Consider the following 61950-nt stretch of genomic DNA (forward strand, 5'->3'; position numbering starts at 1 on the left):
AATCACAGAATGGTTGAGGTTGGAAGGGACCACTAGAAGTCACCTTGTCCAACCATCCTTCTGAAGCAGGGTCACGTAGAGCAAGTTGCCCATAACTATGTCCTGATGGATATTGAATCACCAAGGAAGGTGACTCCACAACATCTCTGGGCAGTCTGTTCCAGTGTTTAGTCACCTTCACAGTAAAAAAAGTATTTCCTGATGTTTCAGATAAGTCTCCCTCTGTTTCAGCCTGTTGTCACTGCCTGTGGTCCTGTCATTGGGCACCACTGAGAAGAATCTTCTTTGCACCTTCCCTACCGTTATTTATATATGTAGTGTATTGGATTTGATGACAAGGATTTGGTAGTAGAGGGAGTTCCAGGCGTGGCTTCTGTGAGAAGATTCCAGAGGTTTCCCCTATGTTGGATGGAGCCATTTCCAGCCGTCTCCAAGAGGGACCTGATGCTGGCCAAAGCTGAGCCAATCAGCAACCTTGGTAGCACTTCTCTGATAACATATTTAAGAAGAGGTAAAAAAACTACTGTGCAACAGCAGCTGGGAGAGAGGAGTGAGAATATGTGAGAGAAAACAACTATGAAGACACCAAGGTCAGTAGCAAAGGAGTGGGAGGTGGCATGGGAGCAGGTATGTAAAGCAGATACACAAAGATTCCCCTGCTGCCCATGGAGGTCCATGGTGGAGCAGATATCCACCCCGCAGCCTATGGAGGACCCCATGCAAGAGCAGGTGGATGTACCTAAAAGAAGCTGTGACCCCACAGAAGCCTGGAAGAGGTTCCTGGCAGGAACTGTGGTCCCATGGAGAGGAGCCCATGCAGGAGCAGGTTTTCAGGTAGGACTGTGGCCCCACAGGGGACCCACACTGGAACAGTGTGTTCCAGAAGGACTGCAGCCTGTGGAAATGAATCATGCTGGAGCAGTTTGTGAGGAACTACAGACAATGGGAATGACAGACGTTGGAGAAGTTTGTGAAGGACTGTCTTCCATGGGTGGGACCCCCACACAATCTGGGGAAGAGTGTTAGGAGAAAGGAGCAAAGAAACAACATGTGATGGACTGACTGCAACCCACATTCCCTGTTCCCCTGTGCCACTTGAGGGGAGGAGGTAGAGAAGTCAGGAGTGAAGGTGAGACTGGGAAGAAGAGAGGAGTGGGAGAAAGTAGTTTTAGGTCTTCCATCATCCTGCTCTGATTTTGATTGGCAATAAATTAAATCAATTTCCCTAAGTCAAATCTGTGTTGCACATAACAGTAATTTCTGAGTGATTTCCCTGTCCTTATTTAGACCCATGAGCCTTTCATCATATTTTCTCCCCATGCCCAGTTGAGGAGGGGGAGTGATAGAGCATCTTGGTGGGCACCTGGCAGCCAGCTAAGGCCAACCCACCACACGCTAAGATAACCCTCTGAGCTTTCTCTTCTATAGGGTAACCTGTTGCAGTTCTCTCAGCCTTACCTCATAGGAGAGATACCCCAGTCCCTTAGTTATCTTTGTAACCCCTCAAGCGTCCATATCTCGCTTGTACTTAGCAGCCCAGAACTGGAACCGGTGTTCCAGGTGTCACCTCACCAGAACTGAGTAGAGGGGAAGGATCATCTCCCTCTACCTGCTGATAACAGTCCTCTTCCCGTAGCCCAGGTCACTGTCAGCCTTCTTGAGGAAAGTGCACATTTCTGCCTCATGATCAACTTGATGTCCAGCAGGAACAACCCAGGTCCCTTTCTGCAAAGCTGCTTTCCCACTGAGCAGCACCCAGCACAGAGAAACGACCCTGTCCTCTATCTTGGTCCTGTGGTTCTGGCTGTGTGTGGGATCTGTGTCAGGGCAAAACCCCCACACCACAGGACCGCAGGGTCTGCACTTGTGGGAAGGCCCTTGTCTGTGTGTGTGGAACAGCGGTGCTGCAGAGCTCAAGCACCGCTTCAGTTCCAGGGTGCTGGGAATGCTGAAGGAGCTTGGTGCCTGGGGGAAGACACCCCACCGTGTGCACTGTGGTTGAACTGGTGTGTGCCATGTGCCATTCAGAGACAACTCACAGATCCTGCTGAGCACATAATCACATCCCACTGTCGGTGCCATATCTCCACAGAGCTGGGAATGTCTCCTCTTAAACAACACCTTTCCAGAGCAGGGTTGGGTTGTGGCACCTGTGGTGCCATAGAGTTTCTGGGCCTCAAAAAAGCTGTTCTCTGCTTGGGGAAGACAAAGCAGCACAGCACAGAGCAGTGTTGTATCTCTGGGTACCTGCCTTCATCCAAGGGGGCGTTGTGTTCACTGAGACAGGGGACTCCAGTATGTAACCTGCTGTAGCTGATACCAGTACTGACTTGTGAACACCTCAGCCCTACAAATGTTGGCCACAGATGGACCATGCCAGATGCTGGAGGATGATAGGGCAGCATGGGGAAGCTGGCCCTGCTGCTCATGCCATAGCATGCTGACCGTGGTCTCTAAATCAGGTGATAGAGGGAAGGAGCAGGTGGAATAGGGACCGTGGGCCATCCCCAAAACTATTTACCAGTTCTCAATTCCTGCCGTCCTATGGGAACACTGTCTTCTGAGCCTGCTTGCACAACACAGCTCCACAAAAAGCAAGAGGAACACTCTTCCCCAAGCATTTGTGGGATTGCTGACCTCCTAGTGCCTCCTACACACCCACAGTTCCTCTCTGGAGGACAGCAGTTGTCAGGATTCCAGTTCACATGAAATGGTCCATGGCCAAGGGGGTATTTCTGAGCAAAGTCTCAGCAAGGCAAAGACTGATCACCATGGGCAGTGGAGTAACTAGGGATGTCTTCCTCAGCTTCAACAGGCAGTGTCTGAAAGAGGACTCTCTGCAGTGTGTCCCACCCTCCAATGCCTCGAGGAGTGATGAAGGGTTCCTCTGTGCTCCCACGAAATTCCTCATGCAAAGCAACAGCTTTCTCCTTCTGCAGACAGTGTGCATATGGAAAGACCACATAAAGGACACAGGCAGGGTTGCAGCAATTGTTTAATGAGTCTAAAGAGGGAAATGAGGTCATGGCAAGTGGAGGCCCCCAGTGTGAGGACCATAAGGAGCAGACAAGAATGTGTTCCCCTTTTCCTGAGGCAGAGTTCCCACAGGGCATCTATTGACCTGCGCAGCAAAAGGACACCTGTCGCCTAGCAGTTCCCTCCAGGTTGGTTTCTGGAATCTCACAACAGACTTTGAGGGGAACACAAGAAAACAAAGAAAAGAGACAAAAAGGGTGAGTGGAAGACAGGAACATGCAGGGTAGACATTGGCTGTGTTTTCAGAGAGCCCAGGTTGACATCTTCATGTCTGCCCTTGCAGGGCAAGCCAGAGATGGTCATCTGCCCTTAAAACAATGACATTTAGTTTGATCCTCTGTCCAGCATGAAGTTCTGAGTTCCAAGGAATCCTTGTCTGAGGCCATTGAAAGCATCTTTAGCAGGGAGGGCATCTGCTGCCACAGTAGCGGCTGGTGATGCAGGACAGGTCACAGCACCCAGAGTTGATGTCTGCCCTTGCAGGGCAAGCCAGAGATGGTCATCTGCCCTTAAAACAATGACATTTAGTTTGATCCTCTGTCCAGCATGAAGTTCTGAGTTCCAAGGAATCCTTGTCTGAGGCCATTGAAAGCATCTTTAGCAGGGAGGGCATCTGCTGCCACAGTAGCGGCTGGTGATGCAGGACAGGTCACAGCACCCAGAGTTGATGGGCACTCCATCACAGCTGAGGATGCTGCCAACAGCAGCGGAGGTGGAGGATCCCACCACGGTGTTCTGAGGGAAGGAGCTGAGGATGGGGCCGGGCAGGGTCACCACCACGGGGGAGGGCTGGATGACGACGGTGGAGTTCTGGCACTGCCTGACACAGGGCTCATTGCAGCTGTTGGCCAGCGGGGTCGGGCCGCAGGGCTGGCAGCAGGGCTGGCACTGGTTGTAGCAAGACATGTCTCTGGGCAAGTGTTACACCTGGGAGACAGGGTAAAGAGGAAATAAAACATGGAGATGCATGAACAGGAGGCTGTCACCACAGTGGGGACCCAAGGCACAGGCAGGGCCAGGAGATGGAGTCTGTGCAGAGATTTATGAGGGCTTCTTTGCATCATCCTGCCAGGGTCCCAGAAGAGCCATCAGGTATTTTGTGGCTATTTCCCTGCTTGTAGTCCAAAAGCAACATTTCTAGCATCCTTCCCTGCCCAACCTTCTCCCCACTTCCCTCTCCCATGACAAGAAGCCCCAAGATCTGCCATAGAAGAGAACAGGTATCAGCTGAGATATCCATCAAGGTAAGACCTTCCTTTAGGGAAAGCAGAGAAGGAGAAGGGGCTTCATACTCACCTGACTCCCAAGGAGAAGGAGGCAAGAGAAGTAGATGTGAGAGCGAGGAGCTGGGCTGGCTTTTATATTGGACCTTAACAGCCCCAGGCTGCCAGAGACATCCGTTGCAGAGGTGATTATTTGCTGACAAGCTCATCTTGAATGCAAAACGTCCCAGCTAATGCTATGGGCTCTGTTTTGGCTTCCTGAATTGCTGTTTTCTCATTTCCTGTTTTATGCTAGGCCCATTCCCCAGTGGAGGCATCTGTTGCATGACAGGATGAAAGGTCCAAGCATTTCCGGAAAACACACAGTGTGGGCAGAGGACTCATCTCACTTGCTAGTAGAGTCCAGTAAAGGCAAATGATGTCAGTCTGGGTCACCCCTTTGGGGCTCTTTGGGGCCCAATTGTCAAGAAGTGGCTCAGCTCCACAGTTTGACTTTATTCCACCCATCACTTCTGCTAGGAAAATTCAGCTGGCCTGTTTTGCCTTCTACTTATCTGCACCAGGAAGAGGAGTGTGAATCCTATGTCTGGGTCCTTGTCCTTCTCCAGAATGTTCTAGCCCTGCCACAAGTATCCCCTGACGTTCACAGCAGGTTATGGTCCTATGTGTGTTCTTGTCTTGTGTACACTTGTGTGCAGCTGAGTTTGTGTGAATGCAAAAATGTGTGCATGATTCCATGCTGTTCTGCATGAGTGTGTGTGTGTGTGTTTCTCTCCTCATGACGGGTTGTGCTGCTCTTCTTCAGTCCTCCTTTTCCCACTGCTCCAAAGCTTACACTCTACTGATGATGATTACAGGCTCCAAGAAGGACTCTTTTACACCAATTTGGATCTGTAGTTTAATTCATTGTAAACAATATCAGGAATGCCTCAGCATGGCTGGAAGTCTCCATTCCTTGCTTCTCCAGACTAGGACACAGCTCTCCACAGGTCTAGGGAGTTCAATAGAATTGGGTTTGCTTTATGGACAGGGAGAAAGGCTGAGAAATCCTGCCAACCTCATTCGGTCTGTACCCAAGTGGATCTGCTTCCAGTGAAGTGTCAGTGCTATCTGGTGTGAGACACAGACCTGCCTGATGTCCAAATCAATGTCAGATGTACCTGTGCAGCTTATCAGCCTGGTGCTGTGTCAGGAAGCGGCTGAGGCCTTGGACTGAACAGGTACTGAACTAAAGGAACATGGCATACAGAAAAGGCTGAAGTGCTTAATGGATATTTGTCCTCAGTTTCTACTGGCATGGCTTCTCCTCAGGTTCATCATATACCTGAGCTTCCCGGTAGACTCTCTGGGAATGTAGCAGCACCCACTGTAAAAGAAAGTATTAAGGAGCTCTTACTACCATTTGAACACAGATAAGTCCATGGGACCAGCTGGGATACATCCAAGGGTGTTCAAGAAGCTGAATGCTCAGTGTCCACACAATGTCCCTGAAAAGAATCTCTCAGAAGCCTTTTCTAAACTCATGAAAGCCAAAAAAGTGACTAGGAGCAGCTCACATGGGTTTACTGAGGACAATCAGTGGACCATCCCTGAGGCTATTCCATCCATCCTCATTCCTGCTACTCTCTGGAGACATCTTCTCTCCTCTCCTCCTGCCCCAGCACAGCACTTCCCAGAGCAGGAGGCACCCCACCTCCATAAGCTTACAGGGTGGTTTGCCTACATGGCCTGGCACAGAGTCCTAGCTGTCACTTGAGGACAGCAGAGGTTTTTACAGGACCTGTGACTGGGTAGAGACACTGCAAGGCAAGGGGAAATGGGCAAAGACTGAAACACAGGAAATTCCATGTCAACTTGAGGAAAAACTTCCTTCCTTTAAGGGTGCAAGGGAACTGGAAGAGGCTGCCCAAAGAGATTGTGGAGTCTCCTTCTCTGGAGATGTTCAAAACCTGCCTGCATGCACTGCTGTCCAACCTCCTTTAGGTGAACCTGCTTTGGAAGGATGGTTGGACTAGATGATCTCCAAAAGTCCTGTCCAACTCCTACCATTCTGTGATTCTGTGATTCATAGAATGGTTCGGATTGGAAGGGACCTTAAAGCTCATCCAGTACCACCCCTTGGCACGGGCAGGGACACCTCCCACTAGACAAGGTTGCTCAAAACCATCCAGCCTGGACTTGAACACCTCCAGTGGTGGGGTAGCCACAGCTTCTCTGAGCAACCTGTTCCAGTACCTCACCACCCTCACAGGAAAAAATTTCTTCCTAATATCTAATCTAAATCTCCCCTATTTCAGTTTAAAACCATGACCCCTCATCATGTCACTACAGACCATTGTAAATGTACCTCCCCATCTCTCCTGTAGGCCCTCTTTAAGTACTGGAAATCCGCTAGAAGGTCTCTCTGGAGCCTTCTCTTCTCCAGGCTGAACAACCCCAAGTCACAGCAGAGAGGCTCTGGCTACTGGAAAGCCTTCATGGCCTTCTGCTGGACCTGTTCAACAGGTCCATGTCCTTCCTGTGCTGAGGACTCCAGAGATGGACACATAACTCCAGGGGGGGGTCTCACCGGAGCGGGACAGATGGGTAGAATCACCTCCCTGGACCTCCTGGCACACTTGTTTGGATGTTAATTTGATGTTAATTTTTGATGCTAGTTTTGATTTCCACTTGCTTAGGGGTATCTGGGTTTGTTTTGCAAACTGCAGAAGGATAGTATGCCAAAGAGGACCCTATGCAGTGTGTCGCAACTTCCCGTTCTTCTAGGAGTTGTGAAGGCACCATTTACACCCCCAGCACATCCCCTGACACAATCAAAGCCATTCTCCTTGGGCAGCTTGGGAGGCCATACACCAATGGAAAGATCACTCGGAGACCCAGACTGGGATGCAGAAATCTTTAATGAGTCAAAAGAGGAAACTGAGGTGACTCCAAGCAGAAGTCCTCAGTGCAGGGATCAGGAGGGGCAAGTGAGAGTCTTGCCCATGGTGAATTTCATGCAGGGCATCCATCTGCCTTTCCTGCAGAGTGCAGGCTGGCTTTGGAAAGTATAAGAGCCCACAAAGGAGAATAAATGAACAAAAAGAGAGAAAGGAGGTAGGTGGAAAAATGGAAGGAGAGACGTGGGCCATGTTTTCTAAGAGCCCAGGCTCTCCCTTTCCTGCCAGCATTTTCAGGAGGAGCTAAAGATGGTCGATTCCTGTGAAAGCAATGGCGTGAAGATTCATCCTTTGTCCAACACCATATCCAGAGCTCTTAGGGAGACTTGCCAAGAGCTATGCCCAGCAGCTTTAGCAGGGAGGGCACCTTCTGCCACAGTAGCGGCTGGAAATGCCGGAGAGGGCACAGCACCCAGAGTTGATGGGCACTCCATCACAGCTGAGGATGCTGCCAACGGCAGCGGAGGTGGAGGATCCCACCACGGTGTTCTGAGGGAAGGAGCTGAGGATGGGGCCAGGCAGAGTCACCACCACGGGGGAGGGCTGGATGACAACATTGGAGTTCTGGCACTGCCTGACACAGGGCTCGTTGCAGCTGTTGGCCAGCGGGGTCGGGCCACAGGGCCGGCAGGGCAGGCAGGGGGAGCACTGGTCGTAGCAGGACATCTTGTGGGGCCGGAGGTGCACCTGGAAGAGAGGACAGAGAAGAAGGAGAACAAAAGGGCAGGTAAGAAGCAGCCTGGTTACCCTGTCACAAGGAAGCCAAGGCCACCAATGAGTGGGAGGCTGGAGACCGTGCCAGGAGCCACATGGTCTTCGCTACCTCATCTGGCCAGAGCCCTACAAAGAGCAGCCTGACCCAAGGAAGCTCTCTCCTTGTGCATAAAGCAAAAGGCACCACAGTCACATCCCACCCTCTCTCTACGCTGACCTTCTACCCGCCTCCCTCTGTTCTGAAAAGACACTCCAAGACCCAACATTTGCCAAAGCCAACACCAGCAGAGAGGTCCACAGAGTGGAGATCTCTCTTTGGAAGAGAAGGAGTTTCAGACTCACCTGGTTCCCAAGGAGAAGAAGGCAAGAGAAGAGGATGAGAGAGCAGGGATTCAGGCTGGCTTTTATACCTGCCCTTCATTGCCGCAGGACCAGAGGTGCCCTTTGCAGAGGTAGCAATTTTCTGACAAGCTCGTCTTGGATGCAAACCATCACAGCTAATGATATGGGCTGTGTTTTCATTTCCTGCACCGTTGCCTTTTCATTTCCAGATTTGTGCCATGCCCATTTCCCTATGAAGCCTTCTTCTGAGCACCAGGATGAAAGGCCCCGGGGTTTCTAGGGCAGGAATGAAGCAATGCGGGAAGTATAGTGCTGGACATGTCCAGGGCAGGCAAGCGACATCAGCCTGGGTCGCTCTTTTGGAGCTGCTTGAAGTGCCGTTTCCTGGAAGAAGTTTTAGCCATCCTCACCTGAATGCCCATGGGCTCCTACCTATGAGAACACACCCTATAGGTGTCTTTCCCTCCCTCCTCAGCTCACCCCAATGGTCACGTGCTGTTTCCTTCCCAAGGTGTGTGCATTGTGCTGTTTGGTTTTGACCCCATCATGCCTAATACTGCCCTCAGGACAAAACTGTGGGCTGTTTTGACTTGATCCACTCCGTGCAGTCTGTGAGAACACAAACAACCTGTGGGCCTTGTCCTTCCCCAGAATGCTGTAGCCCTGGCAAGCATACCAGCGTCAAAAAGAATAAGGCAAAGTTTTGAGTCTAGGGAAGGAACCAGCCCATGCAGTCCTTCTGGCTGGGGACTGGGCATCCAGGAAGCTGACCCATTGAAAATTTTGTGTGGTTTTAGAAGACACACAGCTGAACATGACACCACAGTATACCCTTTTACCAAAGAAGGCCAAACGTATCCTGAGGTTAGTTAGTTATCGTGTTGCTAACAGGTTCAGGAAAGTCATCCTGCCCCTCTCAACCATTTTGACCACATCCAGAGTGCTTATTCCAGGCTGGGGCTCCTCAGTCCAGGAAGGATTTTGATTTACTGAAGTGAGTCCAATAAAGGCCGCCAATTTGATTAGGGGGCTGGCTAACATGATGTGTGAGGAGAGGCTAAGTGAATTGAGCTTTCTCACCTTGGAGAAGCAATGGCTTAGGGGAAACCTTCTTGCTTTCTACAACTACTTGTTCAGAAGAGACAGAGAAGCGTGGGACTATCACATGGCCTGGCCTCAAGGTGGAGCTGGTGGCAGTGGGTGACAGCAGCAGAGAGGAGATTCTGTGGCCAGAGCAGACACCTTGGGCTGGCACTGGATAGTGAGATGTGGGCTGCAGAGGGTGGGATGTGCAGGGCTGGTGGGACTGGCTGCAGTGGTACTTGGTGTGTAGGACAGACATCAGCTGTGGGTATCCATGGCTGCGCTCGTTCTTCATAGAGTCTCTCCCCTCCCTGCATTTCTGGCATTTCAGTTCCCTCTTTCACATTTCTGATTCCTCACTCAGTATATCTTGCATTGTGTCCATCAACTCTGTTGGTATGGGGTTGCTTGCATGTACAACTACCTTTCAAAATACCCACTCTTTCCTTTGTGCACCTAGCAATTATTGCCCTGAATTTAGCTCTCTGCCCTTCACCCTGACATCCACTCTCCCTGCTAGTGTTCCTCTCTCTCTTCATCCTTCCACCTTCCACCCATCCATCTTTTGACCCATGACTCCATGTACCCACTGTCTCTAACCCCTCTTCCTACTCTCTGAGAGCCCTTTCTCATCTTTCCCTCTGCTTTCTTCATGTCTGTAGACACAAATTTGCTTTCCTGCACATTTCCATTATCCTGTTCTTCCACGTATCCCCTTGTGCATTCAACATTAATTCTTGTTCAAATTTGGCCCTCTCTGCTACACTGCAATACTCCCAACTCTCCTGTCTACTCTTCTTCTCTTCATCTATCCATCTATGCATCTGATGTTCCTGCCATTTCTCCATGCATCTATTTCAAATTTCCTTCCAGCCATTTTCCCTTGCTCCACAAAACTACAGCAGGATCACTGTCTATCCCTGTCCCTGTTGGCACATGTCCCCATCTGTTACAGTACAGCTCTGTCTCACTGACATTCTTCCCAACCATTTCTCTGTGAAACAAGGCATGAGACCTGAGTGACCTTTGGTGATTTTTGGCCTTTCCTTGTCCTTTCTCAGTAGTGGCTTCTGATGGAGCACAGGTGCAGAAGGAGCAGCTGGCAGAGACCACTGAGAGCACTGGCATCGACATCAACTGCTCATATACCAACATACAGTCCACTGAGTTCATCCACTGGTACCATCTGCTCCCTTGCTGAGGCCCAAAGCTCCTTGTGAGCAGCCGAGAAGATTCCAAAGTGCTACTGGATCCACTGGGGCAGCTCTCACTGGGGAGTGACCAGTGACCAGCACCCTGTGGCTCACCTGGCCCTGACATGGGGAAATGGCAGAAGTGCCCCAGGATACACTGGGGGAGGAGTATAAACTGCCACAGGCAGGGCTGTGTGTGTGTGGCAAAGGCAAAGGGAGAGACCCAGCTCAGCCCACCTGTGGACACTGCTGGTCTACCCACCAGATGAGGGAAAGTTCATCCCTGTCCCCTGCCTCAGCTGGGGCCTGTTGTGGCAGTCATAGTTGTATTCCAAGGGAACTCCTGGCACATTTGCAGCACTGGAGACCAGAGGGCAGCCCACCTTGTGGGAGCACAGTTGTGAATGGGTGCTGCTGTCCCATTAACCCACTTCCTGCAGTCCCTGCCAACTGTGTGAGAAAGGCTCTGGGTGAGAAGGGGCAGAGGAGCCCTGCTCCAGGCAGCAGACACTAGAAGACAGAAAAATCAATAGCCCTTTTACTTGCCTGTGTATTGAGGTTCTGGGACCCAGGGTGGGACAAGCAGCTGGAAGCTGTGGGTAATGTGGGGAGGGGAAGGGTCCCAGAGGGACTGCCTGTACAACAGAGAGCTGTGTTTCCATGTCCTCCCCCTACTAAAGTGAGGGAGTGTCCCTGTGTGGCTGGTTTCTGCAGCAGATGCTCTTCACAGAGAGGTTTATCTTCAGGTTCCTCCTCTATGGCCAGAGGAGAAGGGAGAGAGAGTGTGACACCTGGGTCCAGGCACTTCAGCGTGTGTCTGTTCCTCTCTCCATCCAGGCAGTCCCAGGGACAGGGTGGACATGGGTGGGTGCAGGCGTGCCTTTTCATCTCCTGCAGAGCTGGGCACAGGCCTGTGCAGATGGCTAGGTGGTGGGTGTCAGAAGAATTTCTCAAGCCACACCTGTCTCTTTGGTGGACAGTATTTAAACCATGAGTCTGTTCTCTCTCTCAAGGACCATCTTGTGGTAGAGGTTGCAGGACAGACACAAAGAGGCCTGCCTGGAGTAGCAGGGAGGGAGTTTTGCTCCTCCCCTTGGGCTTTGGTTTGGAGGCCTCTTTGATTTGGCAGAAGCAGAAGAAGAGTTGAAGGTGCAAGCATCAGGTCTTTCATGCTGACATATTCCTGGGCACCCCATGAAGGGGGAGTGTGACATAGTCCTGATTTTCCTGGCAGTCCTGGTGGAACTGACAGGCTTTGGTGAGATGTGGCTTTCAGGCTGGGGAGAATGAGCCAAGAGTTTGCCCAGATGCTGGTAGAAGGGGGAAGATGTGAGTCCTGACTACCTGGGGGAACTGGGAGTGTTTCTGTAGAGAGATCAGGGGCTGCAGACGGGTACGGCAAATAACGTGGGAGATGTCAGGAGTCATGGACATCAAAAGAGGAATGAGATAAATAAGAAATAACCACAATAAAAAATAAACGTGCAGGTATTGAGAATTCTTGACGGTACTGCTAATATATATGTAGCTGAAAGAAGGAAAGATGCCGTGGAACAGAGCAATGCAGCACACAGCAGCTTCTCTGCTGGAGGTATTGGACACAATGCTACTAGTCTCTGTAGGGAAGGTCATAAAACTTGGAGACACACATAGAAGGCTAACTCAATGCAAGAAGGGCTGAAATGCCCTACAAGGACAGAGCAAGGGCAGAGGATGTTTTGTGTCCTATGGAGGAACTGTTCTAGCAAGAAGATATAGTCAGAGGTGGGAGAGAAACAGATCATGCTTCTGCTGCTGAAGGAGACACCAGCAGTTAACACAGCTGAGGGGCTGATATGGAGACAATCAGTGGACTGAAAGACCAGTGAGCATTGCTGAAAAGCAGGATGATCTGCAGGGTGAGGAGTGGCAAGAACCTGCAAAAAGAAGTGTGCAGGGACAAGCAGCTCAGCATTTCAGATGCTGGGAAAAGTGAGATGGAAAGAGGGGACAGTGAGCAAGCTGATGAAGTGATAGACAAAGAGGTCCATGAGGGAGCAAAGCTGAAAGCCCTTTCTGGTTTGACAGGTCAAGCCCAAAAGGAGTCTGTGCTGCGGTTCCCACCATAAATGACCATCCAGGCAGGACAACTATTAACTGCAGGTTTTTTAGCAGCTATACCAATTGTTTCATCTTCTGGTACCAGCAGCACCAGACTCAGTCCCCTCGGATGCTTCTACGGATGGACAAATGGAAACCTCAGGTGGATTCAGGGAGGTTCTTCTCTACAACGCCTATGGAGACCTCCCAGTTGCTTCTGAGTTGATGGGGAGATGATGGCAGCCCTCAGTGGTCTGCACTCTGCTGTGTCTCAGGTCCCTTGGACGTTTCAGGTTCTGCTTGTGATTGCTCTCCAGGGCTGAAGAGGACTTCAGACAGACACTTCACAGACACAATTCCCCCCCAAAAGCAAGGATTGACAAGCAGCGATGGCTACCTGAGGACAGATCCAAGCTCAGGCTTTTTCTCCAGCCTCACTGATTTTCCCAAATGCCAGTGAGAAAGAACACAGCTGACAAGGGTGGCCATCAGCCTGTCCTTGGGCACTGGTGCCTGGGCCTGGTTGCAGGCTGAAGAGCCAGGTGCCCAGGACAGAGGAACAGAGGAGAATCACCTTCAGAAGCACCACTGCTTCCAGAAGGGAGGAATAAATGCTCAGTCCTGACTCAATCATCTCAATTGGAGAGCTCTACACTCAGGTGAAATTAATCACACACTGTTAATACAAGTGTATCTGCCCTGTTGATGTCTCCTCCTTCTGATGCAGTCATTTGGACTCCCTTCACTGTCTGTGGGCAGAAAGAAGAGAGATGTGGAGAATGTGATTCATGAAGTGAAAATCAGGAGAAAAACAAGTGCCCGTTGGAAGTGCTGTTGTCCCAATGAGTGTAAAGAGAGACTTGCTGCCCCGCCAGTCTTTCACAGCTCGGCAGTTTGGAGACTTTGCCAACACATTAAAGTGGTTCCATAACAAAGCCCAAAAGCGGTGGAATAATGGACTGTTAAAGACTGATGTGGGGGTTTAGATGTGGAAATGCCCTGACACATATAGCATGAAGCATAGTGATTTGCATATTTTTATTAAAAGATACATTCAGATACTGGATAGAGGGAAGGAAGAGGGACGTAAATTTGGTTGACTGTGTTAAGAATAATGGCTATAGGTAGAGATTCCAGACATTGCCAAATTTTATCTTGAACCAGAGCATGATTCTCTGAAACAGGCATCTCTGAAATAATGGGGCATAAATCCATCCAGAAAACACCAGACTAAACAGAGAAACACATGCCCATTTCCCAAAGCAGTGACCCAGCTGCTGGGACTTCCTTAGGGGATTCCGGTGAATCCCTGACAGAAAGAAGCACTTGGCAAACTGGATTACAAACTTGTGTGAGGGCCACTCCTCCCGTGGTCTGTTGGAGAACTGTTTCTGGATGGGCTTTGTGACCTTTTCCAAGTGCTGGTCTTTAGACCAATCTGAGACATTCTGAGTTTACCCAGGAGTGGACAAGGGGAGGTGGGAGCATTAGAATTGAGGCTCAGCCCAGCCTGAGATGGCTGTGAGTGAGATGAGCTTGGTGGGGAACTGGTGGCTTCTCACTACCTGTCATGCCCAGGTGAGAAAGTTCTGCAGGGTAGAAGTCATGGGAGGGAGTGGATGAATCTGTTTGCTCTCACTGAGGCCCTTCGAAAAGTCACTTCACTTTTTCTGGAAGACATGCCCCAGAGCTTGCTTCACTTCTTTGATCCTGAGTGTGTAAATGAAGGGGTTCAACAAAGGAGTTACAACTATGTTAAAAGTATTCATAAGTTTGTTGAGATCCAGGGAGTTATGGGCTGATGGCTTGACATACAGGAAGATGGTGGAGCCATACCAGATCGTGATGACACTGAGATGGGCAGAACAAGTGGAAAATGCCTTTTTCCAGCTGTGGGCTGACTTGATTCTCAGGATGGAAGAGATTATGTACACATAGGAGACCACGATGACCACACAGGAGGCCACCACAATGATGATGGAGACTAGGAATGTTGCCAGCTCCACGGGCCATGTGTCACTGCAAGAAAGTGCAAGGCAAGAATCTATATCAGAGAAGAAATGATTGATGACATCTGGCCCACAGAATGTCAGCCTCGATGTCAGAAAGGCCAGCAGCAAGATTACTAGAAAGCCTGCCAGCCAGGAGCTGAGTACCAACCGAGCAGAGAGGACACTGCTCATGCTGGAGCTGTATCTCAAGGGGTAGCATATGGCTAAGTAGCAGTCATAGGCCATGACAGACAGGAGAAAACATTCAGTGGAGCCTAAAGAGAGAAGAAAGAACAACTGGAGGATGCAGACATTGAAGGAGATGGTCTGGCTAGTTCCCAGCATGACTCCTATGGCTTTGGGAACAACATCCATAGTGTACCAGATCTCCAGAAAGGAGAGATTAGAGGAAAAAGTACATTGGGGTATGGAGGTTCTTGGTCGTCCACATGAAGGCTATGATGGATGCATCCATCCTGTTACTGTGAGGGAGTACGTCAATGCAAACACCACCACAAGGGAGATTCAGAAATGCCACGTTCCTGGGAAGCCAAGAAGGATAAATTCTTCCACATTTGTCCCATTTGCCATGTTCTCCCAAGAGGTGAGGTTCATCTACAAAGACAGGAAAGTTTCTGTGTGAGTCTGCATTCCTGGGCTGTTCCTTCAGGTGCTACTAGTAGTGAAACAAAGGCATCATCCCTGAAAAAGTGGTTGTTGCAGAGTGTGGGAAAACAGCATTTACCCTAAGTTAAAATTGTTAGGGAAATCCTTTACTGCAGAAACATGTTTGGGCAAGTAGATCTGACCCTGGAGATCATGCCTACGCTATCAAATGAACCTGGAGAATTATTTATTAGGTCAAGTGCAGGCATCTCCTTTAGAACATGGTGAATGCAATCACTTCTGTGAGACAAAAACCCCATAGTTTAGAAAACTATGGACAGCAGCTGAGGGTCCCCAGCTGCATGAAAGGCTGTGGCACTCAGGAAGGGAATAAGATACTTGCGCTCTTTAGGGTATTTGCTGTGATATCAGCAAATGAGACTGAGGGATCAGAAAATTGTCATGACAATGTGACACTGGAAGAGATTTTCCACCTCTTCTAGGTGAGTTTATCACAATGCTTTCTGATGAGGCTGCAGCAGCACAAGGCAGCCGGCCAGTATGACAGTTGTTACTGAAGGACCCCTGGTCTTATGTATTTGCTTTCTTTCAAGTCTCAGCACAGGAATATTTTGCAAGTACCTCCATTACTTTCACTGATGTCTGCTTCCCAGAACAGCTACTAGTGACAAGACTCATCTTTTAAAATTTTGCCATCTCAGAGTCAGAGGAAGGATTTCTGCTGACCAAGCTGAAAGACCTACAGTGAAATACTCTTATCTCAGCTCCCTCCTTTTTTCTCAACGTACACAGAAAAGGCACTAGGGAGACATTGTTCATCTCACCTTTTATATATGGCTCAAACCCCTCTAGAAGTGCCAGGCTGTCTCTGAGGACTAGGGCAGGAGTCTAGCAAGAAGCTCAGATGGATAAGTTGGACAGATCATCTTGGGCAGAGGTATCCATACCTCAGTGGTTGAAGGGAAAATCCTCTGAGTTGAATCCCATCCAAGGTAGCTCTTCTGAGAAGCCAGCCAAAATGCAGGGTATAATCTATGCCCTCCCTGCAGACAAGGGAGGATTCTTGATCAGTTCTCTAGGGGAAAACCCTTCTCATCCTCAGGTGGGTGTCTAAGATAGATGGAGATGAACCGCCACCTGAAGGATCCCTTTCTCTCCTTTCTTCCTCCTTAAGAATTCACATACCAGAAAACCCATATGCCTAAAGAGTAGAGAAATCCCCCTTAATCTGCCTCTCCTTAAACATGCAAGGCATTGGGAGTCTACACTAGAGGTCTTGGGCAGGTTTCGCTCACCAGCTCAGCCAGTAGAAATGGTCTAAATGACATCCTTTCATGCACCATCCTCCAGATGAAGCCATGGTCCCCTTGGCTGAAGAAGAACATTGGAAAGAGGTTGATTTATTAGAGGAGCTCTGGGTGCATTGATGTCAGGTGTGGCTGAAGAGCTCTCACCATGTCAACTCACTTCAAGCTATACACAGCTGCTTGGCCTTCCTCTCCATCCACCTGGTAGGTATCGACAGCTTGTGGTCCTGATGTTCTTTCCCCCTCACAGCCACCACTGCACATCCACAAAGAGAGAAGCAAACAAGCACATACACAAAGTCTCTGCAATTTACCTTCATATGGTGAGTGCAGGCATCAGAGAGTCACCAACTTCATTAGCATAATAACATCCCCACACCCACCTCATTAACACACTGAAGCTCAAACTGGCTACACCGAGGAGACAGTTTTGTTTTCCCTCTGTGTACTACAGGAAATTTGATCTCTGAGGGATCTCATGGAACTGTTGCAGATGTGTAACTGTCTCTCTTCACACAAGCCATTTAAAGAACAACAACATAATTCTCTAACATTTATGTCAGGCTGGGTGCTTGCCTCCTGCCTGCATCTGCAGTATGTAACATTCTCAGGAACTCAGTGCTGTCTTGCATAGCTATTCCCTGACACAAGGAGACATCTGAATGTTGCAAGAAACTGGAAGTGTCAGGTATTTGGTGCTAGAGACTAACATGGTCTTGAAACCTCTAGGGTGGGAGATAACTAGACAGCTATGGACACATGAATGCAGAGGGAGTAAGGTAGGGGATTCACTTGCCTCATTTCATAGCCTCAAATTGCAGTTAATGCTTAAGTCTTCAGTCTTTACTGAAGTGAAGATATAAGTAAAGATCACAGAATCATAGAGTCATAGAGCCGTAGAGCCATAGAATGGCTAGAGTTGGAAGGGACTGTAAAGATCATCTAGTTCCTGCCATAGGCATAGACATGTTCCACTAGACCAGATAGCTCATTCCCATCTTGAACACCCCAGCCTTGAACACTTCCAGTGGTGGAGTTGGGGCATCCACAACTTCTCTGGAAATCCTGTTCCAGTGTCTCACCACTCTCACAGTAAAGAATTTCTTCCTAATATCTAATCTAAATATCCCCTCTTTCAATTTAAAATCATGACTGCTCATCATGTCATTACATACCCTTGAAAAACTCCTTCCCCATCTCTCCTATAGGCCCTCTTTAAATACTGGAAGGCTGCTATAAGGTCTTCCTGGAGCCTCCTCTTCTCCAGGCTGAACAGCTCCAACTCCCTCATCCTGTCCTCACAGGAGAGGTGCTCCAGCCCTCTAATCATCTTTGTGACCCTCCTTTGGACTTGCTCTAACAGGTTCATGTCCTTATTATATTGGGGGCTCCAGAGCTGGATGCAGTATTCCAGGTGGGGCGTCATTAGAGTGGAGTAGAGGACTAGAATCACCTCCCACAGCCCGCTGGCCATATTTCTTTTGATGCAGCCCAGGATGCAGTTGGCTTTCTGGACTGTGAGCACACATTGCCAGGTCATGTTGAGCCTCTCATCTACCAACACCCACAAGTCCTTCTCCTCAAGGCTGCTCTCAATCATTTCTCTGCCCAGGGCATATTTGTGCTCAGGATTGTCCCATCCCACGTGCAGGACCTTGCACTTGGCTTGGTTGAATTTCATGAGGTTTGCACAGGCCCACCTCTCAAGCCTGTCCAGGTCCCTCTGGATGGCATCCTTTTCCTCCAGCATGTCGACCAGGCCACACAGCTTGGTGTTGTTTTCAAACTCGCTGGTCTTTCCAAGACCTCTTTATTTGGTCAGGGAAACCAGGGATCATGTCAAGAGTCAGCAGCAACACTTTGTGCTTTGGCCAAAGGGTTTACTTGTCTGTCAGAAGACAAGCCATCCCCTCCTCTTCGATAAGGACATGCTGCAGATGGCATCATCATTGTGAGGTACCTTCTGCTTATTACATGTCTTGGTGTGGTAGGGGTCAGGAAGACCAAATAAGGTGATGATGATGGCTGTTAATACTATAACTAAGCGAATAAGATTTCAGACCTGCAACTGAGACACCTTTATAAAAGATTGGCCTTCAATGGTTCTGACATGCTTCATGACCCATAATTCCCTCTTGGTAGAGAACATGGGTGTGGGGATTTCTGTTCTTTGACTTCTACGCTTTTGTCAAAACATCTGAATTTTCATGCAGGAAATAGGATATGGGTTTGTAGCAGCTACCAAGAGACATTTACACTGATCAGAAGGGACGAGATTTACACATAAAAGAATCCTCTCCTCTCAGAGTGGCAGTCAATTCCTGAACACAAATTCTCTGGGGGGGACCGATGAAGCAGTCAAGAGCTCTGGGAACAGCTCTACAACTCTCTTGGGAAGTGCACCAATTATCCTTATCCTTGCTAATCTTCACATTCTCCTACATGTTCTTTATGAGAGCAATTTGATCTCCCTCAAAAATACACCTTTTCACTGTCCCCATTTCTGTGCTGACTGCCCTCAGCTCCCACATCCTTAGCTCCAGTTTCCAGCCTCAATGCACTCAGCAGCTACTCCTTCTGATAGCATTTTGCTGCTATTCCTGTCCATGCATGCTGGCCATGGCCCCTGGATTGGATGGTGAAAGGGAGAGGAAAGTGGAGCAGCAGCTCTGGGCCATCCCAAGGGCTGTTTTCTGCTTTGCCACTCCTCCCATTCTGCAGAGCAAATAATCTTCTGGAGCCCCACATTCACCCCCTGCCACCCCAGAGCAGCTCCAGCCACAGAAGAGGAACGCCTTTCCTCAAGAGCTCATGGGGGTGCTGCCCCCGCGGGGCCTCCTGCCTTTCTGGGCATTTGTGGTTAGAGGCACTGCAGAGCAAGGTCTGATGATCACTGACAGAGAGCACTCAAGGATGTCCTCCTCAGCTCCAAGGGACAGTGCTGAGAAGAGGCTCCCCTGTGTGGTGCCCTGACCTCCCATCCTTCTGTGAATGCAGAAGGGACTCCTTGTACTCTCATCCCCTTCCCACCCAGAGTAACACCTTTCTCCTTTGACACTGAGGAGTGTCCACAGAAAGAAGGAACACATGGAGGCCAGGCTTGAATGCGATAGAACTTTAATGAGTCAAAAGAGGGAAACAAAGTAACTGCAGATGGGGCTGCCAGTTCATGGAGCTCTAGGAGCAGCTGTGAGTCTGGGGTCCTTGGCCAGGGATAAGTACCTGCATGATGTCTGTCTGCCTGTCCCATAGAGGAGGAGAAGATGCACAGTTCCCACTGAGTTGTTCTTGGGGGAACCTTGCTGCTAAGGGGATATGAAGCAAACAAGGAAAAGAGAAGGAAAAGCAAAGTAATTCAGCTGTGCTGAAAACAACACTGTTCTGAGTTCCCTAGAGGGTCTTCTTGGGAAATTCCCAGCATCTTTAGCAGGGGGGGCGTCTTCTGCCACAGTAGCGGCTGGAAATGCAGGAGACGTCACAGCACCCAGAGGTGATGGGCACTCCATCACTGCTGAGGATGCTGCCAACAGCAGCAGAGGTGGAGGAGCCCACCAGGGTGTTCTGCGGGAAGGAGCTGAGGATGGGCCTGGGCAGGGTCACCACCACGGGGGAGGGCTGGATGACGACGGTGGAGTTCTGGCACTGCCTGACACAGGGCTCGTTGCAGCTGTTGGCCAGTGGGGTTGGGCAGCAGGGCTGGCAGTGGTCATAGCAAGACATGTCTCTGAGCTGGAGGTACACCTGAGAAAAAATCATAGTACAGGCATGGGTGAGAAAGGAGCCTTGCTCACCAACACAAAGAAGACAAGCTTCCTACTGGGTGACCAGGGGGAAATTGTGTAGGGAGACACCAGGTGTTCTTTGCCTTGGACCCAGGGGCTCTACAAAGTGTCACAGAGAGGCTCTTGCCAAGCCTGTAGAGCAGGAACCACCTCAGGCAACCCCTAGTGTCTCTCCAAGCCAAAGAAGGAGCTCGAAGCACAGGAGTGGGTATTGTCTGAGTTGGTCATTGAGGCAAGATCTCATTCTGGAGCAGAAAAAGGAGAAAGAGCTTCCCTCACCTGGTCCTCAAAACAGAATGAAGCAAGAGAAGTGGATGAGGGAGCAAGGAGTTGTACTTGCTTTTATAGTGGTCCTACACTTGCCCAGGTCCACAGGCGATCTTTGTGGAAGTAGTAATCTTCTAAGATGTCCATAGAATCATAGAATCATCTGGGGTTGAAGGGACCCCTGGAGATCCTCTAGTCCAACCCCTCCACCAAAGCGGGTCTACCTAGAGCAGGTTGCACAGGAACTTGTCCAGGGCAGGTTTTGAATGTCTCCAGAGGACACTCCACACCATGTCTGGGCAGCTTGTTCCAATGCTCTACCACTCTCACAGTAAAGAAGTTCCTCCTCATGTTTAGATGGAACTTCTTATACTCAAGTTTGTGCCCATTTCCTCTTGTCCTGTCACTGGGCACCACTGAAAAAAGACCAGCCCCGTCCTCCTGACACCCTCCCTTTAACTACTTGTATGCATTGTTTAGATCCCCCCTAAGCCTTCTCTTCTCAAAACTAAAAAGACACAAGTCCCTCCCATTTCTGAAACAAAATGTCCCAGCTAATGACGTCAGCTCTGTTTTGACTTTGTGCAGTGTTACCTTTTAATTTTAGAATCATAGAATCATAGAATTGCCCAGGCCGGAAGGGACATCCAAAGGCCATCTAGTCCGACCCCCCCCGCAGTCAGCAGGGACACCCCCAACTAGACCAGGTTGCCCAGGGCCTCGTCGAGCCTCTCCTTGAATATCTCCAGGGAAGGGGCCTCAACCACCTCCCTGGGCAACCTGTTCCAGTGCTCCACCACCCTCACAGTGAAGAACCCTCTCCTAATCTCCAGTCTAAATCTGTTCCCCTCCAGCTTGAAGCCATTGCCCCTCGTCCTGTCACTGCAGGCCTTTCTAAACAGGTTCTCCCCAGCCTTCCTGTAGGCTCCTTTTGGGTACTGGAAGGCCACTATTAGGTCTCCCCGGAGCCTCCTCTTCTCCAGGCTGAACAACCCCAGCTCCCTCAGCCTGTCCTCGTAGCAGAGGTGCTCCATCCCCCTGATCATCCTTGTGGCCCTCCTCTGGACCCTCTCCATCAGGTCCATGTCCTTCTTATATTGAGGGCTCTTTTCTTTCTTCTTTCTCTTTTCTTGCATACCCATTCCCTCATGGAGTGCTGGGAATACAAGCCCATTGATTTCCAGGGCAGAAATGCATCAGAGCAGCCAGAAGATGCAGACCAAGAGCCAGAGGGGTCTATTGCAAGCAGATGATGTAAGGCCGGGGCGCTCTGGTGGGGTTGTTTGTGTTCTTTTTTTCAGGGAGGGGCTCAGCTGCTTCCAGCCCTGCAGTCCTCAGCCCCATGTCCCAAGACTCTCATCCATGGGGACATGTCACATGCTTCTCTCTCCCTCACTGCTGGGATTTGTATCTTCGCCTCCTAATGCTGCCCTCAGGAGAAGGTTACTGCTTTGTCTGGCCTCCTGCTCTGCCTGGGTAGTCTCTGGGAGTCCTCAGTGTACACTACGGATGTGTTTGTGGCTTTATTCTAACCCAAGGTACTCCAGCCCTTCCCTGCCAGGGTAATCCCCAGTGTCTCCCCTTTTGAGCCTACATCTGTTTCTGGAGATGCAAGTGTGCTTGTTTGTATGGATATTTGTACATGTAGACCTCTGTGAATGCATGTGTGTGCAGATGCATATACCATGTTGGTTACCAGCAACACGAGCAGCACAGATGTGAAAGCAGTGCTGCCCAGGGGTGCTGGCTGCTCCATGACTCCCCCGAGTGCTACGTTCATCTCTTCTTCTGCACATTATATTAGTGTACACGGATTTGCTGGTTTTTTCCATTACATTTTCCCGTAGTCTCTCTTCTTGCTTAATTTTAACTAGGTGTGAATACTTAGTCAGCCTTTGCAAGGAAAAAAAGAATATTAAGAGTATATATTAGTTACTTGAGCCTTTAGGTGAGATAATTTGGGGTATCAATTAAGTTGTTTTTTCCTTTCTGTCCCTCAGCAGGCCCTAAGAGTCTTAGACTGTATAAAAACATCAACTTAGACCCAGCCAACAACTTAATGAGATGGTGCTGATCTGGACGAGGACTGAGACATTGAACTGAAGGGGCCAAGGTCCTGATGTCACTGTGCTGTGCCCAGGAAAGCCAAAGAATCAATGAGTCCTTTGGTCTCCAGCCCCAAGGATCTTCATGTCCTGTGTTGAAATCTGAATCTGAGGGGCCAGCAACTGTCACTGGGGTGAAGGCATGTTTGATTAAGTATCACACACCCCAGCGCCTGCTGCTGTTGCCTGACTGGGTCAGGAAAAGACCTTCTTTTCCCCAGGGGCTGCTGGTAGCGGGGAAGGAAGGACACTGTGAAAGAGGTAGAAACACTGTCTGCCTTGGGAGCTGTTCTCCTGAGAAATTGCTCCTCTGGGTGACTTACGGCTTCTTCCTGTCAATGATCTTCTTCCTCCTTTTCCGCACAGGTTTTCTGTTTCATGGCCATCCTGCTGGTGGGAAATGGGGGCTACAACAGTGGATTTCCCTCCGGGCCTGCAGGTGATACCTAAGCCCCTTGATTTATCTGTTCTCTCTCTGTCTCCCTTATACTCATGACTCCAATTCTCCCCCCACCCCCTCACCGAAAATGGCTTGGGCATTGGCTTTGGGCTACAGAGAGGCACCTGAAGGGAAGCTCTCATCCTTTCTTTCCCATCTCCAGGAAGACAGTGGACACTCTATCCAGTTCCCAAGTTCTCTGATTGGTTTGTCTGTCACCTCCAGGTGCCATGGCTGCTCAGCTGTCCCTGGCTAGGCATGTAGCTGTACAGACTTAGTCTTCCTGGGCACTCTTCCGGAAGGCCTCCACTTTCACCTCCTCTGTGGACAGAGGGTTTTAGCCTTTTCCCACCTCTTTTTTTTTTTGCTCTTGTCTCCTGCTCCCAATGAAGGGGCAGGTCATATTCCCAGCTGTCAGCACTTCTGCTTCTTAGCAAACATGACTGCAAGCACAGGGGCTGTTTCCCAGGTAACACCTATCAGGGATGGGTCAGCACTGATGGGCAAGTCTGGACATTCACTGCAACTTACCCTCATGGGATATCTGAGTCAGACCACAGTTTCATCACAGGTTTCACCTCTTGTTCTCATTCTGATCTCACTAGCTGACATCACAAGCAAATGGAAGGAATTGCACAGCTGTGGGTACACAGACACATGAGATATGCTGACACAGGAGTGCATGCTGACATCCATGCACTCAAAGGGTGTACACTCATGTCCAGGCCTGTGGGCCCCACACAAGTATTTGGTCACATGTGAGCAAACATATGTATGCACACTCAGTTACACAAGAACCCCTGTGCCTGCACATACTTCACTCCTCAGGCTTGTCATCATGTAAGTGTTCACACGTGCTTGTGCACTTGTAGAGTCACAATTGCATGTACATTTATATGCATGCTTGAGTATATAGACATGTGCACATCTATGCACATCTGCACACACACACACTGACAACACACTCACTTGCTCACCTGCAAAAATGTGCATGGACACAAACATGTGCATGGACACAAACGTGCATAGACACACACGGAAATGCCCTTATTCACACACGCATGGGCAGACACTCACTCGCACATGTGCATTTGCAAATGCCTACACAAATGCAAACACAGAGGCACAAACACGGCCTCAGGCACAAACAGAGGCAGATGCACAGGAGGAAGTACAGCCTCTCCCCATAATCCGAGAACCAGGACTCCACCAGCAGCTCTCTCTGCCCTGGCAACTTCAGGCAAGTCCTTGTAAGTCCACTGCTAAGAAGGTAAATCAGGAACCAGCCATCCCTGATGGATTTAATGGCAGCAGAGGGTTTTTGTGGGCTGGACAGAAGTAGTTCAATTAGATTGTGTTCTCATTACAGGGAAGACTGAAGGTTTATTAGGATCCAAGCCACAGGGTCTTGTTTGGACTTTCAGCCCATTTGCATGCAAAGACCATGTGTAAGAGAGAAAAATCAAAGCTATAGACCATCCTTATTCCTGCAGCTCCAGGGGTTCCCACTTTACAAGTCAAAATAATCCCAAAGTTTTGCAAGCTCTGACCTATCCCTGGTGATTGCTGTAGGGCAGTTGTGGAGATCTGGGACCAGTTCCAGCTTCAGTGCAGGGAGAGGTGCAGCCCTAACATGCTCACACAGCAGTAAAGGGTTGTATGTGGGGGGTGAGCCCCATGGCCTGCAGCTGCAAATCCTGGGGCTGGGACACCAGAGAGGAAGCTGGCCTGATGAAGCTGCCCCCCTAGATGAATACCTTCACTTCAAAAGACAAACAAATACTACTTAAAAGGGGCTTAAAAGAAACACCAAGAGAGACATTTCACCAAGGTTTGTAGTGATAGAACAAGGGGTAATAGTTTTGAACTGGAAGAGGGTAGATTCATATCGTACATAAGTAAGAAATGTTTTTCAATTAGAGTGGTGAGGTACTGAAAGACGTTATCCAAAAAAGTTGTGCGTACCCCATCATCAGAATTGCTCAAGGTCAGGTTGGATAGGGCTTTGAGTGATCTGCTCTAGTGTCAGATGTCACTAGATTAAATGGTATTTCAAGCTCCCTTCCCAACCATTTTATGACTCTATGATTCTATGATTATGCAATTCCATGATACTCTGAAAGCCCTGGTCAGGCCCATCAGGTGGCACTTCCAGTATGCCTGCTGGAAGTACCTCACCCTAAACAGTCCCACCCAACCAGGCATCCCAGGGTCCTTCCCCGACTACCTGTCACTAGCATTCGCATCAACATAGGCAAAGGCTAGGAATAGCATCAACACATGAATCAGCATCGGGCTTCTCCCAAGCTCCTCCATCATTTGATCTCTTCTGGTGCTCAGGAGGCCTTCCTACAATGTCAGGAGTTTGAGCTTAAGATAGCGTGAAAAAATTATGTAGAGCTGGGTGAAACAGAATCACAGAATCATATAGGGTTGGAAGGGACCTCTGGAGATCATCTAGTCGAACCCCACTGCCAAAACAGGTCCACCAAGAGCAGGTTGCACAGGAACTTGTCCAGGCAGGTTTTGAATGACTCCAGAGAAGAAGACTTCTCCGCCTCTCTCAGCAGCCTGTTCCAGTGTTCTACCACCCTCAAAGTAAAGAATTTTCTCCTCACATTTAGATGGAACATCTTATATTCAAGTTCGTGCCCATTTCCTGTCTGGTCCTATCCCTGAGCACCACAGAAAAAAGACTGGTCACATCTTCTTGATACCCTCACTTTAAGTATTTATAAACATTGATCAGATCCCCGCTCAGTCTTCTCTTCTCTAGACTAAAAAGACCTAAATCCCTTACCCTCTCCTCACAAGAGAGATGCTCCAGGCCCCTCATCATCTTTGTAGCTTTCTGCTGTACCCTCCCCAGCAGTTCCTTGTCCTTCTTGAACTGGGGAGCCCAAAAATGGACACAGGACTCCAGATGCGGCCTCTCCAGGGCAGAATAGAGAGGGAGGATGACGTCCCTCAGCCTCCTGGCCACACTCTGCGTGATGCACCCCAGGATGCCATTGGCCTTCTTGGCCACAAAAGGACATTGTTGGCTCATGGTCATCCTATTGTCCACCAGGACTCTCAGGTCTTTCTCCTCAGAGCTGCTCTCCAGCAGGTCAGCCCCAACCTGTACTGGTGCATGGGGTTATTTCCCCCAGGTGCAGCACCCTACACTTGCCCTTGTTGAATTTCATCAGGTTCCTCTCTGCCCAACTCTCCAGCCTGTCCAGGTCTCGCTCTATGGTGGCACAGCCTTCTGGTGTGTCAGCCACACCTCCCAGCTTTGTATCATCAGGAAACTTGCTGAGGGCACATTCCATCCCTTCATCCAGGCCATTGATGAGTATACTGAAGAGGACTGGACCCAGTAATGACCCCTGGGGAACACTCCTGTTTACAGACCTCCAACTAGACTCTGTGCCACTAATCACAACCTCCTGAGCTCTGTCTTTCAGCCAGTTTTCAATCCACCTCACTGTCCATTCTTCTAATCCACACTTCCTAAGCTTACCTATGAGGATGCTGTGGGAGATGGTGTTGTAAACCTGACAACAGCCACTGCCCTCCCCTCATCTATCCAACCAGTGATGCCATCAGAGAAGGCTATCAGGTTAGTCAGACATTACTTCCTCTCGGTCAATCTATGTTGACTACTTCTGATAGCTTTCTTTTCCTTCATATGCTTTGAGATGATGCCAAGAATGGGCTGTTCCATCATCTTTCCAGGGTTGGAGGTGAGGCTGACTGGCCTGTAGTTTCCCAGGTTCTCCTTCTTGCCCCTTTTGAAGACTGGAGTGACATTGGCTTTCCTCCAGTCCTCGGGCACCTTGCCTGTTCTCCAGGACCTTTCAAAGATGATGGAGAGCGGCTCAGCAATGGCTTCTTCCAGCTCCCTCAGCACTCATGGGTGAATTCCATGCAATGGTCCCAGGAATCTGCAAATATCCAGTTTACTTAACTGTTCCTTTTCTTTGTCTTCCTCCACTAAGGAAAAGTCTTCTTTTGTCCAGACCTTCTGTCTGGAGGATCACTTTCCTAGGTCTGCAGACAGAGGTTATGGGTAAGACAGCCGGGAAGGCATGGGATGCCTGGTGGCCAATGGCTGAAGGTAAGTCAGTAGTGTGGCCTTGTGGCAAAGGAGACCCACTGCACTCTGACATGTCTCAGCAAAAGTGTGGCCTTCAGACCCAAGAAAATGATCCTTCTCCTTTGTTTGGCACACAAGAGGCCATGCCTGGGGTCCTGTGTTCACTTTGGGGCTCCTCGGTATGTAAGAAAGGTATTGACATGAGGAAGCAAGTCCAGCAGAAGCCTCCAAGGCACTCAGGGGGCTTGAAGAAATGACAGACTGAGACCTTTAGGAAAAGGAGGCTCAAGGGAGACCTTCTGGGTTTCTATGTGCTATGAGGATGTGGAAAAGATGGAGACAGACTCTTCTCAAAGGTGCACAGTAGTAAGAAAAAAAGCAACAGACACAATTAGGAATCTTGAGAATTCTTTTTAGATATAAGAACTCTTTTTATTTTGACCCTGAAAATTCTCAAGTACTGGAATGGATCTTCCAGAGATGATATGCAGGCTATGGCCTTGGACATTTTCAGGACTTGACTGGGCACAGTCCTGACCAGCCTGATCTAATGAGAACTGCAGGGAGCAGGGACTTGGAATGGGTTAGTCATGTTTGTTTCTTAGATGCTAGAAGTAAAGAGAGTGAAAACACAGATCCAACTGGTTTTGATGAAATTGAGAATGGAAGGGGTATGGTAAATTGGAAAGCTGCTTGTTGTTTGGCTTTTTCCCTGAATGAACTTTACAGAATATGATTTACAAGATGGGATGGGAAGTGTGGCAGGAATATTCACTTACTGATTTCCAAGATAACTTTTTTGGACAGAGGGAGAAAGTCCCTGGTGCCTGGAGGGGTGACTACGGCAGTGAGTGTCTGCGGGGTTTGGGGGTGCTGACCATCCTGTTTCTGAGAGCTGCAGCTTTGGGTATGCTGGCCGAAGCTCGGGACTAGACACTGTGCGGGAGCCAGGAGAGGCCAACACAGCCAAGGGCTTGAGGGTGGAGAGAGAGAAGACAGAAACATCAGGGAAGGAGAGACTCCCAAGGTGTTGCACAGGGGAGTGTGTCAGAGAGGTGGGAAAAACAGATGGCGTTGGCTGCAGGAACAACATTTGTTACTGCTGGAGGAGCAAAAACCACCGCAAGGACATTTCAGATATGTTAAGAAGCAATGTCTCCTCCCCATTTCATTCTTTGCTCCCCCTGCAGAGTCATTTCCGGCAGCTCTGCTCTCTTGAGGCTCTTGGTGGGGACGTGTGGGTTTTCTGAGTCTCTCTCACACACGCAGGAGGATTGGTCACAGAATGTACCTCAGATATCTCCTCCTCACTGCCTCCTGAGGCAACCACTGGGTAAGCATTGGCATTGACTGGAGGCAGGATTCCTCTTCTTGCTCTTTACCTCCTCAACAGATCTCTGCAGGAGCTGCTCTTGAATTATGGGCAAATATAGGGAAACATCAGATCATAAGAGTGGCTTTCACCTGCTTTCTCAAGGTACTGCTAGTGACAGAAAAGAAAAGATGAAAATGAGAAGAAACAGCTCCTCTCCTGACCATCACAGACCCCTCGCCTTCCTTTTCTCTTACCAACCATCCACCTCTCGCTCCCTCTCTCTTCTCATCTGTGCTGGCCCAGTGTTTCACAGCCTTGTCATTGCAGAAGCTCTTTTCTATCTGGGCAGGATGCATTTTCTGACGCACAGGGGTTTGCAAGTTGATGCAGGGACACGAGAGCTCTCTCACCCCACTCACACTCTTAGGGTCTCCCAGTCTCTCTCCTGGCTGGCACGTGTCATGCAGCTTGCCCAGACCATCCATTCCTCCTGCAAGTATGCAGTGCCTGGACTTCCTTTTCCCTCTCTTCCCTGACCTCGGGGCTTCCTGAGAGGACTGGGAAGGGGCAGCAGGATGAAACTTCTCACCGGAGTTCCCTTGATCTCTCACCTCTCTGGAGGTGTCCTGGGGCCATCACAGGAGGAGCAGACACCACAGGTTGTTCCCTGGAGACTCCAGGCAGCAGGAGCGTGGTAACCAAAGACCTGAGTGAAAGCACAGCTCTCCTCTGGGGGTATCCCTGTGGGAGGTAATTGGTGTTATTGTGCTGTGAGATCCGTGCTGAGCTGAGGTCTCAGGCCTCCTGCCCAAAAGTTACTCACTGCCTTGCTGTTCCCATCCATGGGGCTCTTGCTGCAGAGAAAGGCACAGGGAGTCTTTTCCTCTGACATTTTGCATCTGCTCTTGTTTTGCATCTCGGTGCCTTGCCCTGCACAGTCACAGACCCTCAATTTCTTCCAGGCACCGTGGGACAGATCACTGTCACCCAGCAAGAAGGAGAAGTCACAGTGAAGCAGAGAGACACCTTCCAGACAACCTGCACCTACCAGAGCTCCTTCTTTCAAGGCTTGCTCTGGTACCAGCAGAGGAAAGGCCAAGGTCCCCACCTGGTTTCTTCTCAGGTCGCAGCTGGCCGCAAGCACAGTGGACGTTTCACAACTGAACTGAACACCACGGGGCAATACAGCCTCCTGCAGCTGGAGGAAGTCGAGGTCTCTGACAGTGCCTTGTACCTCTGTGCTGTGCAAGACACCCTGGTGCAGGGAGCTTCCTTGGCTGTGCGAGAACTCAGGGGAGGGAGGGGATGTGTCTGTGCAAGGCTGAGTTTCATGGAAAGGGCCCTCAACATTGTTTCTTCAATACATCCAGAGCTCTGCTGCCGAGATCTTCTTTGCAGGAGGAGCCAATGTCAGTGATGTGAAAGGAAAGAGAAGGTGATAAAAGAGTCTCAGGTTCTCTTGTTTTCACCTTGGGTTATATGGTTATTATGCCCAACAGCTCTGGTCAGCTGACAGGCAATGCAGGAGGTTGGGATTGCTTGGGCAATGGTTCCTTGCTGCTGTTGTTTACTTTCTGGTTTTTCGTGCTGCATATTGCTTCATCAGGGTTTCCTGTGGGCCTGTATCTTTGAGTATCTGCTCCAGAATGTGTCCCTCAGAGGTTAGAGTTCAAATAAAGATGAGAAACCTAAATAATATGACACAGGGCAATGTTGCTCCCTGGAATTACATGATTACAACAAATTTGGAAAACATTCAGGACTACCTTTTGACCCTCTAGTTGCTGCACAGCTGTGTTCTGAGTCCTGGAAGCTTTCTCTCCCTAGTGTATTTTGCTGGTCCTTGGAACCCTTCTCATGCCCAATCTCATGAGCTTCCTCTAGCATCACCTTATTTCTCCTAGAGTTGTCCCAGGCTATTCAGCTTTATTCAAGATCTCATTGGGGGAACAGAGGGCACTAGGAAGAAGTTGATAACAGGCCCTTCCAGGAGAAGGGCTGGTCTTGAGTAAAGCTACTTCATGTCTGGGAGAATGCCAGGCACCCCAGAGCAGCCAGGGGGCTTTGGCACTGGCTACTGTCCTTGTAGGACCCAGTCTGATGGGAGCTGGCGGTGTGTGAGAGACATGAGTGACCTCAGGTTTTGCCTGGTCAGATTGGTTTCAATATCAATCTATGAGTCCCCTTAGCCCTGTAACTGCTCGGTTGTGCGTGGAACTCGTTGGGGGCAGAGGATGAAGAGGTTATGTGCCTTCACTACCCTTACCCTTGGGTGCAGGCCATGCTCCCTCATTCGGGGGACAAGTGGGAGGAGGAGGAGGACAGGGGCTGTTTCAAAGGCTTTTTCTCACTTCACCCTGACTCCAACTTCTGACTGAGGTTCTTTCCCCAGCACAGGGTTATCCAGAGCACCAGGAATTCCCTTCTGTACAAGATTCTGAGCTGCTTACCCTTCAGAGCCTCCAGCAGCAGCGGGCTCCTCTCTAAGGGAAAGCAGTAGTCAGTCTCCATGTTGCAGGACATGCCCTGAGGCCAGGGGATCATATGTGAGCAGAGATGCTGGAATACAGGGCCTGATACCCACTGGCTGTGGAGGAGTTGGGCAATATCTGCCTCAGCTCCAAGAGACAGTGACTGGAAGAGACCCATTGCCCTGTGTCCCACTCTTCCCTTACTCTTCTGCTCATGTCCCCATCTTATTGCCCACCACCCAAGGCAATGCCTTTATTCCTTGGCAATACAAGACAATGTCCACCAAGAAAATAATTACATAGAGGCAGAGGCTGGGATGCAGAAAACTTTAATGACTCTGAAGAGGGGTATGAGTTCACTTTTCACAGGATGCCAGTGCAGGTATTTCACTAGCAGCTGCTGAAAATCTATGCCCATTGACTACAGTGAAGATCCACAGGGCATCCATCTACATGTCCCACAAAAAGAGAGGGTCCAGCAGATGCCTCAAGTTGGCTCTGGGGTATTTAAAGCACAGAACAATAGAAGACAAGAAAGACAGGAGAGAGAATAAGGCAGGGAAGTTAGACTTTGGCCATCATTGCAGAGGTCCTGAGCTGTCCTCCTTTGGAAGGGCAGCACTGGATGCTCAGCGTCTCTGAAATCAATGGCCAGAAGCTCTGTCCTTAATCCAACATCAGCTTCTGGGTTTTGAGGTCTTTGTTCAGGCGGCCACCAGTGGATTTAGCAGGGCTGAAGACTTCACCGCCTCTCTCAGCAGCCTGTTCCAGTGTTCTACCACCCTCAAAGTAAAGAATTTTCTCCTCACATTTAGATGGAACATCTTATATTCAAGTTCGTGCCCATTTCCTGTCTGGTCCTATCCCTGAGCACCACAGAAAAAAGACTGGTCACATCTTCTTGACACCCTCACTTTAAGTATTTATAAACATTGATCAGATCCCCGCTCAGTCTTCTCTTCTCTAGACTAAAAAGACCTAAATCCCTTACCCTCTCCTCACAAGAGAGATGCTCCAGGCCCCTCATCATCTTTGTAGCTTTCTGCTGTACCCTCCCCAGCAGTTCCTTGTCCTTCTTGAACTGGGGAGCCCAAAAATGGACACAGGACTCCAGATGCGGCCTCTCCAGGGCAGAATAGAGAGGGAGGATGACGTCCCTCAGCCTCCTGGCCACACTCTGCGTGATGCACCCCAGGATGCCATTGGCCTTCTTGGCCACAAAAGGACATTGTTGGCTCATGGTCATCCTATTGTCCACCAGGACTCTCAGGTCTTTCTCCTCAGAGCTGCTCTCCAGCAGGTCAGCCCCAACCTGTACTGGTGCATGGGGTTATTTCCCCCAGGTGCAGCACCCTACACTTGCCCTTGTTGAATTTCATCAGGTTCCTCTCTGCCCAACTCTCCAGCCTGTCCAGGTCTCGCTCTATGGTGGCACAGCCTTCTGGTGTGTCAGCCACACCTCCCAGCTTTGTATCATCAGGAAACTTGCTGAGGGCACATTCCATCCCTTCATCCAGGCCATTGATGAGTATACTGAAGAGGACTGGACCCAGTAATGACCCCTGGGGAACACTCCTGTTTACAGACCTCCAACTAGACTCTGTGCCACTAATCACAACCTCCTGAGCTCTGTCTTTCAGCCAGTTTTCAATCCACCTCACTGTCCATTCTTCTAATCCACACTTCCTAAGCTTACCTATGAGGATGCTGTGGGAGATGGTGTTGTAAACCTGACAACAGCCACTGCCCTCCCCTCATCTATCCAACCAGTGATGCCATCAGAGAAGGCTATCAGGTTAGTCAGACATTACTTCCTCTCGGTCAATCTATGTTGACTACTTCTGATAGCTTTCTTTTCCTTCATATGCTTTGAGATGATGCCAAGAATGGGCTGTTCCATCATCTTTCCAGGGTTGGAGGTGAGGCTGACTGGCCTGTAGTTTCCCAGGTTCTCCTTCTTGCCCCTTTTGAAGACTGGAGTGACATTGGCTTTCCTCACGTCCTCGGGCACCTTGCCTGTTCTCCAGGACCTTTCAAAGATGATGGAGAGCGGCTCAGCAATGGCTTCTTCCAGCTCCCTCAGCACTCATGGGTGAATTCCATGCAATGGTCCCAGGAATCTGCAAATATCCAGTTTACTTAACTGTTCCTTTTCTTTGTCTTCCTCCACTAAGGAAAAGTCTTCTTTTGTCCAGACCTTCTGTCTGGAGGATCACTTTCCTAGGTCTGCAGACAGAGGTTATGGGTAAGACAGCCGGGAAGGCATGGGATGCCTGGTGGCCAATGGCTGAAGGTAAGTCAGTAGTGTGGCCTTGTGGCAAAGGAGACCCACTGCACTCTGACATGTCTCAGCAAAAGTGTGGCCTTCAGACCCAAGAAAATGATCCTTCTCCTTTGTTTGGCACACAAGAGGCCATGCCTGGGGTCCTGTGTTCACTTTGGGGCTCCTCGGTATGTAAGAAAGGTATTGACATGAGGAAGCAAGTCCAGCAGAAGCCTCCAAGGCACTCAGGGGGCTTGAAGAAATGACAGACTGAGACCTTTAGGAAAAGGAGGCTCAAGGGAGACCTTCTGGGTTTCTATGTGCTATGAGGATGTGGAAAAGATGGAGACAGACTCTTCTCAAAGGTGCACAGTAGTAAGAAAAAAAGCAACAGACACAATTAGGAATCTTGAGAATTCTTTTTAGATATAAGAACTCTTTTTATTTTGACCCTGAAAATTCTCAAGTACTGGAATGGATCTTCCAGAGATGATATGCAGGCTATGGCCTTGGACATTTTCAGGACTTGACTGGGCACAGTCCTGACCAGCCTGATCTAATGAGAACTGCAGGGAGCAGGGACTTGGAATGGGTTAGTCATGTTTGTTTCTTAGATGCTAGAAGTAAAGAGAGTGAAAACACAGATCCAACTGGTTTTGATGAAATTGAGAATGGAAGGGGTATGGTAAATTGGAAAGCTGCTTGTTGTTTGGCTTTTTCCCTGAATGAACTTTACAGAATATGATTTACAAGATGGGATGGGAAGTGTGGCAGGAATATTCACTTACTGATTTCCAAGATAACTTTTTTGGACAGAGGGAGAAAGTCCCTGGTGCCTGGAGGGGTGACTACGGCAGTGAGTGTCTGCGGGGTTTGGGGGTGCTGACCATCCTGTTTCTGAGAGCTGCAGCTTTGGGTATGCTGGCCGAAGCTCGGGACTAGACACTGTGCGGGAGCCAGGAGAGGCCAACACAGCCAAGGGCTTGAGGGTGGAGAGAGAGAAGACAGAAACATCAGGGAAGGAGAGACTCCCAAGGTGTTGCACAGGGGAGTGTGTCAGAGAGGTGGGAAAAACAGATGGCGTTGGCTGCAGGAACAACATTTGTTACTGCTGGAGGAGCAAAAACCACCGCAAGGACATTTCAGATATGTTAAGAAGCAATGTCTCCTCCCCATTTCATTCTTTGCTCCCCCTGCAGAGTCATTTCCGGCAGCTCTGCTCTCTTGAGGCTCTTGGTGGGGACGTGTGGGTTTTCTGAGTCTCTCTCACACACGCAGGAGGATTGGTCACAGAATGTACCTCAGATATCTCCTCCTCACTGCCTCCTGAGGCAACCACTGGGTAAGCATTGGCATTGACTGGAGGCAGGATTCCTCTTCTTGCTCTTTACCTCCTCAACAGATCTCTGCAGGAGCTGCTCTTGAATTATGGGCAAATATAGGGAAACATCAGATCATAAGAGTGGCTTTCACCTGCTTTCTCAAGGTACTGCTAGTGACAGAAAAGAAAAGATGAAAATGAGAAGAAACAGCTCCTCTCCTGACCATCACAGACCCCTCGCCTTCCTTTTCTCTTACCAACCATCCACCTCTCGCTCCCTCTCTCTTCTCATCTGTGCTGGCCCAGTGTTTCACAGCCTTGTCATTGCAGAAGCTCTTTTCTATCTGGGCAGGATGCATTTTCTGACGCACAGGGGTTTGCAAGTTGATGCAGGGACACGAGAGCTCTCTCACCCCACTCACACTCTTAGGGTCTCCCAGTCTCTCTCCTGGCTGGCACGTGTCATGCAGCTTGCCCAGACCATCCATTCCTCCTGCAAGTATGCAGTGCCTGGACTTCCTTTTCCCTCTCTTCCCTGACCTCGGGGCTTCCTGAGAGGACTGGGAAGGGGCAGCAGGATGAAACTTCTCACCGGAGTTCCCTTGATCTCTCACCTCTCTGGAGGTGTCCTGGGGCCATCACAGGAGGAGCAGACACCACAGGTTGTTCCCTGGAGACTCCAGGCAGCAGGAGCGTGGTAACCAAAGACCTGAGTGAAAGCACAGCTCTCCTCTGGGGGTATCCCTGTGGGAGGTAATTGGTGTTATTGTGCTGTGAGATCCGTGCTGAGCTGAGGTCTCAGGCCTCCTGCCCAAAAGTTACTCACTGCCTTGCTGTTCCCATCCATGGGGCTCTTGCTGCAGAGAAAGGCACAGGGAGTCTTTTCCTCTGACATTTTGCATCTGCTCTTGTTTTGCATCTCGGTGCCTTGCCCTGCACAGTCACAGACCCTCAATTTCTTCCAGGCACCGTGGGACAGATCACTGTCACCCAGCAAGAAGGAGAAGTCACAGTGAAGCAGAGAGACACCTTCCAGACAACCTGCACCTACCAGAGCTCCTTCTTTCAAGGCTTGCTCTGGTACCAGCAGAGGAAAGGCCAAGGTCCCCACCTGGTTTCTTCTCAGGTCGCAGCTGGCCGCAAGCACAGTGGACGTTTCACAACTGAACTGAACACCACGGGGCAATACAGCCTCCTGCAGCTGGAGGAAGTCGAGGTCTCTGACAGTGCCTTGTACCTCTGTGCTGTGCAAGACACCCTGGTGCAGGGAGCTTCCTTGGCTGTGCGAGAACTCAGGGGAGGGAGGGGATGTGTCTGTGCAAGGCTGAGTTTCATGGAAAGGGCCCTCAACATTGTTTCTTCAATACATCCAGAGCTCTGCTGCCGAGATCTTCTTTGCAGGAGGAGCCAATGTCAGTGATGTGAAAGGAAAGAGAAGGTGATAAAAGAGTCTCAGGTTCTCTTGTTTTCACCTTGGGTTATATGGTTATTATGCCCAACAGCTCTGGTCAGCTGACAGGCAATGCAGGAGGTTGGGATTGCTTGGGCAATGGTTCCTTGCTGCTGTTGTTTACTTTCTGGTTTTTCGTGCTGCATATTGCTTCATCAGGGTTTCCTGTGGGCCTGTATCTTTGAGTATCTGCTCCAGAATGTGTCCCTCAGAGGTTAGAGTTCAAATAAAGATGAGAAACCTAAATAATATGACACAGGGCAATGTTGCTCCCTGGAATTACATGATTACAACAAATTTGGAAAACATTCAGGACTACCTTTTGACCCTCTAGTTGCTGCACAGCTGTGTTCTGAGTCCTGGAAGCTTTCTCTCCCTAGTGTATTTTGCTGGTCCTTGGAACCCTTCTCATGCCCAATCTCATGAGCTTCCTCTAGCATCACCTTATTTCTCCTAGAGTTGTCCCAGGCTATTCAGCTTTATTCAAGATCTCATTGGGGGAACAGAGGGCACTAGGAAGAAGTTGATAACAGGCCCTTCCAGGAGAAGGGCTGGTCTTGAGTAAAGCTACTTCATGTCTGGGAGAATGCCAGGCACCCCAGAGCAGCCAGGGGGCTTTGGCACTGGCTACTGTCCTTGTAGGACCCAGTCTGATGGGAGCTGGCGGTGTGTGAGAGACATGAGTGACCTCAGGTTTTGCCTGGTCAGATTGGTTTCAATATCAATCTATGAGTCCCCTTAGCCCTGTAACTGCTCGGTTGTGCGTGGAACTCGTTGGGGGCAGAGGATGAAGAGGTTATGTGCCTTCACTACCCTTACCCTTGGGTGCAGGCCATGCTCCCTCATTCGGGGGACAAGTGGGAGGAGGAGGAGGACAGGGGCTGTTTCAAAGGCTTTTTCTCACTTCACCCTGACTCCAACTTCTGACTGAGGTTCTTTCCCCAGCACAGGGTTATCCAGAGCACCAGGAATTCCCTTCTGTACAAGATTCTGAGCTGCTTACCCTTCAGAGCCTCCAGCAGCAGCGGGCTCCTCTCTAAGGGAAAGCAGTAGTCAGTCTCCATGTTGCAGGACATGCCCTGAGGCCAGGGGATCATATGTGAGCAGAGATGCTGGAATACAGGGCCTGATACCCACTGGCTGTGGAGGAGTTGGGCAATCTCTGCATCAGCTCAAAGAGACAGTGACTGGAAGAGACCCAGTGCCCTGTGTCCCACTCTTCCCTTACTCTTCTGCTCATGTCCCCATCTTATTGCCCACCACCCAAGGCAATGCCTTTATTCCTTGGCAATACAAGACAATGTCCACCAAGAAAATAATTACATAGAGGCAGAGGCTGGGATGCAGAAAACTTTAATGACTCTGAAGAGGGGTATGAGTTCACTTTTCACAGGATGCCAGTGCAGGTATTTCACTAGCAGCTGCTGAAAATCTATGCCCATTGACTACAGTGAAGATCCACAGGGCATCCATCTACATGTCCCACAAAAAGAGAGGGTCCAGCAGATGCCTCAAGTTGGCTCTGGGGTATTTAAAGCACAGAACAATAGAAGACAAGAAAGACAGGAGAGAGAATAAGGCAGGGAAGTTAGACTTTGGCCATCATTGCAGAGGTCCTGAGCTGTCCTCCTTTGGAAGGGCAGCACTGGATGCTCAACGTCTCTGAAATCAATGGCCAGAAGCTCTGTCCTTAATCCAACATCAGCTTCTGGGTTTTGAGGTCTTTGTTCAGGCGGCCACCAGTGGATTTAGCAGGGCTGACATCTGTTGCCACAGTAGCGGCTGGTAATGCAGGAGAGGTCACAGCACCCAGAGTTGATGGGGACTCCGTCACAGCTGAGGATGCTGCCAACAGCAGCAGAGGTGGAGGATCCCACAGCGGTGTTCTGAGGGAAGGAGCTGAGGATGGGGCCGGGCAGGGTCACCACCACAGCAGGGGGTTCGATGACGACGGTGGAGTTCTGGCACTGCCTGACACAGGGCTCGTTGCAGCTGTTGGCCAGTGGGGTTGGGCCACAGGGCCGGCAGCAGGGCTGGCACTGGTCATAGCAGGACATGACTTGAGGGTGAAGGTACACCTGGGAGAAAGATCAAGGAGGAATTAGGGGTACATGTCAGGAGCAGTCCACCACAAGTCTGTCACCCTGTAATGATCATGTCTAAAGCACCCACAGAGCCAAGAGGTAGAAAGCATGCAATGAGACAGAAGGAAATTCTCAGCCTCATGCAAACAATTTAATTCAAAGTTTTGGTAAGCCTGACAAGGTTGCTACCTATCTCTTCAATGAAGAGCCTTCTCAGGCAGATCGCAGATACTCTCTGAGTCAGATTTACACCCCTTTTTCCCCCCTCAAGCTACACCAAGAACCAGCACAGATGGACAGCTACACATTTGGATGAATAGAAAAAAGACATGAGGAAAGGGCTTCAGACTCACCTGGTTCTCAAGGAGAAGGAGGAGAGTGAAGCGGATGAGAGACCAAGGAGTTGGGCTGGCTTTTTATAGTGACTCTGACCTGCCCCAGGCCCAGAGGTAGCTTCTACAGAAGTGGTAATTTTCTAAGGTGCTCATGAGAGGCAGAAAACACCTCAGCTAATGACATGGCCTGGGTGGTTGTTTTCTCTGATGCCACCTTCTCATTTCCTGGCTTACGCTGTCTACCTTCTCTCACAGAGGCTTCTTCTGAGTGCTGGGACTGAGAGACTCCATGATTTCTGGGGCAGGAACGTGTCAGTGCCTGCTGAAGCCTCAGCTCAGGTGCCGGATGGGCGCAGTGCAGGCAAGTGATGTTGGCCTGGGGCACACTGGTGGGGTTGCCCATGGCTGCAGTGACAGGAAAGGGCCCATCTACTCCCAACCCTGGAATCTTTGCTGGTCACCCAAGGGCTTCCCTGCATGAGGATGTGCCTTGTCTTTCTCTCCTGACTCACTCCAGTGGTCACTTGTAGGGTGCAGGTGGGCTGCTCTGCTGGATTTCATTGACTCTTAATCTTTTACCCAGGAAACTAAGCAGCCTTCCTCAAGCTCTGGGTACTGAGGGCTGCAAAAGTTATTTCCCCCATTATCTCAACAGTGCTGAAAATCAGAGTTATGTGGGTCCTCTACCAAAACCAGGTTATTATGGGGGGCAGCCAGTAGAGAAAACTCATTTCTTAGTGTGACACACAAATAACAAGGGGTAGACTTATGCTTTCGAACACCTGAGTGTTATCATTGTCTAAAACACGAAATTTTGAGGGAGGCTATCACTTTGCTTAAGTATTCCTTGAATTTATCCTCTTCTACCAAGGATACACCTCCCTTGCTCTTAAATTCTCCCCTGGTTTCAGGGACCTAGGAGTCCTAAAGACTGATCTTTCTCATGAATGCTAAGGTAAAGAAGGCATTCACATTCAGCCTCTCGGCCTTTCCATGCCCTGTGTTGCAAGGCTGTGGGGCTTCAGAGAAAGCCCAGTCCTTCATCAGTGGGACCAGTTGTCCCCAGCCTTCCTTTTGTCACCTGTGTCCTTAGAAAAGCCCTTCATGTTGCCATTGGCATCCTTCACCAGAGTCAGTTCCAGTTGGGCTTTGGTTTTCCTAACCTCACCCCTGAATGCTTGGACATGTTTCTCTGTATTCTTCCCAGGTTACCTATTCCTGCTTCCATTTTCTGCTTGCTTCCTTCTTGCATTTTGGTTTGTCCAGGAGCTCCTTGTTCATCCATGCAGGCCTCCTGGCATGCCTTCCTAACTTTTTGCTAAGTGGGTCAGTCTGCTCTTGAGCTTGGAGGCAGTGATACTGGAATATTAACCAGTTTTCTGGGGGCTCCTCTCCGCCTCAAGTGTCGCATCACTGAGGACTCTTTTGAGCAGCTCCTTAAAGGGACCAAAGTCTGATCTCTTGAAGTGCAGGGTTATGATCTTGGTATTTACCCTCATTGTTGGTTGAGGATCTTGAAGTCCACCATGTCATGGTCACTGCAGCTCAGGCTGCCTTTGGTCTTCACATCCATAACAAGACTTTCTTCTCAGTGCCTATGAGATCCAGCAGAACACCTCTTATTGGATCTTCTATTCCTTGGGTGATGAAGTTGTCTTCTATGCACTGGTGTAACCTTTTGGCTTGCTTATGTCCTTCTGTGCTGTCCGTCCAACAGATATCATGATGGTTGAATTGTCCTGTGAGGATCAGGCTCTGTGAAAGTGATGCTAGTCTTATCTCTCTCTAGAGGACCTCATCTGCTTGTTCTTCCTGGTAAATGGCCTAAAGCAGATACCTACTACAATGTCACACTTACCTGTCTTCTCTTTAATGCTTGCCCACAAGCCCTCAGTTGGCACATCACCCAACGCCAGGCAGAGCTTCATACATTCCAACTGCTCTCTCACAGAAAGGGAAAGTCCCCCTCCTTGTCTTCACAGCCTGTAGTTCCAAAAAAAGCCTGTATACCTCCACTGAAACATGCCAGTCGCGGGAGCCATCCCACCCTGTTTCCATGATCCCAACATGATCGTAGCCCTACAACTGCACACACATCTCTGACTCCTGGTGGTTACTCCCCAGATTGTGAGCATTAGTGCCCAGGCACTTGACAGAGGCATCCCAGTGTGTTGCCTTCCTAGAAAGGGTTCTGGGGACTTCTCCACAATGGTACCACAAAGGTAGACACTTCCTTGATTGACCTTGTTCAAGAAAACAAGGTTTCAAGGCACATCTGGCTCCACTTTATCTTTGAAAGTGGTGAACTTATTTTGCAGTTGTAAACCCTTAGGTGGAGCAGAAACCTTCTGGAATCCCTCCTTGCATCGTCCCCTATGAATCTGCTTTCATGAATCTACAAGTGGTATTCAGTTTTTAAGAACCACCTTTAAAAACACAGAAGCAGGCAATTCCAAAGTTAAGCAAGCAGGGCAGAAGACATCACAGAAAATAGAAATTGTACAATCTGTGAAAGGAAGGTCAGGCTTCACAGAAAAGGTACAGAGCTGTCATTCACATATGCAGGGAGAAAGCAGGAAGGGCCAAAGCTCAATTAGAGTTGAAAGTGGCCCGTCTTGTGTTAGACAACAAGAAAGGCTTTTTTAGGTGCATTGATAGCAAGAAGAGGTGCAAAGAAAACATTGGGCCAATAACTGTTGAAGATGGTCACCTGAGTAATAGAGATGAAGGGAAACTTGAGGCATTCAATATTTCAAAGTATTTTGCCTCAGTCTTTAATAATGCTTATAGACCTCGGGCTGCCCGGTACACTAAGTTGAAGAACCACGACTGCAGGAACAATCACTTTCCCTTTGTAAGGGACCAGCTGTATCATGTGATTGTTCATACATCCATTGGGACAGATAGGATTCATGCCACAGAACTGAAGAAACTGGGAGATGTTACAGCAGAAATCCCCTAAAGATCTACCAAAGGTCTTGGGAGGCTGGGGAGGTTCCTGCTGACTGGAAGCCAGACAGTGTTTTTCCAACTGAAAGAAGCTTGTGAAGGAAGACCCAGGAAACTACAGACCTGTCAGTCTGACCTAAGTCCATGGAAAAAAATTATGGAGAATGTCATACTGGGTGCTATTGAAAGATGTTTAAAGAACAATGCAATCATCAGGCACAGTCAACACAGGTTCACAATAAAAAGGTCCTGTTGAACTAATTTGATATCCTTCTGTGATAAAGTCACCCACCCAGTGCATTAAGGGAAAGCAGTGGATGGAGTTTTTCTGGATCTTAGTAAGGTTTTAGATAGTGTCCCTCACAGCATCCTTCTGGAGAACTTGTCTGTCTATGGGATGAGCAGGTACATGGTGTGCTGGGTGAAGAACTGGCTGAAAGGCAGGGATCAAAGGGTTGCAGTGAATGAGGCTACATCTGGCTAAAGATTAGTAAGCCTGGTGTTCCTCTGGACTCAATTCTATGGCCAGTTCTGTTCAATATTTTTATCAGTGATGTGGATGCAGGAGTTGAAGGGACCATGAGCAATTTCACTCATAATCCTGACCTGGGCGGTACTGTTGCCTCTCTGGATGGACAGGAGGCCTTGCAGAGAGATCTAGATAAATTGAAGCATTGGGCAATTATTAATGGCATGAAATTTAACAAGTCCAAATAACAGATTCTGCACCTGGGATGGAGTAACACCAAACACAAGTCTAAATTGGGAGAGGAGTGGCTGGAGCAGCCCTGCAGAAAGGGATCTGGGGGTGCTGGTTGACAGCAGGCTCAACAGGAGTCAGGCATGTGTGCTGTCAGCCAGAGGGCAAAGCACATCCTGGAGGGCATTAACACAATCAAACCAGCCAGTCAGGAGAGGAGATTATCCCACCGTATTTAGTGTTGGGGCAGCCTCCCCTTGAGTTCTGTGTGTAGTTCTGAACCCGACAATTTCAGAAGGAAGTGAAGGTATTTGAATGTGTCCAGAGGAGGGCAACAAAACCTGGGAAAGGGCTGTAAAGAATGTCCTATGAGGAGTGGCCAATGGCTTTGGGCTTGTTTGGTTTGGAGAAAAGGAGTCTGGGGGCGACCTCATGTCTCTCTGCAGCTTCCTGAGGAGGGGAAGTGGAGAGGGAGGTGGTGATCTCTTCTCCCTGGGATTCCATGATAGGACACATGGAAATGGTTCAAAGCTGCATCGGGAGAGGTTCAAAATGACATTACTAAACATTTCCTTACGGACAGAGTGATCAAACACTGGAACAGGCTTTCTAAAGCAATAGAGCATCGATCAATGCCTGAAGCCTGCTAGTGTTTAAGAGGCATTTGGACAACACCCTTAATTACATGGTTTAACTTTTGGTCAGCCCTGAAGTGGTCAGGCAGTTGGACTAGATGGCTGTTGTAGGTCCCTCCCAACTGTAATATTCTCTTCTCTTCTCTTCTCTTCTCTTCTCTTCTCTTCTCTTCTCTTCTCTTCTCTTCTCTTCTCTTCTCTTCTCTTCTCTTCTCATCAGATCCCCGCTCAGTCTTCTCTTCTCTAGACTAAAAAGACCTAAATCCCTTACCCTCTCCTCACAAGAGAGATGCTCCAGGCCCCTCATCATCTTTGTAGCTTTCTGCTGTACCCTCCCCAGCAGTTCCTTGTCCTTCTTGAACTGGGGAGCCCAAAAATGGACACAGGACTCCAGATGCGGCCTCTCCAGGGCAGAATAGAGAGGGAGGATGACGTCCCTCAGCCTCCTGGCCACACTCTGCGTGATGCACCCCAGGATGCCATTGGCCTTCTTGGCCACAAAAGGACATTGTTGGCTCATGGTCATCCTATTGTCCACCAGGACTCTCAGGTCTTTCTCCTCAGAGCTGCTCTCCAGCAGGTCAGCCCCAACCTGTACTGGTGCATGGGGTTATTTCCCCCAGGTGCAGCACCCTACACTTGCCCTTGTTGAATTTCATCAGGTTCCTCTCTGCCCAACTCTCCAGCCTGTCCAGGTCTCGCTCTATGGTGGCACAGCCTTCTGGTGTGTCAGCCACACCTCCCAGCTTTGTATCATCAGGAAACTTGCTGAGGGCACATTCCATCCCTTCATCCAGGCCATTGATGAGTATACTGAAGAGGACTGGACCCAGTAATGACCCCTGGGGAACACTCCTGTTTACAGACCTCCAACTAGACTCTGTGCCACTAATCACAACCTCCTGAGCTCTGTCTTTCAGCCAGTTTTCAATCCACCTCACTGTCCATTCTTCTAATCCACACTTCCTAAGCTTACCTATGAGGATGCTGTGGGAGATGGTGTTGTAAACCTGACAACAGCCACTGCCCTCCCCTCATCTATCCAACCAGTGATGCCATCAGAGAAGGCTATCAGGTTAGTCAGACATTACTTCCTCTCGGTCAATCTATGTTGACTACTTCTGATAGCTTTCTTTTCCTTCATATGCTTTGAGATGATGCCAAGAATGGGCTGTTCCATCATCTTTCCAGGGTTGGAGGTGAGGCTGACTGGCCTGTAGTTTCCCAGGTTCTCCTTCTTGCCCCTTTTGAAGACTGGAGTGACATTGGCTTTCCTCCAGTCCTCGGGCACCTTGCCTGTTCTCCAGGACCTTTCAAAGATGATGGAGAGCGGCTCAGCAATGGCTTCTTCCAGCTCCCTCAGCACTCATGGGTGAATTCCATGCAATGGTCCCAGGAATCTGCAAATATCCAGTTTACTTAACTGTTCCTTTTCTTTGTCTTCCTCCACTAAGGAAAAGTCTTCTTTTGTCCAGACCTTCTGTCTGGAGGATCACTTTCCTAGGTCTGCAGACAGAGGTTATGGGTAAGACAGCCGGGAAGGCATGGGATGCCTGGTGGCCAATGGCTGAAGGTAAGTCAGTAGTGTGGCCTTGTGGCAAAGGAGACCCACTGCACTCTGACATGTCTCAGCAAAAGTGTGGCCTTCAGACCCAAGAAAATGATCCTTCTCCTTTGTTTGGCACACAAGAGGCCATGCCTGGGGTCCTGTGTTCACTTTGGGGCTCCTCGGTATGTAAGAAAGGTATTGACATGAGGAAGCAAGTCCAGCAGAAGCCTCCAAGGCACTCAGGGGGCTTGAAGAAATGACAGACTGAGACCTTTAGGAAAAGGAGGCTCAAGGGAGACCTTCTGGGTTTCTATGTGCTATGAGGATGTGGAAAAGATGGAGACAGACTCTTCTCAAAGGTGCACAGTAGTAAGAAAAAAAGCAACAGACACAATTAGGAATCTTGAGAATTCTTTTTAGATATAAGAACTCTTTTTATTTTGACCCTGAAAATTCTCAAGTACTGGAATGGATCTTCCAGAGATGATATGCAGGCTATGGCCTTGGACATTTTCAGGACTTGACTGGGCACAGTCCTGACCAGCCTGATCTAATGAGAACTGCAGGGAGCAGGGACTTGGAATGGGTTAGTCATGTTTGTTTCTTAGATGCTAGAAGTAAAGAGAGTGAAAACACAGATCCAACTGGTTTTGATGAAATTGAGAATGGAAGGGGTATGGTAAATTGGAAAGCTGCTTGTTGTTTGGCTTTTTCCCTGAATGAACTTTACAGAATATGATTTACAAGATGGGATGGGAAGTGTGGCAGGAATATTCACTTACTGATTTCCAAGATAACTTTTTTGGACAGAGGGAGAAAGTCCCTGGTGCCTGGAGGGGTGACTACGGCAGTGAGTGTCTGCGGGGTTTGGGGGTGCTGACCATCCTGTTTCTGAGAGCTGCAGCTTTGGGTATGCTGGCCGAAGCTCGGGACTAGACACTGTGCGGGAGCCAGGAGAGGCCAACACAGCCAAGGGCTTGAGGGTGGAGAGAGAGAAGACAGAAACATCAGGGAAGGAGAGACTCCCAAGGTGTTGCACAGGGGAGTGTGTCAGAGAGGTGGGAAAAACAGATGGCGTTGGCTGCAGGAACAACATTTGTTACTGCTGGAGGAGCAAAAACCACCGCAAGGACATTTCAGATATGTTAAGAAGCAATGTCTCCTCCCCATTTCATTCTTTGCTCCCCCTGCAGAGTCATTTCCGGCAGCTCTGCTCTCTTGAGGCTCTTGGTGGGGACGTGTGGGTTTTCTGAGTCTCTCTCACACACGCAGGAGGATTGGTCACAGAATGTACCTCAGATATCTCCTCCTCACTGCCTCCTGAGGCAACCACTGGGTAAGCATTGGCATTGACTGGAGGCAGGATTCCTCTTCTTGCTCTTTACCTCCTCAACAGATCTCTGCAGGAGCTGCTCTTGAATTATGGGCAAATATAGGGAAACATCAGATCATAAGAGTGGCTTTCACCTGCTTTCTCAAGGTACTGCTAGTGACAGAAAAGAAAAGATGAAAATGAGAAGAAACAGCTCCTCTCCTGACCATCACAGACCCCTCGCCTTCCTTTTCTCTTACCAACCATCCACCTCTCGCTCCCTCTCTCTTCTCATCTGTGCTGGCCCAGTGTTTCACAGCCTTGTCATTGCAGAAGCTCTTTTCTATCTGGGCAGGATGCATTTTCTGACGCACAGGGGTTTGCAAGTTGATGCAGGGACACGAGAGCTCTCTCACCCCACTCACACTCTTAGGGTCTCCCAGTCTCTCTCCTGGCTGGCACGTGTCATGCAGCTTGCCCAGACCATCCATTCCTCCTGCAAGTATGCAGTGCCTGGACTTCCTTTTCCCTCTCTTCCCTGACCTCGGGGCTTCCTGAGAGGACTGGGAAGGGGCAGCAGGATGAAACTTCTCACCGGAGTTCCCTTGATCTCTCACCTCTCTGGAGGTGTCCTGGGGCCATCACAGGAGGAGCAGACACCACAGGTTGTTCCCTGGAGACTCCAGGCAGCAGGAGCGTGGTAACCAAAGACCTGAGTGAAAGCACAGCTCTCCTCTGGGGGTATCCCTGTGGGAGGTAATTGGTGTTATTGTGCTGTGAGATCCGTGCTGAGCTGAGGTCTCAGGCCTCCTGCCCAAAAGTTACTCACTGCCTTGCTGTTCCCATCCATGGGGCTCTTGCTGCAGAGAAAGGCACAGGGAGTCTTTTCCTCTGACATTTTGCATCTGCTCTTGTTTTGCATCTCGGTGCCTTGCCCTGCACAGTCACAGACCCTCAATTTCTTCCAGGCACCGTGGGACAGATCACTGTCACCCAGCAAGAAGGAGAAGTCACAGTGAAGCAGAGAGACACCTTCCAGACAACCTGCACCTACCAGAGCTCCTTCTTTCAAGGCTTGCTCTGGTACCAGCAGAGGAAAGGCCAAGGTCCCCACCTGGTTTCTTCTCAGGTCGCAGCTGGCCGCAAGCACAGTGGACGTTTCACAACTGAACTGAACACCACGGGGCAATACAGCCTCCTGCAGCTGGAGGAAGTCGAGGTCTCTGACAGTGCCTTGTACCTCTGTGCTGTGCAAGACACCCTGGTGCAGGGAGCTTCCTTGGCTGTGCGAGAACTCAGGGGAGGGAGGGGATGTGTCTGTGCAAGGCTGAGTTTCATGGAAAGGGCCCTCAACATTGTTTCTTCAATACATCCAGAGCTCTGCTGCCGAGATCTTCTTTGCAGGAGGAGCCAATGTCAGTGATGTGAAAGGAAAGAGAAGGTGATAAAAGAGTCTCAGGTTCTCTTGTTTTCACCTTGGGTTATATGGTTATTATGCCCAACAGCTCTGGTCAGCTGACAGGCAATGCAGGAGGTTGGGATTGCTTGGGCAATGGTTCCTTGCTGCTGTTGTTTACTTTCTGGTTTTTCGTGCTGCATATTGCTTCATCAGGGTTTCCTGTGGGCCTGTATCTTTGAGTATCTGCTCCAGAATGTGTCCCTCAGAGGTTAGAGTTCAAATAAAGATGAGAAACCTAAATAATATGACACAGGGCAATGTTGCTCCCTGGAATTACATGATTACAACAAATTTGGAAAACATTCAGGACTACCTTTTGACCCTCTAGTTGCTGCACAGCTGTGTTCTGAGTCCTGGAAGCTTTCTCTCCCTAGTGTATTTTGCTGGTCCTTGGAACCCTTCTCATGCCCAATCTCATGAGCTTCCTCTAGCATCACCTTATTTCTCCTAGAGTTGTCCCAGGCTATTCAGCTTTATTCAAGATCTCATTGGGGGAACAGAGGGCACTAGGAAGAAGTTGATAACAGGCCCTTCCAGGAGAAGGGCTGGTCTTGAGTAAAGCTACTTCATGTCTGGGAGAATGCCAGGCACCCCAGAGCAGCCAGGGGGCTTTGGCACTGGCTACTGTCCTTGTAGGACCCAGTCTGATGGGAGCTGGCGGTGTGTGAGAGACATGAGTGACCTCAGGTTTTGCCTGGTCAGATTGGTTTCAATATCAATCTATGAGTCCCCTTAGCCCTGTAACTGCTCGGTTGTGCGTGGAACTCGTTGGGGGCAGAGGATGAAGAGGTTATGTGCCTTCACTACCCTTACCCTTGGGTGCAGGCCATGCTCCCTCATTCGGGGGACAAGTGGGAGGAGGAGGAGGACAGGGGCTGTTTCAAAGGCTTTTTCTCACTTCACCCTGACTCCAACTTCTGACTGAGGTTCTTTCCCCAGCACAGGGTTATCCAGAGCACCAGGAATTCCCTTCTGTACAAGATTCTGAGCTGCTTACCCTTCAGAGCCTCCAGCAGCAGCGGGCTCCTCTCTAAGGGAAAGCAGTAGTCAGTCTCCATGTTGCAGGACATGCCCTGAGGCCAGGGGATCATATGTGAGCAGAGATGCTGGAATACAGGGCCTGATACCCACTGGCTGTGGAGGAGTTGGGCAATATCTGCCTCAGCTCCAAGAGACAGTGACTGGAAGAGACCCATTGCCCTGTGTCCCACTCTTCCCTTACTCTTCTGCTCATGTCCCCATCTTATTGCCCACCACCCAAGGCAATGCCTTTATTCCTTGGCAATACAAGACAATGTCCACCAAGAAAATAATTACATAGAGGCAGAGGCTGGGATGCAGAAAACTTTAATGACTCTGAAGAGGGGTATGAGTTCACTTTTCACAGGATGCCAGTGCAGGTATTTCACTAGCAGCTGCTGAAAATCTATGCCCATTGACTACAGTGAAGATCCACAGGGCATCCATCTACATGTCCCACAAAAAGAGAGGGTCCAGCAGATGCCTCAAGTTGGCTCTGGGGTATTTAAAGCACAGAACAATAGAAGACAAGAAAGACAGGAGAGAGAATAAGGCAGGGAAGTTAGACTTTGGCCATCATTGCAGAGGTCCTGAGCTGTCCTCCTTTGGAAGGGCAGCACTGGATGCTCAGCGTCTCTGAAATCAATGGCCAGAAGCTCTGTCCTTAATCCAACATCAGCTTCTGGGTTTTGAGGTCTTTGTTCAGGCGGCCACCAGTGGATTTAGCAGGGCTGACATCTGTTGCCACAGTAGCGGCTGGTAATGCAGGAGAGGTCACAGCACCCAGAGTTGATGGGGACTCCGTCACAGCTGAGGATGCTGCCAACAGCAGCAGAGGTGGAGGATCCCACAGCGGTGTTCTGAGGGAAGGAGCTGAGGATGGGGCCGGGCAGGGTCACCACCACAGCAGGGGGTTCGATGACGACGGTGGAGTTCTGGCACTGCCTGACACAGGGCTCGTTGCAGCTGTTGGCCAGTGGGGTTGGGCCACAGGGCCGGCAGCAGGGCTGGCACTGGTCATAGCAGGACATGACTTGAGGGTGAAGGTACACCTGGGAGAAAGATCAAGGAGGAATTAGGGGTACATGTCAGGAGCAGTCCACCACAAGTCTGTCACCCTGTAATGATCATGTCTAAAGCACCCACAGAGCCAAGAGGTAGAAAGCATGCAATGAGACAGAAGGAAATTCTCAGCCTCATGCAAACAATTTAATTCAAAGTTTTGGTAAGCCTGACAAGGTTGCTACCTATCTCTTCAATGAAGAGCCTTCTCAGGCAGATCGCAGATACTCTCTGAGTCAGATTTACACCCCTTTTTCCCCCCTCAAGCTACACCAAGAACCAGCACAGATGGACAGCTACACATTTGGATGAATAGAAAAAAGACATGAGGAAAGGGCTTCAGACTCACCTGGTTCTCAAGGAGAAGGAGGAGAGTGAAGCGGATGAGAGACCAAGGAGTTGGGCTGGCTTTTTATAGTGACTCTGACCTGCCCCAGGCCCAGAGGTAGCTTCTACAGAAGTGGTAATTTTCTAAGGTGCTCATGAGAGGCAGAAAACACCTCAGCTAATGACATGGCCTGGGTGGTTGTTTTCTCTGATGCCACCTTCTCATTTCCTGGCTTACGCTGTCTACCTTCTCTCACAGAGGCTTCTTCTGAGTGCTGGGACTGAGAGACTCCATGATTTCTGGGGCAGGAACGTGTCAGTGCCTGCTGAAGCCTCAGCTCAGGTGCCGGATGGGCGCAGTGCAGGCAAGTGATGTTGGCCTGGGGCACACTGGTGGGGTTGCCCATGGCTGCAGTGACAGGAAAGGGCCCATCTACTCCCAACCCTGGAATCTTTGCTGGTCACCCAAGGGCTTCCCTGCATGAGGATGTGCCTTGTCTTTCTCTCCTGACTCACTCCAGTGGTCACTTGTAGGGTGCAGGTGGGCTGCTCTGCTGGATTTCATTGACTCTTAATCTTTTACCCAGGAAACTAAGCAGCCTTCCTCAAGCTCTGGGTACTGAGGGCTGCAAAAGTTATTTCCCCCATTATCTCAACAGTGCTGAAAATCAGAGTTATGTGGGTCCTCTACCAAAACCAGGTTATTATGGGGGGCAGCCAGTAGAGAAAACTCATTTCTTAGTGTGACACACAAATAACAAGGGGTAGACTTATGCTTTCGAACACCTGAGTGTTATCATTGTCTAAAACACGAAATTTTGAGGGAGGCTATCACTTTGCTTAAGTATTCCTTGAATTTATCCTCTTCTACCAAGGATACACCTCCCTTGCTCTTAAATTCTCCCCTGGTTTCAGGGACCTAGGAGTCCTAAAGACTGATCTTTCTCATGAATGCTAAGGTAAAGAAGGCATTCACATTCAGCCTCTCGGCCTTTCCATGCCCTGTGTTGCAAGGCTGTGGGGCTTCAGAGAAAGCCCAGTCCTTCATCAGTGGGACCAGTTGTCCCCAGCCTTCCTTTTGTCACCTGTGTCCTTAGAAAAGCCCTTCATGTTGCCATTGGCATCCTTCACCAGAGTCAGTTCCAGTTGGGCTTTGGTTTTCCTAACCTCACCCCTGAATGCTTGGACATGTTTCTCTGTATTCTTCCCAGGTTACCTATTCCTGCTTCCATTTTCTGCTTGCTTCCTTCTTGCATTTTGGTTTGTCCAGGAGCTCCTTGTTCATCCATGCAGGCCTCCTGGCATGCCTTCCTAACTTTTTGCTAAGTGGGTCAGTCTGCTCTTGAGCTTGGAGGCAGTGATACTGGAATATTAACCAGTTTTCTGGGGGCTCCTCTCCGCCTCAAGTGTCGCATCACTGAGGACTCTTTTGAGCAGCTCCTTAAAGGGACCAAAGTCTGATCTCTTGAAGTGCAGGGTTATGATCTTGGTATTTACCCTCATTGTTGGTTGAGGATCTTGAAGTCCACCATGTCATGGTCACTGCAGCTCAGGCTGCCTTTGGTCTTCACATCCATAACAAGACTTTCTTCTCAGTGCCTATGAGATCCAGCAGAACACCTCTTATTGGATCTTCTATTCCTTGGGTGATGAAGTTGTCTTCTATGCACTGGTGTAACCTTTTGGCTTGCTTATGTCCTTCTGTGCTGTCCGTCCAACAGATATCATGATGGTTGAATTGTCCTGTGAGGATCAGGCTCTGTGAAAGTGATGCTAGTCTTATCTCTCTCTAGAGGACCTCATCTGCTTGTTCTTCCTGGTAAATGGCCTAAAGCAGATACCTACTACAATGTCACACTTACCTGTCTTCTCTTTAATGCTTGCCCACAAGCCCTCAGTTGGCACATCACCCAACGCCAGGCAGAGCTTCATACATTCCAACTGCTCTCTCACAGAAAGGGAAAGTCCCCCTCCTTGTCTTCACAGCCTGTAGTTCCAAAAAAAGCCTGTATACCTCCACTGAAACATGCCAGTCGCGGGAGCCATCCCACCCTGTTTCCATGATCCCAACATGATCGTAGCCCTACAACTGCACACACATCTCTGACTCCTGGTGGTTACTCCCCAGATTGTGAGCATTAGTGCCCAGGCACTTGACAGAGGCATCCCAGTGTGTTGCCTTCCTAGAAAGGGTTCTGGGGACTTCTCCACAATGGTACCACAAAGGTAGACACTTCCTTGATTGACCTTGTTCAAGAAAACAAGGTTTCAAGGCACATCTGGCTCCACTTTATCTTTGAAAGTGGTGAACTTATTTTGCAGTTGTAAACCCTTAGGTGGAGCAGAAACCTTCTGGAATCCCTCCTTGCATCGTCCCCTATGAATCTGCTTTCATGAATCTACAAGTGGTATTCAGTTTTTAAGAACCACCTTTAAAAACACAGAAGCAGGCAATTCCAAAGTTAAGCAAGCAGGGCAGAAGACATCACAGAAAATAGAAATTGTACAATCTGTGAAAGGAAGGTCAGGCTTCACAGAAAAGGTACAGAGCTGTCATTCACATATGCAGGGAGAAAGCAGGAAGGGCCAAAGCTCAATTAGAGTTGAAAGTGGCCTGTCTTGTGTTAGACAACAAGAAAGGCTTTTTTAGGTGCATTGATAGCAAGAAGAGGTGCAAAGAAAACATTGGGCCAATAACTGTTGAAGATGGTCACCTGAGTAATAGAGATGAAGGGAAACTTGAGGCATTCAATATTTCAAAGTATTTTGCCTCAGTCTTTAATAATGCTTATAGACCTCGGGCTGCCCGGTCCACTAAGTTGAAGAACCACGACTGCAGGAACAATCACTTTCCCTTTGTAAGGGACCAGCTGTATCATGTGATTGTTCATACATCCATTGGGACAGATAGGATTCATGCCACAGAACTGAAGAAACTGGGAGATGTTACAGCAGAAATCCCCTAAAGATCTACCAAAGGTCTTGGGAGGCTGGGGAGCTCCCTGCTGACTGGAAGCCAGACAGTGTTTTTCCAACTGAAAGAAGCTTGTGAAGGAAGACCCAGGAAACTACAGACCTGTCAGTCTGACCTAAGTCCATGGAAAAAAATTATGGAGAATGTCATACTGGGTGCTATTGAAAGATGTTTAAAGAACAATGCAATCATCAGGCACAGTCAACACAGGTTCACAATAAAAAGGTCCTGTTGAACTAATTTGATATCCTTCTGTGATAAAGTCACCCACCCAGTGCATTAAGGGAAAGCAGTGGATGGAGTTTTTCTGGATCTTAGTAAGGTTTTAGATAGTGTCCCTCACAGCATCCTTCTGGAGAACTTGTCTGTCTATGGGATGAGCAGGTACATGGTGTGCTGGGTGAAGAACTGGCTGAAAGGCAGGGATCAAAGGGTTGCAGTGAATGAGGCTACATCTGGCTAAAGATTAGTAAGCCTGGTGTTCCTCTGGACTCAATTCTATGGCCAGTTCTGTTCAATATTTTTATCAGTGATGTGGATGCAGGAGTTGAAGGTACCATGAGCAATTTCACTCATAATACTGAACTGGGAGGTACTGTTGACTCTCTGGAAGGACAGGAGGCCTTGCAGAGAGATCTAGATAAATTGAAGCATTGGGCAATTATTAATGGCATGAAATTTAACAAGTCCAAATAACAGATTCTGCACCTGGGATGGAGTAACACCAAACACAAGTCTAAATTGGGAGAGGAGTGGCTGGAGCAGCCCTGCAGAAAGGGATCTGGGGGTGCTGGTTGACAGCAGGCTCAACAGGAGTCAGGCATGTGTGCTGTCAGCCAGAGGGCAAAGCACATCCTGGAGGGCATTAACACAATCAAACCAGCCAGTCAGGAGAGGAGATTATCCCACCGTATTTAGTGTTGGGGCAGCCTCCCCTTGAGTTCTGTGTGTAGTTCTGAACCCGACAATTTCAGAAGGAAGTGAAGGTATTTGAATGTGTCCAGAGGAGGGCAACAAAACCTGGGAAAGGGCTGTAAAGAATGTCCTATGAGGAGTGGCCAATGGCTTTGGGCTTGTTTGGTTTGGAGAAAAGGAGTCTGGGGGCGACCTCATGTCTCTCTGCAGCTTCCTGAGGAGGGGAAGTGGAGAGGGAGGTGGTGATCTCTTCTCCCTGGGATTCCATGATAGGACACATGGAAATGGTTCAAAGCTGCATCGGGAGAGGTTCAAAATGACATTACTAAACATTTCCTTACGGACAGAGTGATCAAACACTGGAACAGGCTTTCTAAAGCAATAGAGCATCGATCAATGCCTGAAGCCTGCTAGTGTTTAAGAGGCATTTGGACAACACCCTTAATTACATGGTTTAACTTTTGGTCAGCCCTGAAGTGGTCAGGCAGTTGGACTAGATGGCTGTTGTAGGTCCCTCCCAACTGTAATATTCTCTTCTCTTCTCTTCTCTTCTCTTCTCTTCTCTTCTCTTCTCTTCTCTTCTCTTCTCTTCTCTTCTCTTCTCTTCTCTTCTCTTCTCTTCTTCTCCTCTCCTCTCCTCTCCTCTCCTCTCCTCTCCTTCACTTCCCCAGAGTTTACACTTACCTTAATACTAGGGGTACACATTCCCTGCTTCTCCACTGTAGTTGGGGTCTGGGGCTCATCAAGCTGCTGAACCCCAGAGAAAATCCTGACTGTCAACCTTTCATGTTCCCTGATGCTGTGCAGGAGACTTGTAACTGCTTGCCAACTGCCGAATGCCCACTGCTTGCTGCCTGTTGTGCCTGAGAATATTCTGTGGTCTTACAGATTTTGGCAACTGCAGTATCAGGAAATGTTCTGGAAAGGTCATTTTATCAAATTTGTGGAGGACTTAAGTTTTGTTCTTTCACTCATTTACAGTGCTTTTGGTGAAGTGGGGATGGACTATGTGGAAAAAATGTATCTGGTACCTCTAAATTAGCTGCAGAAGCTATAGGTTCTGCCGTTACCTGGGGAAGACACGAGGACTGATACTGTCCTCTCTTTGGATGCTGAAATTAGGAACATTCTTCAGACACCAGGTTTGGTGGCCTAGGAGAAAGCTTAGGTGTATAAAGATACTCGTCAGAAGTACTTATCCCACAAGAAAAATATCAGAAAAGGGGAAAATACCTGCTGCTTTTCCAGAAGAAAACAAGACAGAGATGGGAAAAGCCCCTGCAGACTCCTGAGGACTCCACCCTGTTGGTCAAGAAGTGCCAGATATTATGTATCCATGGTATTGGAAGAATGTGCAGTTTCTCTTTGGTCAACTAGGGCAGCAAAAGCATATTTCATCTTGGGAAAACCAGGGAAGTTTTGTGTACGAAGGAAATATCATTAAGGGGTGTCACCTACTTGATTGAGACAGTGTGTCCTTCAGACTTGTGGTCCATTTGAGCAGACCAAAAGGCTGGGATGTTTTTATGAAAGCCATGGCTGCCATTGTTGCACATGCTCTGGGAGTGCTTCATGTTGATTCTCATTGGCCCTGTGTTGCCACCTGTCTCAGCAGTGGAGCCTGGTGCTCCCATCCTCATCCCATGCAGCAATGACCTTGTTCCCTGTCCTGGTCCTGTGGTGCTGGTGGTGTGTGGAGTTTGTGTCAGGGCAAATCCCTCCACCACAATGTCCCAGACTCTGGAGATGTGGGACGTCCTTGGCCTGTGTGTTGGGAGCAGAGGTGCTGCATGGACCACAAAGGCCACTTCAGCACCAGAGCTCTGGGAATGCTGAAGGAGTTTGGTGCCTGGGGAAAGGCACCTCAGTGAGTACCCTGTGGCTGGGCTTCTGCACGCCAGCTCACGGATCCTGCTGACGATTGTATGAAATCCCACTGTCACTGCCACATCTCCACGGAGCTGGGAATATCTCCTCTCACTCAGCACCTTTATAGACTAGAGCTGCGTTGTGGCACTTGTGGGGCTGTAGAGTTATTGGGGCTCAGGAAAGCTGTACTTCAGAAAGAACAGGCAGCACAGAGCAGTGCTGTATCTCTGGGCACCAGTCACTGTCCTAGGCCTGCCTTCAGCCAAGGGAGTGTTGGGTGTGCTGAGACAGGAGACTTCAGTATGTGCGCTGCTGTAGCTGATACCAATACTGACTTGTGAACACCTCAACCCTACATATGTTGGCCACAGATCACAGAATCACAGAATCATCATGGTTGGAAGGGACCTCTGAAATCATTGGGTGGGCGATGTCAGATGCTGCAGGGTGATAGGCCTGCACAGAGAAGTTGTCGCTGTCACCGATGTCTCAGTGTGCTGATGAGATAAAGTGACGGAAGGAAGGGGCAGGTGGAGTAGGGACCGTGGGCCATCCCCAGAACTATTTACCGATTCCTAATTCCTATTATCCTTTGGGAACATCATTGTTTGAGCCACTTTGCCCAGCACAGCTCCACCCAAAGCAAAAGGAGCACTCTTCCCCAAGAGTTTGCAACACCACAGCTCCCTGGGGACTTGTCATCTCTGGAGGACAACAGCTATCAGGTTGCCTGTATACATGACATGATTCATAGGCAAAGGGTTATTTCTGAGCAGAGTCTCAGCAAGGCAAGGACTGATCGCCATTGGCAGTGGAGTAACTAGGGATGTCTTCCTCAGCTTCAAAAGGCAGTGCCTGAAAGAGGACTCTCTGCAGTGTTCCCCACCCTCCAATGCCTTGAGGAGTGATGGAGGGTTCCCTTGTGCACCCACCTGATTCCTCCTGCAAAGCAATGGCTTTCTACCCCCACAGTCTGTGCATATGGAAAGACCATGTAAAGGAGACAGGCAGGGTTGCAGCAATTGTTTAATGAGTCTAAAGAGGGAAGTGAAGTCACACCAAGTGGAGGCTCCACTGTGGGGAGCAGAAGGAGCAGGCAAGAATGTGTTCCCCTTTTCCTGTGGTAAAACTCCCACAGGGCATCTATTGACCTGCACAGCAAAGAGAGACAGGCTGCAGGTCCCTCCAGGCTGGTTTCTGGGCTCTCACAACAGGCTTTGAGGGAAACACAAGAAAACAAAGGAAAGAGACAAAAAGAATGAGAGAAAGACAGGAAAAGGAAGGGTAGACATTGGCCATGCTTACAGAGAGCCCAGGAAGACATCTTCACATCTACCCTTGCAGGGCAAGCCAGAGATGGTGAGCTGCTCTTAAAACAATGGCATGTAGTTGAATCCTCTGTCCAGCACCAAGTTCTGAGTTCCAGGGGGTCCTTGTACCACTGGCTACTGCTTACATCTTTAGCAGGGAGGGCATCTGCTGCCACAGTAGCGGCTGGTGATGCAGGAGAGGTCACAGCACCCAGAGTTGATGGGGACTCCGTCACAGCTGAGGATGCTGCCAACAGCAGCAGAGGTGGAGGATCCCACCACGGTGTTCTGAGGGAAGGAGCTGAGGATGGGGCCGGGCAGGGTCACCACCACAGCAGGAGGCTCAATGACGACAGTGGAGTTCTGGCACTGCCTGACACAGGGCTCGTTGCAGCTGTTGGCCAGTGGGGTTGGGCAGCAGGGCGGGCAGCAGGGCCAGCACTGGTCATAGCAAGACATGTCTATGGGTCTGAGGTGCACCTGAGAGAGAGGCCAGGGAAGAAGAAAAACAGAGGCATTCATTCCTGTCACTGTACCATGATGGAGCCAAAGAACATGTAGGGCTGGAGATGGAGACTGTGCAGTGACATATGAGGACTTCTTGGCCTCATCCTTAGAGAGCGTAAAAAAGCCCTCAGCTCCTATGCACCTATTGCCTGGCCCCTGAGTATAGAAGCCACCTCAGCACAGTCCCAACCTCCCCCCATGTCTAATTTTCTCCCTGCTTCCCTCTACCATGACAAGCAGCCCTGTGATCTGGCATAGAACAAAGCCAGTGTCAGCTGAGAGGTCTGTTGAAGTGAGACCTCCTTTTTGAGACAGTGGAGAAGGAGAAGGGGGTTCACTCTCACCTGACTCCAAAGGAGAAGGAGGCAAGAGAAGTGGATGTGAGAGCAAGAATCTGGGCTGGCTTCTATCATGCACCTTAACAGCCCCAGGCTGCCAGAGGCTTCCCTTTCAGAGGTGATTATTTGCTGACAAGCTCATCTTGAATGCAGAACATCCTGGCTATTGCTGTGGGCTCTGCTTTGGCTTCCCGAATTGGTGTCTTCCCATTTCCTGCTTCATGACAAGACCATTCCCCAGTGGAGGCATCTTTTGTGCGAGAGGATGAAAGGCCCAAGCATTTCCGGTGCAAAACACATGAGTGTGGGCAGAGGACTCATCTCACGTGCTGGAAGAGTCCAGTAAAGGTCCCTCAGGTTACAATATAAGCTGGCTTAGAGAACACACACACTCAGACACTAATCTAGACCTCTAGGCATCTAGAGTTCACTGAGAAGACTCAAGACACCCAAGGAGAGGCTGTCTACACTGTCCAGGGCACAGGACTTGGACTTGACAGAGTCATCTTCTGAAAATCCTCTCTCAAAGAGCTCATTGGGGCTGAAGGAAGACTGATCTGCACTCAATGAGACTAACATGCCCAGCGTGATCCCATTCACCCCCACAAAATCCCTTTTCCCACTCTCCATCTGTCCCTGAGTACCAGGGACACAGATATGGGCTTTAGTCATGGGATGGAAGTGTTTGCAGCTCTGGTGGAACAGCCTGTGGGTTCACTTCTGATTGTATGATGAAGCAAGCCATGTGTATACATGACCAGGTAAAGGCAGGCCCTGCTGTGAGCTTAGTTCAGAGTTCAGAGGCCAGCACTGGACAATTGCAGGCACAGTGTCTCCAGAAAGATGGGTCATTCCATTTACTGTAGGATGGGATAAGTCCTGTGCGTGAGCTGATGTCTCTTCATTGACTTTGGGAAGAGTCTGTAGGGTCTGTTAGAGCGGACCCAAATGAAGGCTACAAAACTGGTTGGGACACCTGTCCTGTGAAGAGAGACTGAGAGAGTTATGCCTGGAGACAAGAAGGTTTTGGGCAGACCTTCTTGTGGCTTTGCAATATTTATAGGGGGCTTATAAGAAAGGAGAAAGGTGTTCTGCCTGGGCCCCTAGTGACAGGACAAGCAACAATGGCTTTAAACTGAAAGAGGGTAGATGTAGATTGGACATAAGGAAGAAATGTTTTGCAATGAGCATGGTGAGACACTGGAAGAGGTTGCCCTCTTGTGGAAGCTCCATCACTGCAAGTGTTCAAGGTGAGGTTAGATGGGGCTCTGAGCAACCTGATCTGGTGAGAGATGTCCCTGTCCATGGCAGGAGGGCTGGACAGGGTTGTCTTTCAAGGTCCCTTCCCATGTGTGTAAACGCATTCATGAGCACAGCAGAGGAACATATACGTGAGTGTGAACATGCACGCGCATCACTGAGAGTTCATTCACCCAATGCCAGCTCTCAGCCTCTCAGGAGGCCTCTAGGCACGTTCTTCAGACCCCACAGTTAAGGCAATGAATCAGGCACCATCAGCTTTAGTGAGCTCAAGAGCTTGACACTCCTTCAATCTCCTATTTTCTCACTAGAAAAGAGACAGAAACCACAGTGGAGTCAAAGCTGCCATGACCTTTCCAGACATTGAGCTTCTCTGTGTCCCAAGTCTGTGGGTCTTAATATAATTAATATAAATATAAGGGATAATATAAAATCTAAAGAACATCTATCTCAAGAGCTTGACACTCCTTCAATCTCCTATTTTCTCACTAGAAAAGAGACAGAAACCACAGTGGAGTCAAAGCTGCCATGACCTTTCCAGACATTGAGCTTCTCTGTGTCCCAAGTCTGTGGGTCTTAATATAATTAATATAAATATAAGGGATAATATAAAATCTAAAGAACATCTATATGGCTGCAGCCACAAAGAAGCCCCACATTCCAATTGAAAAAACCTCCTCCAGCCTTAGGTGCCTGCAAGTGTCCTAAGTCATCTCCTTAGGAGAGACATGGGGGTGTGAGACCAGCTCCAGCTCTCTAAAGGGAACAGTACCTCAGTGGTGACAAGCAAGACTCCCCACAGGCTGAAAACCCTGAGGCTGGGGCACCAGAAATGACACTGACTGATCCCACTAAGAAAGGCACTCAGCCTCTTCACAGCATTCCTGAAAATGCCATTTATTAGCACTAAGACTAGAAAGAAAGAGAGGACAGTACAGATAACCTTACATCCCATCAGAGGCTGGGAACCCAGAGCTGCTCCACATCAGCTGCTCTCACAGAATAAGGAAATCACAGAATGGCCGAGGTTGGAAGGACCCCTGGAAGTCATCTGGTCCACCTCCACCCAGCTCAAGCAGGGCCACACAGAGCCAGTTGCCAAGGACCATGTCCAGGGGGTTTTTGAATATCACGAAAGAGGGAGACTGAGCAAACTCCCTGGGATACCTGTGCCAGTGCTCAGTCACTCCCACAGCACAGTAGAATGTGCTGCCCCCTCTCCAGGGCACAGGTCAGTGGACGGATCCCGTCCACAGAAGGATTACCCTATTTCACTCAGTCAAGTATTAAAGCATTTTCTTCAAAGGAAACTGTTCTATTCATCATTTCCACTGTCAAACACTACAACTTGGCAAGTTTTTTTACTGGATATGAACAAATATGAGCATCTTCCTCACCCTTGTCTAAAACACGGGTTGAGCAGGGAAGTACAAATGGCGTGAAAAACAGACACTGCTCTGTTTAGCGACCCTTTGGAGGTGACTTCCTGTGAAGGTGAAGACACACAGGACATAGAAACAGGCCACAGCAGTGAAATGGGAAGCACAGGTTGAGGCAGCTCTGTGCTTGCCTTCTGCACAGCAGAGCTGCTGCATGGCTCTCGCTCTCCACCTGGGAGAAGTGAGAATGAAGAGGAAACAGCAGAAGGTCTCATCACTAATCCTGAAGATGGTCACTTACTTGTTGGCAGAAGTCCCAGCAAAAGCCATGTCCAGGAGAGATGGTAGATGACCCAAGAAGTGGTGGATGTGCTTGGGCCTGCAGAAAGCCCTGTGAGAAGTGAGTATTGCATGTAGAGAAGGAGACAGGGAACCGGCCAGTCATGACCTTGCCACCAGCCAGACACACACAACCTGGTGCACGACGGCCTCAGAGTGAAGTGCGTTGCAGAGAGTCAAGCAGTGGCCGTACATCTTGGGAGTGTCACTTCCCAGGAGCTAAAAGAAGTACAGCTGGGCCATGCAGCTGTGGAAGGAGACAGATATGAGCCCTGGCCTGAGGAAGCCCTCCAGCACCTTTGGAAGGAAGACACCAGAGAAGAGAGACTGAAATTTTTGGTCTTCAGTCATTCTGAGCTAGACTTCATCAGCCATAATTCCCTTCTCAGTGGAGAAGATGAGTCGGGGCATTTCCATCTTTGCACCTGTTCACTTTTGTCAAGGCATCTGGATTTCCATGCAGGAAATAGGATATGGGAGTGTAGTGGCTGCCAAGAGACATTTCCACTGATGAGATTTACACTGAAGGGATGAGATTTACATGTTCTGCAAAGAATGGCAGCCCATCCCTGAGCACAGTTTCTCGGGTCGGGGGGGCAAATGAAGCAGTTGAGGGCTCTGCACTTACCTGCACCTCTCTTGGAAAGTGCACCCAGTTCCCTCTCCCTGGCTGATCTTCTAATTCCCCTGCATGCTCTTTATGAGAGCAATTTGATCTCCCTCAGAAATACACCCTTTCACTGTCCCATTTCTGTGCTGACTGCCCTCAGCTCCCACATCCTTAGATCCAGTTTCCAGCCACAGTGCACTCAGCAGCATGGGCGACTTTTCCCTGGTGATGTCTCCAGGCCACGGCCCCAAGATTTGGTGGTGGAAGAGACATCCAAAGGCTGCTCCCTGCATCCAATAAGACTCCTGATATTCAGCAAGACACACACTGTCTAATGTTTTCATGCACGCTGTGAGCAGTGGGAAGGTAGGCACTTCCTGCAAGTTTGGGGATGACACTGAAGCTCAGGGAACAGGCAGGACACTGATCTCTGTTAGCCAGATTATTCCCTGCAGGTCCAGGAACTACTTGTTCAAAAGAAACAGAGAAGGAGGCCTAGACTGTGGAAATGCTCTGCACAAGGAGTAGAGGCAATGAAGAGCTGCTGGAATGTGGGGAGTTCTAGTTCAGGCACAGGCTAAAAGAACTGAGAACTGGAATGGATTTCCCTGGGGGGTTCTGCAATCTCTGTCCTGGTGTGGCCTGATATAATGAGGTGGATCTAGATCACCTCTGGACGTCCCTTTTCACCTACATTCTGACGCTCTGCTTCACCACGACACTTGCTCTCTCTGAACCCTGCCTGCCCATGTGCACAATTTTCCTCACAAATATATTAATTGGCTGAAGCAAAACTCAGCCCATTTCTCACACCAGTGAGGTTGTGCAGTCTCCAGTGAGGTGTTTGAGGCTGAACTGAGTTTGACTTTGGGCAATTTGATCTAAAGGGAGCTGTTCCAAGCAGCAGGATGATCTAGAGGACCTATGGAGGCCCTTTCTCACCCACAACGTGACTCTCTAACACCCACCAACCCTTTCCCGGTTCTCCC

The 61950-nt window shown here is 49.4% G+C and overlaps 5 protein-coding genes, 3 pseudogenes and 3 gene segments (V, D, J or C); 3 read left to right on the plus strand and 8 right to left on the minus strand.

Moving 5' to 3' along the window:
- Positions 1–1674, minus strand: part of LOC106896440 (feather keratin Cos1-1/Cos1-3/Cos2-1-like) — a 12705-nt gene extending 11031 nt beyond the window's left edge. Inside the window, exon 1 of the mRNA XM_014956456.1 lies at positions 1610–1674. Coding sequence (XP_014811942.1) covers positions 1610–1674 — 65 coding nt within the window. The remainder of the gene's footprint in view (positions 1–1609) is intronic.
- Positions 1675–3633: 1959 nt separating this feature from the next.
- LOC106896450 (feather keratin Cos2-3) lies at positions 3634–3979 on the minus strand. The gene has a single exon (XM_014956462.1). The coding sequence runs from the start codon at positions 3940–3942 to the stop codon at positions 3634–3636; it is 309 nt and encodes a 102-aa protein (XP_014811948.1). The 5' UTR covers positions 3943–3979.
- A 3162-nt stretch (positions 3980–7141) lies between these two features.
- LOC106896441 lies at positions 7142–8404 on the minus strand (annotated as a pseudogene).
- Positions 8405–14270: 5866 nt separating this feature from the next.
- LOC106896442 (olfactory receptor 6F1-like) lies at positions 14271–15191 on the minus strand. The gene is given in 3 exon segments (XM_014956457.1): positions 14271–15009; positions 15011–15072; positions 15075–15191. Coding segments are annotated over 3 exon segments (918 nt in total).
- A 4766-nt stretch (positions 15192–19957) lies between these two features.
- On the minus strand, positions 19958–20254 carry LOC106896443 (feather keratin Cos1-1/Cos1-3/Cos2-1-like). The gene has a single exon (XM_014956458.1). The coding sequence runs from the start codon at positions 20252–20254 to the stop codon at positions 19958–19960; it is 297 nt and encodes a 98-aa protein (XP_014811944.1).
- Positions 20255–28493: 8239 nt separating this feature from the next.
- On the plus strand, positions 28494–33090 carry LOC106896444. The segment is given in 3 exon segments: positions 28494–28541; positions 29486–29781; positions 32968–33090. Coding segments are annotated over 3 exon segments (467 nt in total).
- Positions 33091–34551: 1461 nt separating this feature from the next.
- LOC106896445 lies at positions 34552–36955 on the plus strand. The segment is given in 3 exon segments: positions 34552–34599; positions 35544–35839; positions 36860–36955. Coding segments are annotated over 3 exon segments (440 nt in total).
- Positions 36956–37776: 821 nt separating this feature from the next.
- Positions 37777–38850, minus strand: LOC106896446 (annotated as a pseudogene).
- A 6718-nt stretch (positions 38851–45568) lies between these two features.
- Positions 45569–47972, plus strand: LOC106896447. The segment is given in 3 exon segments: positions 45569–45616; positions 46561–46856; positions 47877–47972. Coding segments are annotated over 3 exon segments (440 nt in total).
- Positions 47973–48392: 420 nt separating this feature from the next.
- On the minus strand, positions 48393–49867 carry LOC106896448 (annotated as a pseudogene).
- A 6523-nt stretch (positions 49868–56390) lies between these two features.
- On the minus strand, positions 56391–60546 carry LOC106896449 (feather keratin Cos2-3-like). Its single transcript, XM_014956460.1, has 3 exons — positions 60461–60546; positions 57380–57482; positions 56391–57008 (listed from the first exon to the last, which is right to left on the minus strand). The coding sequence occupies exons 1-3, from the start codon at positions 60544–60546 to the stop codon at positions 56679–56681; spliced, it is 519 nt and encodes a 172-aa protein (XP_014811946.1). The 3' UTR covers positions 56391–56678.
- Between the last annotated feature and the right edge of the window lie 1404 nt (positions 60547–61950).

Source organism: Calidris pugnax, unplaced genomic scaffold (genome assembly GCF_001431845.1).
Source record: "Calidris pugnax isolate Ruff unplaced genomic scaffold, ASM143184v1 scaffold333, whole genome shotgun sequence".
Taxonomy (NCBI): Eukaryota; Metazoa; Chordata; class Aves; order Charadriiformes; family Scolopacidae; genus Calidris; species Calidris pugnax.

What these genes read in the sequence shown, in the direction of transcription:
- LOC106896443 (XM_014956458.1), bottom strand. Translation starts at nt 20,254, where the DNA reads ATGTCTTGCTATGACCACTGCCAGCCCTGCTGCCCAACCCCACTGGCC.
- LOC106896449 (XM_014956460.1), bottom strand. Translation starts at nt 60,546, where the DNA reads ATGTACGGCCACTGCTTGACTCTCTGCAACGCACTTCACTCTGAGGCC. An exon ending in TGTGTCTGGCTGGTGGCAAG is followed by an intron (nt 57,483 to 60,460) that starts GTCATGACTGGC and finishes CACCTCTGAAAG; the next exon opens with GGAAGCCTCTGGCAGCCTGG. An exon ending in TCCTTCTCCTTTGGAGTCAG is followed by an intron (nt 57,009 to 57,379) that starts GTGAGAGTGAAC and finishes CCTCTCTCTCAG; the next exon opens with GTGCACCTCAGACCCATAGA.
- LOC106896450 (XM_014956462.1), bottom strand. Translation starts at nt 3,942, where the DNA reads ATGTCTTGCTACAACCAGTGCCAGCCCTGCTGCCAGCCCTGCGGCCCG.